General features: G+C 42.4%; 2 protein-coding genes and 1 long non-coding RNA gene across 3 annotated transcripts; 1 reads left to right on the forward strand and 2 right to left on the reverse strand.

Annotated features, from left to right (window-relative positions):
• Nucleotides 1-15,620: 15,620 nt before the first annotated feature.
• LOC122231300 lies at nt 15,621-21,303 on the reverse strand. Its single transcript, XR_006208490.1, has 3 exons — nt 21,082-21,303; nt 19,597-19,680; nt 15,621-16,128 (listed from the first exon to the last, which is right to left on the reverse strand). It is a non-coding gene; the product is annotated as an uncharacterized LOC122231300 (long non-coding RNA).
• A 23,763-nt stretch (nt 21,304-45,066) lies between these two features.
• Nucleotides 45,067-45,574, reverse strand: CD1H11orf71 (chromosome D1 C11orf71 homolog). The gene has a single exon (XM_007075566.3). The coding sequence runs from the start codon at nt 45,502-45,504 to the stop codon at nt 45,124-45,126; it is 381 nt and encodes a 126-aa protein (XP_007075628.2). The 5' UTR covers nt 45,505-45,574; the 3' UTR covers nt 45,067-45,123.
• A 261-nt stretch (nt 45,575-45,835) lies between these two features.
• RBM7 (RNA binding motif protein 7) lies at nt 45,836-55,322 on the forward strand. The gene is made up of 5 exons (XM_007075567.3): nt 45,836-45,934; nt 46,681-46,843; nt 47,835-47,922; nt 50,772-50,862; nt 52,459-55,322. The coding sequence occupies exons 1-5, from the start codon at nt 45,839-45,841 to the stop codon at nt 52,819-52,821; spliced, it is 801 nt and encodes a 266-aa protein (XP_007075629.1). The 5' UTR covers nt 45,836-45,838; the 3' UTR covers nt 52,822-55,322.
• Nucleotides 55,323-72,089: the final 16,767 nt, after the last annotated feature.

Consider the following 72,089-nt stretch of genomic DNA (forward strand, 5'->3'; position numbering starts at 1 on the left):
CCTTTGTCAAAGAGCAGTTGACTATATTCGTATGGGTCTATTTGTGGGTTCTTTATCCTGTTCCATTGATTTATTTGTCTACTCTTTGGCCAATACCATACTGTCTTGATCACTTAGTTTTATAGTAAGCCTTGAAATTGGGTAGTGTCAGTCTTCTGACTATAGTCTTCTCTTTCACTATCGTGTTGGCTGTTGTTTTTTGCCTTTCCGTATAAAATTTAGGATCAATTTGCTGATAGCACATGTACATTCTTTGACATTCACAATGGTTCTGACGCACAGGTATGGGAAATGTCATTTAATTTACCCATTCACTGATGAGCTGCCTGAGCCCTGGGCAGTTAGAGATTTGCCCAATATCACGCAAAGACTCAAATTCAGGGCTTCTGTTGCCAAGCCCCCCTTGGGTTTTCCTCACTATTGTATGTCTAGATACCAAGATCAATTATGTGTATTTACTGGCATCAAAATGAGTTGATTGTCTAGTGCCTACCTGGCCTGTGTGCAAATCAGTCCCCAGTATTTATCAGGGACACAGGTCTACCACACAGCAGCCTGATTACAAAGCCACCAGCAGTGTGGCACGGCTGGGAGACTGACAGCTTGTGGTATGCAGAGGGCTGGAAGCGAGGAAGCTGACAGCCTGATGTGCCCAAAATGAGAGTGGTCAAGCTGTTAGGATGCAGCTGCCTGCACCTGCCTTCAGATACCAAACTCGCCTCATGGGGACTATCACCAAAATACTAAGAGACCAAGCAAATTGCCTGCAGTAAGACAGGGCTATCCTTTGATTTAAATCCCTGGCTATTTCACAAGTACATCTCTAAAGCAGAGTGGAGAATTATCCTCTTGTGTCCTATATGACATATGATACACTTCCCAAACCAAGTCTTAAAAAATTGATTTTTCTGTATTTGTTCTTATTAGAAAATAATACAGGTTTTAAATAAGAATTCAAAAGCACGGACAACTCCAAGAAGAAAAACAAAATCACATCTGTTCTTATCACACTGAGATCACTCTATTGCCAGTTTTGGAATTTTCTTCTAGCGTTGGTTCTGTGCATTTATCTAGTGTCTGAAGATTGTTCTCTTTAAATACTTTTAATGTATTGTTTTTCACTGAGCCCCCATAACTGAATGTATGTGTGTCCAGGTGTTTGGTTATATCTTATCATGGGTGTTTCCTGTGACATTGCATACCGCATATCTCATGAATGTGACTTCCATGCTTGTATTATATCCCATCATCTAACAATTTGCTACTGTTAGAAAATTTGCTGTTACCATTATATTCTCAAAGCACAGCCTTGTGCATATGTATTCCTCTATACCTCTGATTTCAAAATTGTCCTTCTGAAATAAGGACAAGGATGCTTTTTGTCTTAGGAGGCAGGCTTCTTTCTTCCAATGTTTTGTGTCAGTTTTGTCAAAACGTGTGTTTTTAAACACATTAATGCCATATTCTTCCCACTGTGTTCACATCTGAGAACAACGTGAGACACTTATCTTGTCTCTTTTCCATCCTTTTTTTTTATCCTTTTGGTTGTTCTTAGCCAGACATAAGTATTTTTCCCCAGTTAAAATAGCAGTGTGGGATAGTGGCCTTTAAAAGGATGTCCTCAAATGAAAGCTAAACCAAAGAACTGTCAAAAAAACACAACCGCATCCAGACCTGTCATTAGTAAGGACCTGCCAGCCAGAATTTGCCAATAGTTTAGATGCTTCTTTGCGTAAGGAATAAATGAGAAGACCCCAAAGCTTTCTCTTCCAGTGCCAAGAAATTGATTTCCTCATTTTGAAATTTACAAATCTAAATGCAAGAAAATTATAATTAAATGGGAAAAAACCCAACCTCCCCCCATGTATATTTAAATATATATTTGGGTGAATGCTTTCTTTTTCCAATTTAGTGACATTTTTATGCCCAGTTTATCAAATCTGTGCAGTCAGTTGCACGGACTCGTTGAAATCACGTAAGACACTAAGCCAACTATATTTTTATGACAATATTTAAACAAATCAAAAGAGGTTAGAGTGGAAGAGAGGCAAAGCATAAGAGACTCTTAAAAACTGAGAACAAACTGAGGGTTGATGGGGGGTGGGAGGGAGGGGAGGGTGGGTGATGGGTATTGAGGAGGGCACCTTTTGGGATGAGCACTGGGTGTTGTATGGAAACCCATTTGACAATAAACTTCATATATTGAAAATAAAACAAATCATATGTATATGTGTATGTATCATGTCATATATACATGTAAATATATATACATATATATACACATGTATACATACATACACACACACACATACACACACACACACACACACACACACACACACACACATCCTGTCTTAGAATCAAGTAGGTGAGTGCTTTACTGGTATAATTTGAGTCACCAAAAAGCACACCAACCTCGATATGCTTCCCCACAGGCCCAGTTACTCCATACTACTGATTCATAAAAATATAGTCCTTATTACAAGAAAACTACAGGAGCACCTTGGTGGCTCAGTCGGTTGAACATCCGACTCTTGGTTTCGGCTCAGGTCATAATCCTAGGGTTGTGAGATTGAGCCCTGTGTCTGGCTCCATGCTGAGAGTGGAGCCTGCTTAAGATTCACTCTCTCTCTCTCTCTCTCTCTCTCTCTCCCTCTCTCTCCTCCTCTTCCCCCCTTGTGCATAAGTATGCTCTGTCTCTCTCAAATAAATAAAATGAAATAAAAAAAGAAAACTTTAGACTAAAATTCCTCATGCATAAATGCAAAAATGCTAAAAAAATATTAACACAACAAATCTAGCAATATAAAGCATAATATATAATGACAAAGTAGAGTTCATTCTAGGAATAGAAGTTAGTTTAACATTTGAAATCAATCATTGTGTTCCATCCATCATGCTAACAGAACAAAAGAAAAACACAAATGATTATCTCAGTAGACGAGGAAAAGGCAACTAGCAAAATTCAACATCCATTTACGATAAAAATTCCCAGAAAATGGAATAGAAAGGAACTTCATCCATCTGATGAACGGCATCTATGAAAAACCTACAGCTAACATCAAATCAGCCAAACTCTGAGCACTTTGTTGCTAAGGTGGGGACAAGGCCAGGAGGTCTGCACCTACCGTTTGTATTCAACATTGTACCAGAGCTCCTAGCCAGTGCAAAAAGACAAGAAGAAGAAAGAAAAGACCCAAATGTTGGAAAGGACAAGGGAAACACTCTCTATTTGCAGGCAACATGATTGTTTATGCAGAAAGACCTAAGGAATGGAAACAAACAAAAAACACCACTAGAGCTAAAACATAAGTTTAGCAAAGTCTCGACATACAAGGTCACATGGTAAAAAATCAGTTATATTTCTATATTCTAGCAGCAAATAATTGGGAAAATTTTCAATCCATTTATAACAGTGTCAAAAATAAAATATTCAGGAATAAGTTTAATAAAAGACATGCAGAATATCCATGTTGAGAGTGATAAAACACGACCTGGGGAAGATAAAGGAATCCTAAACAATGGAGAGATATATCATGTTCATGGAGCAGAAAGTCAATAGCATTAAGATGTCACTTCTTCCCATACTGATTTATAGAGCCAATGCAGCCTCAGTGATAATACCAGCAGGCTGTTTTTTAAAAACAGAAAATGACAAGTCCACTCTAAAACTTATACGAAAATTCAAGGGATCTAGAATGCCAAAACAATTTTAGAAAAGATGAACAAATCTAGAAGACTTATACTACCTGACTTTAAGCCTTATATAAAGCCACAGTAATCCCAGCCAAGCATAGACAAAGAGATCAGGGGAAGAGAGTCCACAAATAGACCTATACTTATAAAGTCTGTTGATTCTAAACAAAGATGTCAAATAAATTCAATGGGAAAAGGTAAGTTTGTTCAGTAAATAGTGCTAGAACCACTGAGTATCCATATAGAGTAAAACAAAGAGATTAACTGTGAATTATACCTTACGCTGGACACAAAAATTAAACTGAGGTTGATTATAAACCTAAATACAAGAATTAAAACAGTGATATTTTTAGTAGAAAACACAGGATAATATCTTCATGACCAGAAAGTAAGCATATAGACAGGACACAGAAAGCAATAACCATTAAGGAAAAATATGGGTGACGACAACTTCATCAAACTGAAATAATGATGCTCATCAAAAAGAGCATCATTTAAGAAAATGAAAAGGCAAGCTACGGACTGGGGAATACGTTTTCAGAGGACTTATATCTGGCATACCTACAATGGAATAAAAACAGTGTCAAGCAAGAGAGACAAATACTGTGTGGTCTCACTTACATGTGGTATTTAAAAAAACAAAAATGAAAGAACAAACATCAAAGTCCCGGAAAAAGAGAAGAGATTTGTGGTTACTGGAGGCAGGGGGTGGGAATGAGGGGGACTTGGAAGAAGGCGGTCACAAGGCACAAACTTCCAGTTATACGGATAATGTAAGAAAGTCCTGGGGACGGAGTTACAACATGATTTCTATAGTTAACACTCCCATAGAGTGTATCTGAAAGTTGCTAAGAGGGTATGTGCTAACAGCTCTCATCACAAGGAAAAAAAAGCATTTTCTTCTCTTTTCTTTTGCGTCTATATAAGATGGTGAATACTAATTAAACCTATCGTGGTCATTATTTCATAGTTATCTAAGTCACATCATGATGCTGTACACTTTAGACTTACCCCTGCTGTATGCTAGTGCTATCTCAATAAAAATTAGGGGAAAAAAAGGAGCAAGCAGTCCACTGTTTTTAAATGGGCAAAAGACTACACAGGCATTTTGCAAAGAAAAATACGTGGGCCGATAAACCCATGAAAAAATGCCTAACGTCATTAGTCATTTGGGATTGGCAGATTAAAACCACAATTAGATAATCCTATATATCTGCTAGAATGACTATTAAAGAGATTGACATTACCAAAAGTGGGGAAGAACTGGTGCTCTGACGCATTGCTAGTGGGGATAGACAACTACTTAGGAGAAGTTTTGACATATGTGTTTGTATGTGTGTGTGTGTGTGTGTGTGTGTGTGTGTGTGTGTGTGTGTGTGTGTGTGTGTATATGCAAAGTTAACTCTATCATCCATCTATCATCTATCTATCTATCTATCTATCTATCTATCTATCTATCTACCTATCTATCATCTGTCTTCACCTAGCACTCTTTCTCCTATTTATTCAAGAAATATGTGTGTTCAAAATGACTTGTTCAACTTAATTTACAATAGTCATTAAGTGGAAATGACCCAAATGCCCACCAACAGTGAAGGGGTAAATAAATTAGGCTGTGTTCTACAATGGAATCCCAGGTAGTGATAAAAGGAGGTGAGCGGATAAGCACAACAGTGTGGGTGAATCCTATGGGCATTACGCTGAGGCTAAGACACCAGTCACAAAAGGGTCCATATTGTACGGCTCCATTTATATAATATTCTAGAGCAGGCAAAACAAATTTGTCTAAGGAGGAAAAAACATGGCAGTGTTTCTCTGATTTGAGGAGGTCAATGAATGATCGAGAAGAGACATAAGTGGAACCTCTGGGGAGACCAAAATTATGATAGAGATGTGGGTTACATAGGCGTATCCTTGTGTCAGAATTGTAAAGTTAGGATTTATACATCCCAAGGTATATAAATTTTACTTCAAAAAAAGAACTGTGGGGGCGCCTGGGTGGCGCAGTCAGTTAAGCGTCCGACTTCAGCCAGGTCACGATCTCGCGGTCCGTGAGTTCGAGCCCCGCGTCAGGCTCTGGGCCGACGGCTCGGAGCCTGGAGCCTGTTTCCGATTCTGTGTCTCCCTCTCTCTCTGCCCCTCCCCCGTTCATGCTCTGTCTCTCTCTGTCCCAAAAATAAAAATAAAAAACGTTGAAAAAAAAATTTTTAAAAAGAACTGTAAGGAAATCAGTATTTAACTGGGAATATTTGGCAATAAAAATATACGATAAGAATGGCAAAATGGTAGTAATTGCTGAGGCTGGCTCATGGGTACATGAGGGGTTTTTATACTGCTTTGTTTACACTGGATATGTTCTATACTTCTCATAATAAAAAAAAAAAATTAGAAGTTTTGAGCCCTTGCTTTCCCAGACTATAGTGATGTAAGGAGGCTAGCCAAGGGAGTTGAATTATAAAAGCAGTGTTTGGTCTAGTAGTTTGTGCCTGTGTTGGCCAGTCTGTTGACTTCTGGAATACAGTTTTAGGGACCCTACTCACCTCCAGATAAAACTCACATTCTTCAAATATCATCTTTATCGGCATTAAAGGTGGTAATTTGCTTTTAGTCTCCCTCACTCTTCCTTTTTATGTTTTTATTTTTTAAAATTCTAGTTACTTCACATACAGTGTGATATTGGTTTCAGGAGTAGAACCCAGTGATTCATCACTTCCTTACAACACCCAGTGCTCATCCCAACAAGGGCCCTCCTTAATGCCCATCCCCCATTTAGCCCATCCCCCCACCCAATTGCTTCCCTCACTCTTCTTCTTTTTTTTTTTTTTTTTTTTTTTCTGGTTCAGAAATTAGTTCGGAGAAAGGAATGCATTTTATTGGGCCTGTTTGGTTCTGTAAGAGTCTTATTACTTCTGCCTGGTGGACTGGCCTTGGTATTGCCCAGGGCACTTCACGTTGTCAATACCATGCTTCCTGAGGTGGGGAAGGGATCTCTCCTCAGCAGTGTTGCTTTACTTAGGTTTCCCTAGAGAGTAGCTTTGTTTTCCCATTTGTTTATAGCCCCCTCTGTCAAGAAACTTGAGACCACAAAGGACCTGCCTCTGTGAGAAGCTACACAGCCTCATGTTCAAAAGCATCTTTCTCCCTGGCCCCTCGTCCAACCACTATCTGGTTGCCTTCTTACCTCAGGGTGAGTTCTTGGCTCTCCTGGACCCTCTTAGATGCAAACAATGATCTCTCTCTCTCTCTCTCTCTCTCTTTTTTAATGTTTATTTATTTATTTTTGAGAGAGAAAGAGGGAGAGAGAGAGACAGCACAATCAGGGGAGAGACAGAGAGAGAGGGAGACACAGAATCTGAAGCAGGCTCCAGGCTCTGAGCTGTCAGCACAGACACGGGGCTTGAACCCAAGAGCTGTGAAATCATGACCTGAGTCGAAGTTGGTCGCTTAACTGACTGAGCCACCCAGGTGCCCGAAACAATTGTTTCCTTTTGGTTTGGTGTTTAATCCAGTTGTCCTAAGGCCTAACCATCTGTCTCCAGCTCCTCTTGATAATTTCTCCCAGTCTACATTGGGTCCTTATGCAAATAGGCCTTCAAGTGGCCCATCCTGGAATGTCATCATTTCTTAGCTGAATATATGGATAAAGCTTCCTTTTCCATGATAGAATTACAGCTATATAAGAAACAGAAAGGACTTCTCCCCACCCAATGGACTTTGTCAGAGAGGTTGGAGGACTTGTAAGGATCCACACCAGGAAGGAGCACGTGAGAACCAGGATTTGGAGGCCCCAACTCCCCATTCAGAATTAAAAGGCTTATCTACAAAGATGTTTGATTAAAAAGCTTGTCTGTGAGGATTTGTTATTTGAAAGAGAGGAAAGAAACTCAATGCAAACTAGTTTAAACCCCAAATGACATTTATTGGAAGGTTAGTGAGTAGTTCACAGAATCTCAAAGAAAAGATCTCTGGAATCAAGGACACAATGGACACCACAGGGACTGGACCCTTGACAGCCTATGTTTCTCCTCTCATGTTACACTTTTCTTTCAGGGGTAGATCCCCAGAAACTTAAATTTTTTTTAATGTTTATTTATTTTTGAGAGAGAGAGAGAGAGAGAGAGAGAGAGAGAGAGAGACTAACCATGAGCGGGGGAGGGGCAGAGAGAGAGTGAGACACAGAATTGGAAGCTGGCTGCAGGCTCCGAGCTGTCATCACAGAGCCTGACGCAGGGCTCAAACTCAGGAGCTGGAGATCATGACCTGAGCCAAAGTCGGACCCTCACCCGACTGAGCCACCCAGGTGCCCCCACAGAAATTTAATACTAATTATAATGTCCTTGAGATTGCAGATGTGTTTGAAAACTAGAGAGGGTTTACAGTTATTCTTATAAATTCATCAGAATTACTTACATTGCAGTGCGCAGAGTTTTTTCCTTATGAGTATGATCTTTGGAAATTGGCTATGAAAAATCATCATGAAAGATGGCTTCTTGATACTTGTATGTCGTTCCTGATAACAGTCATTGCACTGATCTCAATCTGCCTTATGTTGGTTTATCAGATTCCTACACGAGACAGCCTCCCTTCCAGCTTTGGATAGACCACCACCCTTGAGTATCACTGCATTTTGTTTATGTACTCACCAGCCAAGAAGCTTACACTGAACTTCACTTTCTGTTGTTCCTAAGATGATTACGACAGGTAGTTTTTCACATATGTCCTGCTCCAGCAACCTGCCTCTTTGGCATGTGGGGGATGTTGGGAAGGCAGTCATGCACAGCTTGCTCGACCCCTGTGGGCTGTATAAGAGTGCTGGGGCCTGGAACATCCCCTTACCTGGAGAGAAGGAGACTTCCCAGCCTCTGCTGGGCTTACTCTCTTATTTGGGAGAATCTTATCCTGTTACAGGCTTGATGTGTAATCCTTTGTCCTGCTTAAATGTGCATTTCATATGGCAGTGTGCCAACCCCACATCTGTTCCTGGGGGCAGAAAACGGGGTCCTTTGCTTGTAGCACAGGAGGGTGTATACAGATCATCTCTCTGCATTGGCTGTAGGACGAACCCGCGTCGGGGACCAGTGCTCACTGTGGAACCTGATCTTGCTCTGTCTCTTCTCTATGTGAATGAACACGTGTGTGAGTCATGTCTTTCTTGGTGACCCCAAAACCTGCAGACCATGTGGCAGGTTGACATCAGGACTGCGGTTCCTGGTGGTGGGCCTCGTTGTGCTATTTGCTATCCTCCCCTCAGTGTAACAGCTACCCTGGTGGGGTAACAGGTGTCACTTGCTCAACAGGGTAGCCTGTTGAGAGTGTGTGGGATATGCCTTCCCTCTCTCGAGAAGCACTATCTTTTTTTTTAAGTTTTAAAAAATGTTTATTTATTTTTGAGAGAGAGAGAGAGCGCACAAGTGGGGGAGAGGCAGAGAGAGAGAGAGGGAGACTCAGAATTTGAAGCAGGCTCTAGGATCTGAGCTGTCAACACAGAGCCCGACGAGGGGCTCAAACTCACAGGCTGCGAGATCATAAACTGAGCCAAAGTCAGACACTTAACTGATCCCCCAGGCGCCCCTTGAGAAGCACTATCTTAAGAACATATTTGTTGTTTTACTCTTTTACCAGTCCTGGCCCATAACAGATGCTCGCACATGTGACCAACTGAATTGGCCTGTAATAAACCCTACCTCTAAGGTCCTATTGTACAGCCCTCAAGAGTAGCAGCCGTGCTCCTAGACTGGTTTCTATGGCACCTTCTCTAGGGACAGAAGAGGTTTATCTCAATCCCTGCGTCCCCAGGAACCAGGGTGGCTCACCCGAGGCTGCTAGCCTCTAGCCTAACCACCACCGATTCTCCTGGAGTTGGAGCCCCTGGACTTCGGAGGTTCCCAAACCCCTCACCTCAACTGCGTTTTCTGTGACAAATACGGCTGCGTTTTGTTCGATTTCAGCCAGGTTCTGATCTAGTAGCCCATCCAGAAATTTGGCGTCTGTACTTAGGAAGATAATGAAATCAATCAATGACCTGCTTTGGGGGGACAATTCTTACTGGCTTGTCCGGTGAATTAAAATGAGAGGGGCTTGAAACACCTGGGGACAGAACTCCTTAGGGTTTTGTCATGTAGACAGCCAGTTTTGTGTCCGTACATCCCCCATTTCTAACTCAAAGCTGTCTTCCTTCTTCCTACCACACATGCATGACTTCCTTGCCGGAACAAATCACGGGGTCCATACATAAATGAATTGCACAGGAAGACAAAAAAAAAAATATGCTGTTTTCCCTGCTCGGTGCAGATGTCAGTCGGCATCCAAGCATTCGGAGGATGTGATGGATGTTGCATACACAGCAAAGTATGCTGTTAGTGTATTAGCTAGGGTGACCTATTCTTTTAGGCTCTTCAGAGAAATAAGTATCGTTTGCAATGGCTTCAGTCACACGCTCGCTCTGTCGTTTTGTGTAATTAGGGATGGCCGTTTTCTCGAGGGGGGCAGAGATTTGGGCTGGTGTTTCTTTGTTCCCTCCCCTTTGTCCCCACCCCCAGAACAGCTCCATTTCTGTCGCCCTCAGAACGCTAATGGCCTTTGGACAGAGTCAGGCACTGAAGCAGAAGGAGCAACATGGAATATGAGGGTAACCGAGCAGGGAGACAGGCCCAGATGACATGTGCAATCAGGTCTGTGGACGGAGGAGAGCTGAGTGACGGAGCTGTTTGCTGAATGTCCTACCTGTCCGTCACCTGGTGTCAGATGCCCCCTTGGATATCGGCCTCTTGTTTTTTCCCCAGAGAACAGAGGCCCTACTGACGCGAAAGCTTATGCATTTTGACATGTCGGAAGAGAAAGTGATGAAAAAAAAATTTCCTGCCGCACGGGGTGAAGGGATTTTTAAATGCGTAATTGTTTTGAGCATTTGCCTCTTTCTAGCACTACCCTTTTATCTACTGCTCCTAGAAATGACTTCATTGAGCCGACTCTCCTCTCGCCCCGCCACAGGCTGTTTTCAAAGCCTGAGCCACACGGCTTCGCTTCATTAGCGTCTTTGTTTGTGTACCAGCATCATTGATGATATCAGTTATAGCTCTGGGAGTTTGGTTTGTTCATACATTAGCCGTCATTAGGAACAAACAGCAAACAGCTTTTCTCGGGAGCAAAGCCCATTTCTGCACTGACAGAGCCTAAGAAATAGAGTTCCTTCTAGGTACTCTTTATGCCTGACACCAGGCTTTCTCTTACACCAGCTCCGTTATATTCTCCTGAGCTGGGGTGATGAATCCTTACACCAGTGGAGAAAAGGTTGTTTATAAGATTCACAAGCAGAATGCTTCTCACTACCAGGACCTAGGAAGTCCCGGACTTACCATTGTGTGACTCGGATGGATCACATTGTTACATCGTGGACAATCTTATCTGTGGCATCCTGAGACTAAGTGAAGTCTTGGTCGTCAACATTTCAATTCACACAGTGAAATTTTTTTTATGTATGTATTTTAAGAAAGATCTTTGATCTGCTATCTAATCAATGATGGATTGTGACAATGAAAATCAAACCACTCTCTTGCTAACATTTGAGGGCTGTAATTAAGCACAACTCTAAGTAATGATTACTTTCTCGAGGGAATTTCCTGTGGTTTTATTTGAGTGCTGACAGACCAGCTTCTGAGGAGTTTAAGACCTTGGATATGCCATCACTGAGTCAAGCCCTGCACCCCATTTGTGTCCCCAGTCATCTAAAGGTCATCACATTGCCAGGCAATTCATCGATTCCTGAATTGTCAGTCCTTTCTACCAACTAACTCCTATTTGCTTTCTGTTTGCTTGATTTCTTAAGCTAAGACCACTGATAAACCAAAAATGGCTCCAAAACAACAGATTCCATGAAACACACAGAAACATGGCCGCATATCTACTTCCTGTCTTTCCAGTGTATCTTTCATCATCTGTAAATGGTGATGGAACACTTTATCTGTGATCTGAACTGTCCTATTAATAAGTGACCCAAAGGATTAGCCATGTTTTTGTAGTCTGATGTCTCCTATACCATAATAATGACAGGAACAAGTCTTCCTTCTGCCAACAGACCACATCTGTTTGAACTCTTCCTTCTGTGTGGTCCACGCAGATCACTGTGCCTGGTGTGGAAGAAGTCCTTCGGGAGCACATTCCCAGATCTAGGGGAAAGCCCGATGCCATGCAGAACTCTCTTTGCAATTTGCCAGTTGCTGGAGTAGCTCCCTTCCCCATGAAGAAGCTGGTGCTTGGGGACAAGCAATGTTTGTGTTCTCTGTCACAATATCACACCCTGGTGGGTGTGATGTCTGCCACTAATTTGCAGATTTGTCTTTCCCTGCAAGGCTTGATTTTTTGAGGTTATCTGATGCATCCTAGATTTGATGTCGACAATTCAGCTGAGCTACCAGCAGGCAAAGGTGGTCTAGACCAGGACTTAGCAAACTTCTTCTGCAAAGAGGGATAGTAAATATTTTCAGCTTTGTGGGATATATGGTTTCTGTTACAACTACTCAGTTCTGCCATTGTAGCGCAAAAGTGTCTACAGATAATGAGTGTGGCTGTGTTGCAATTAATTTTATTTACAAGAATAGGCAGTGGGCTAAATCTGGCCCATGGTATACATACAACATGTCAGTCCCTGCTCTATAAGAGTTGTCTCTAAGTTTTTAATTGTGTATGCTATCCATTAAAACAAAACACTTTTAAGTTTATATCCCCTGCAGCATTCATATGAATAGAACTTTTAAAAAAATCAATATAGGGGCATCTGGGTGGCTCAGTGGATTGAGTGCCCAGCTTCAGGTCAGATCATGATCTCAGGGTTCAGAGTTCAAGCCCCATCTGGCTCGATGCTATCAGTGTGGACCTTGCTTCAGATTTTATGTCCTCTCTTGCTGTCCCTCCCCTGCTTGCACTCTCTCTCTCTCTCTCTCTCTCTCTCTCAAAATTAAAAATAAACATTAGGGGTGCCTGGGTGGCTCAGTCAGTTGAGTGGCCGGCTTCGGCTCAGGTCATGATCTCACAGTTTGTGAGTTCGAGCCCTGCATCAAGCTCTGTGCTGACAGTTTAGAGCCTGGAGCCTGCTTCTGATTCTGTGTCTCCCTCTCTCTCTGCTCCTCCCCCGCTCATGCTCTGTCTCTCTCTCTCTCTCTCCTTCAAAAATAAATTAAAACATTAAAAAAAATTTTTTTAAATAAACATTAAAAAAATGTGATAGAGATGCTATAATGCTTTCAAGTATAATTTTTATTATAACTTCTTATTATCACTACTTAAGATTTAAGAAGCAAAAGATTTAAGATTTTTAAGATTTAAAAGCGCAAAACATACCATGGTCTAGGCTCCCAGTTAGTGACAGTAGATTTAAACTCATAATTCAAACAGTCTTCTTGATAATTTCAAATTTTTTTGGCTAACTTGTTAGACCCAACTACATCTTAGTCTTATCTTGTAATGTTGCTGGCAAAGAATTCAAACTATGTCATATTTTAACAGACTCATATTGTTTGCTCTGTACTAGGCACTGTCCTGAGTGTTTAAAAAATATTAACATATTTAATTTTCATAAAAGCCCTGTTGGGTGTGTACTATCATTACCCCCTTTTCACATGTTTGAAACTGAAACATAGAGAGGTTAGGTAACTTGCTCAAAGCTACGCGATTCTAGGTGGCTGGCTCCAGAATCCTTATTCCTATCTACGGAACTCAGCTGCCTCTCCCACTTTCTCCTATGCCCTTCTACTTTTACTACTGCAAGCAAAATTCGGTCTACGCTTTCTTTTCAGGGGTATTTTAAGTTCCTTGTCTATTTAGGGTAAGCAACTTAAGGGAAAACTAGGTAATGTGGTCACTGTTATGGGCTACACACTGAGTTCCCCCAATACAGTCAAGTCCTACCCCCCAGTATGTATAAATGTAAACCGCTTTGGAAATTGGGCCATTGTAGATGTATTTAGTTAAGGAAAGGCCATGCTGGAGTAGGGTGGGTCCTTATTCCAATAGTCTGGGGTCCTTAGAAGAGAAGGGACACAGACACACCGGGAGAAGAGAGCTGGTGACAATGGAGGTGGAGATCGAAGCGATGAAGCTACCAGCCAAGAGACAGAAGGGCTGCCAACAAGGAAGAGAATCTGGAAGAGGCAAAGAAGGGTCAGAGGCAGCATGACCCTGCTGACATTTTGATTTTGGATTTTAGCCAGCAGAAGTATGAGACAATAAATCTCTGTTGTGTCAAGCCACCTAGCTTGTGGCTTTGTTATGGCAGCTCTAGGAAATGGATACTCTCATCATGTCCGAAACTAATGGAATGTCCCCTTTGTGCACCAGTAACCCAACGTGCCGCTTCTCCGAAGTTCTTTTCTCAAGTAATAGCATTTTAGTTTACAATCTTCTTGATCATACAAGCTAGAAACTTGAATTTATTACACTCATCTTCACCCTTCACACCATACGAGCCACCAAATTGTGTTAACTCTATCCCCTCCTTCAACTTAACATCTTGGCCATTATATCAACTTCCAGAGCAATTTTTTTCTTCACTTTTTTTTTTTTTTTTGAGAGAGAGAGAGAGAGAGAATCCCAAGCGGACTCTGCAATGTCAGCACAGAGCCCCATAAGGGGCTCAATCTCATGAACCATGAGATTATGACCTGAGCTGAAATCAAGGATCAGATACTCTACCCACTGAGCCACCCAGGTGCCCCTCTTCACCTTTCTGGATTTTTAAAATTAATTTATTTATTTTGAGAAAAGCAGAGAGAGTGTGAGTGCACTGTTAGCCCAGAGCCTGGTTTGGGCCTCGAACCCATGAAGCTGTGAAACCATGACCTGAGCCAAAACCAAGAGTCAGATGCTTAACTGACTGAGCCACCCAGGTACCCCTCCTCTTCCCCTTTCTTATATTTCCAATGAATTCTTATCTCTGCTACGATGATCTATCTTATTAAAGAACTTACAGTAACAATAGCTACCCTTTACTGAGAGATTCCCTTGCACCTGGAACTAGGTTAAGCTCTTTCACATGTATTTGACCTTCACATTAGGTGGTGACGACTATCATCTTCATTTTAGGAATGCAAAAAGTGGTGCCCAAGTTTGCTAGTTTATCACATGTCAGAGCTGGAATTTCATGGCTTACTCACTCTGCCATACTCCTTGTAATACACCACCGCACCTCCTTAAGATGGGAAATACTGGAATGGCATTCAGGCCAAGCCTAAGCTATGTCTCCAGGCTTATTTCCCTGCACGTTCCTCTACAACCCTCTGCCCCAGGCACACCAGGTGACTCATCATTCCCTGGACACGTGGATTCACTTTCCTGCCCTTATGGCTTTGGTTATGCCTTTCCCTCAGTCTAAACACCCAACACTACCCACAGCCCTTTGCCAATGCCAGCCTTACCGATGGCTTCTTTCTCCAGCACCCTAAGTCAGAATTACCTGTCCCTTCCACTGGATTGCCTGCTTAGGCAATTTACATGCTAGCTATTTACATGTATCTTTCTCCTGTGGTCTCAGTGGCCTCCATTCAAAGACTAGGTCATTTAATTCTGTCATTGTTTTCATCCCATTTTTATAACAGTGCCTAAGTAACTGTTGGTCTGAATGGCTAATAACGGCAGTAGTAATCATGATGGCAATGTTAGCAAGTCTTTGTTAGCTATTAATACTCAACAGTTTCAGGGGTGCCTGGGTGGCTCAGTCGATTGAGCATTGATTGGACTTTGCCTGAGGTCATGATCTCACCGTCTGTGAGTTCAAGCCCCGTGTTGGGCTCCATGCTAACGGCTCAGAGCCTGGAGCCTACTTTAGAGTCTGTGTCTCTTTCTCTCTCTCTGCCCCTCCCCCACTCATGTCTGTCTGTCTGTCTCTCTCTCAAAAATAAATAAACATGAAAAAAAATACTCAACAGTTTCAGTCATGTTTGAAAAATACAGTTTTTAAGTTAAAAACATTGTAACAGTTTTTCTTTTCCCACAACTGAAATTTCTTAATCTGTTCACCTATTTTGATGGAATATGAGAAGCTTCACTTGAAATACCGATCCATTTCTATCCAGTCTGATGATCTGTGTGATAGATTCATTTATTATGTGGTAACATCAAAATCTGTCCAGTCTTCTGCAGAAATGAAATGCTCCCGAAACTGGGGGGAGGGAGGATGGATATCCAATTTGTTTCCTACTCTGCAGAAGATATTTCCTTCGTTCCTGGATCTTGAAGCAGGTCTGCTCTGTGAGTGATTTTAGGTCATGTCCCAGCTGGTTTGGACCTAACCTAGGACTCAGTTACATTTCATGATTGGGGATCAAACTCAGTTGAAAACAGTTCATGCACCTCACTGCTTCCACTGTCCCGGCAGCTTAATCCCAGCCTTCAATTATGGTGGAGTCTCAGAGAACTGACATAAGATCAAATTCCATGCTTCTGGGCAAGCGGAAGGAACCCAGAGAAGAAAACAGAGAAGAAATTAAATGAGCCCCATGGGAGATCAACCCTGAGTGGACATTCTGGCAAAATGGCAGAATAACTTTCTGCTTAAATAAGAAACTATTTAGAAGTCAGTTACGTGTGAATGATTAACAAAAACAGTTGTCAGTGCGGGTGCCTTCATAAAGAACAGACTGAAGAAAATGATTGGGAAATAATTAAAACAGTATATCGCACAGAGAAATGTTATTCAAAAAGCCTCTCGGGTTCTTTAGTTTTTTTCCAGGCGCAAAAAATATCCCTGTTTCTGCCCATAATTTGAAATATCTAGAATGTTGAATTTATCGACAGAAAGTGTACTTACCATCTAATCAGAGAAATCTTAGAGGGAAAAGAGTGCTGTACACATCATAGGTCCCCTAGAGACTCAACTGCTCATAACTCTGCATGAATGGGGGGAAAGTGCCATATTCCCATTAAAGAGCAACACAGTTGGTTAAAGAATGAACAAAAAGCAGCATTTCTTCATTAGTGTCATTGCAGGAAGCTGATGCTCTGAAAGCTGGAGGCCATCAAATGGGATATTGCAGCAATAAAACAGAATGAAAAAATGAAATGCTCCATTCTCTTGTCAATCTCATATGCTTGTCTCTTTCTTGTTAATATACCAGGCGCTACCCTGGTAAGCTAATGCGTATTTGCAGTTTCGTTTTGTGCTTGGTAATTGTGCTATGGGCACTTACTCATTTGACAGAATTTGCTTTAAATGAAGGAAACTGGCAGGTTGGAAGAAAAAAACCCCAATGTTGCCAAATCACCAATTAAGGAAACTGCCAGAGGGCAAACTGGTCCTGAGACTGGTATCTGTAAAGATGATATAATGATATTGCACTGCAAGAGACATTTTGAGGAGCCACTTAATGAAGGACAGAAGAGAGGTGGATTACAGGGCTGCTAAGATCAACGACTGCCAGATTTAAACCACAAAGATAGATACGACAGGGTACAGCCGTTTTTGCCGTTTTTGTCCAAGATTTTGGACCTCTAAACAACAAATATATCCAACTGTGATGCAGTTGACGGGAAGGCTGATTGTTCTTCTGTAAACAGGGGAAAGTTGGACTCATAATCCACTCTCTTTAAAACTCCTTATTCGGAAGGGATGTCACCTTAATCGGCAGGAAGGATATGACAATGAAGTCATAATCCTGGCCCACCTTCTTGGACCTCGGTCTAGCGAAGGAATAGACACACAGGCCTATGATGCTTTGAAGGATGAAGCAGAATATTCTTCTTTCTCCATTGAGTCACCCATCGGCCGCCTATAGGTATCAGGGTGGCCTTTCTGTCTCTATGTTCCTCACTCTTCTTCCCTACGGGAAGTATCCTTGATTTGGTTCCATTTCTCCAATTTCCCCCCAGGACCCAGATCCATCTGGCAGTGGGGGTGGGGGATGTGGAGGGTGGTGAGGCGGGGGGAAGACAGCATTCAATCCTGAATGTCTGGAATTGCTAAGAGGCTTTTCATTCCTTCACATTCATAAAGACAGGTATTTTCTTTGGTTTTGCTACTGTGATTGCTTCTCAAGGATAAACTTCCATGAGTTATTACATGAACCCCATCCTTATCTCTTTCCTCTGTTTTGCTGAAGATCCCCTTCCAAGAAAGGATACAGGAGGAAAAGATGAGGGAAGAAAGCCCCATCTTGCCCTGGAGGACACGCATGGAAATCGTGGGGTGAGCCAAGTCCTGAGAAATTACTGAGAACTTGAGGGTAATTTCTGATGAATTACTGAGAACCTCTGCTTTGTGTGGTCACCAGTCCAAAGCTCTCGTGTTGTTAACTCTGCTCTATACTAACTAGTTCCCTGATTTGCAAGAGCTGCCCTAAATCATCTAGCCCTTGCCCTGAAATACCAAAAATATCCCTCCGTGATTTCCCTCCCCTGAGAAACCGCTAAGACCTTCAACATGGTACTCCCCTGAATTTCAGGAAGTCTAACTTAGCTTTGCTTGATTGAAAGTTTCTTCTGGTGGCCCTTTTGGGGATTGACAGAACAATTCAATAATTTTCCATAACAACAGATGTCTCGGCTACTTGGTAATGTCTCTAGTCATGCGGTCTGTGCATAAACACTTCCTTTTTCTTTTAATGTATCTGAGGATAAGACCCAGAAATACAGCAATAGCCATGACTGAAAGATCATACATCTTAAAACACTAATAAAGCATTAAAGGAAAGTGTTCATCTGAGCAGTGCCCAGAGACCTGAGGGGGTGGCACTGATATTGTAATAGACGAGTTGAGATTTAGATACAGATAGGAGTAAGGTTTTGTAACCTCACCCGAGTCCCTGGGCTCTATAAGCTAAAGTTCCTCCTAGAAAAAGAGCTTACATCATGTCAGTACCTGGGGATCCAATACACACTGAATTGTCTGGCAAACTAGGAGTGGAAGGATGCACTAAGGGAGCCAAACTACAGAGAAGGGCACAAAAGTTCATCGTGAGATGAGAGGACATAGTGAATGAGCATCTGTGTCCAGGGTCAACAGGTATATGCAGCCCTTGGTGCTTGGACCTACCCACGCCCCGTCATCCTGGGGGCACACCGCACTCTGGGAAGTAGGCGCAATGGAAAGAGCCCTCTCACTGGGCTTAGCAACCCCTGGGGCCCAAGAGACCCTGCTGTGGTTGTTCCCCACAGGGAGAGAAACAAAAAAATATTTCTCTGGCCCCACCCTTGGCAGATCAGACGGTTGAGGCACAGAAAACTGGAGCAACAGGGGCTGAGTATTGTAACCTCGAAGGGCAGGGACCCACCGAGGGGGTGGGCCTGAAACATGAACATATGGAACCCCTTGCCCCACTTCCAGAGACTCCCAGAAGGGCTTTGGGGCTACAGTTTTACAAGGAACCGGGATTATTTTTAGGAGTTATCCAAACCAAGAATGAACAAGATTTCGGTGTGAATCTTAAGGAACCCCAAGCTTGAGCCCACAGGTTGATGATGCTTGGAGAGATCTGAGTCACATGGTACAAAATCACTGATTTCCTGGAGGAGTCTTGGTGGGAGGGAGGTGGCCGGGGTGGGGGGGTGGCTGTGCGTGCCGATGCAAGAGATGACCGAACATAATTGTTGCAGTCTGGACCTCTTTGCCCACTGAATTCTTAATCTCCATAGACTGATCATGCTGGGGAAGCAAGCGGTCAAAAGCAAAAGGTGGTCTAGAATAATAGAAGCCAGTGGGACCTGGAATGAGCATAGGAACACACTTGTGGCCGAGATCCACAACCTGAAATGGCCTGTTAAGAGGGTGTTATCACTATGTAGGATTCTCTATGCCTGCACACATCCACTCCCCGTGGGCTGGGGACCCAGGAGGCAGAGCAGTTATGACCTCTGTCTCTGCGCCTGAGCGTAGGGAAGAGGAGTTGAACACAGTCTGTGCTATCTTGCATTTACCTCTGTTGGCTCCACATACTGATGTTAAGGATCTGTCCCAGGTCTTCCAGGGCAGTGCTCCTTTAAAGGGTCTGCGCTGCCAGCCTGGGAGGATGGTAGGGAAAAGGAAAAGGGCTGAGGAACCACGCCAGTGTTACTGCTCCCCTGCTAACCCTCAGCCAGTTGTGTGCCTTTGAATGAGCCCATTTGTCTCCCTTATTTATCTTTTTCATTGACTATAGAAAAAGGAACTAATCCCTACACTCTGTGTGACACACTGATGGCTCACTCTGCCCTTCTTCTAGCAAGACACAGTGCTGACAGGCTGTCCTACCTTTCCCCACCTTCTCTGATGAAGATGTGACAAAGTTCTCAACAGTGAAGTGTGATGGGAGTGATGGGTCCAATTCCCAGTGTGGTTTTGAGACCAGACCAGGAGGGGTCATAGGCTTTCCCCTTTCCACTTGCTGCAACCCAGATGAGGTACCCTCTCAAAATTAGAAGAAACAAGATGGAGGGGCATCTGGCTGGCTCTGTGGGTGGAGCATGTGACCCTTGATCTTGGGGTCTTGAGTTCAAGCCTCACGTTGACCATACAGCTTACTTTAAAAAAGAAAGAAAGAAAGAATGAAAGAAAGAAAGAAAGGAAGAAAGGAAGAAAGAAGGAAAGAAAGAAAGAAAGAAAGAAAGAAAGAAAGAAAGAAAGAAAGAAAGGGAAAAGAAAAAAAAAAGAAAGTAGATAGAGAGGATCCAGGTCCCTGAATAATTGTGGGGAGAACTGCATGCTGAGCCAGTCTGTTTACATTTACATGGGGAGGATATAAAGCATCTGGTGTGAGGTATTGCATTTCGGAGGTTCCAAAGGTTAACCTTATCCAGGTTGGGTATATTTCACCAAACTGTTGGTAAATCAAAGAAAATAGAGGATGTGATATCCCCTTATAAACTAATGTGTCTTACAAGTAGATTATGACTGCCACATAATTGAATGAGCCATCAGTGGAAGCAACAACTCTGAAAAACTAAACATACTACTGGCAAATGCAATCATCCAGTCTAATCTTACTACACTGAGCAAAGGAAGCAAGGGTGATAGACACACGTTGCTCTCTGAGCGTCAACCCTCTCTTCCTATTAACAGCTCTTCTTCTCTTTGGGGAGTCTTGGAGGTGGCCTCCCAAGACATGAAGCCTGAGGGGCCACATCCCCTCTCCCTGCTTCTGCATATAACCAACCTAACATGAGGATGGCTGGAGTTCATGTCCATCATGCTTCAGAGTGGCAGAGGTGGACCGGACTGTGCCTGGGGCCTGCCCTTTGCTGCCAAGAACCTTGGCTCATGCCCCAGGCGGCTGTCAGCTCTCCACATCTGAGCTCACTCACAGACAGAACTTCAGCAATTAAACAATATCTGTCTCCAGAATCTCCCAGTTCCCTTCATTACAGCCCTTCACGAATCCTCTCAACATCCCTGAGAAAGTGGAAAGCAAGTATGTCTTTCCTAACCTGACAGCAAGCAGATGTTTGGGGAAGGAATTAGCTAGCACACAAGAGCCTCCAGGAGCAGAGGAGAACTTGACTCAGGTGCCCTGGGCATCTGCAGCTGACCAGGGCTTCCTGGCCCACCTTCTTCCTATAATATGTGTCCCTTCTGCCCCTGCTGGGCCAAGGTCCTTGGCATTCCCACTGTTGGAGATTAGAGACTCATTCCTTTGTATTTCCCAGGAATTCTCTTCCTTCAAGATGGAAAAAGTCCTGGGGGAGGGGCTCCGTGTTTCTTTATTACCTAAGATGCTGAGTCACAATGCAGGCTTGGAGCCTCTGGAGGAGGGGCTACCAATGACAGAAGCCATTTCTTTCCCCACAGTAAAGCCCAGTCATGCTCTTTCCATTTGCCACACTTGGTCCCCAGAGCTGAGGGGGACGCAAGTCAAGAACATTAATTGCATCCCGATTTCTAAATCCCCTCTGTTTACTGCGATTTAACCTCCCCAGACACAGATTTTTGCTTCAGGTGCTTTTCTGTTGGTCTCATTTTCCCCATTTTATTGTCTCCTCATTCAGACTTTTCCTGTTGGTCACTGAGCAGTGCAAATGACAGAATCTTTCCCAATAGCCCCAGAAATGTGAGGTGGGGAGAGAAAGAAAGAGTGTGCACCCCTGGACGCAGGAGACAAGCAGGTTTCTGATCTGGGCGCTCTGACATCGCAGCCCCCTGCAAAAACGTTGTACATAGGCTTTACCTTTGATTCACACGCAACCCCCAAACTGACAAGCTTATACCAGACAAGGCATAGTCTGAATGCTTTCGACGCGTTGTTAGAAGCAGAGATCTTTTCCTTTCCCCCCAACTTTCTGACACACTTTTGTTGGCTTCTGATCTTGAAATTCTCCCCCTGCCCTAGGCTCTGATTCTCCCAAAGCCCAGCCTCTCCTCCCAGCCTGTGATCGCCTGACCATTCTTTGAGATGAGTGTCATTTACTTCTTTACAGGGGAAAGGAAGATCTAAGCACTTGTTTCTGACTCCTACTTTCCCTTTATTCTACAGCAAGACAGCAACTGCCTTTGCAAAGGACTACACTAATCAGACACATGCAGTGGAAGGAGGAATTCTGGGCAGGAATTCTGCCTGGACTAATGACTTCATGACTCAGTTTTCTGCTCTGCAAAATGGAAGTAAAAACCCCTTTCTCTCAGGCTTGGTGAAGCCACCACCTTGGTGCCTCTGGCCAATTTAATGGTCTTGAAGTTTTAGCAAGAACCTTTAGCCTGTGTGATTAACTATACCTGTCTTTGTATATTTATTGATCGTGCCTCGTCTCCTAGAAAGACTCAGAACGAAACCCTCTGGTACAACCTCCCCCCGGGGCACCAGTACATAACCTCCAAGCACCGAGATAGGGTCTATGGCTGACACCATTGTGTCTGCATGTAATCAAGAAATGTCACAGATCACTGTGCTCCCCTTTTGCTGATTAACTTCCCTAAAGTTCCTTTAAAAAATCTTTGGGACAGGCAGAAACCTCGAGTTGGTGTTTGGACAAGAGTCTACCTTCTCCCCAGGCAGATGACCTCCTGAATAAAGCATCTGTTCCTTTCCAATTAAAGCTCATCTCTCTCTCTCTCTCTCTCTCTATCTATCTATCTATCTATCTATATATATCTATATATATATATCTATATATATATATATATAGATATATTAAGTTTATTTATTTATTTTGAGAGACAGAGAGAGAGAGGGAGAAGGAGAGTGCTTGTGCAAGCCAGGAGGGGCAGAGGGAGAAGGGAGAGAGAATCTGAAGCACCTTCCTCGATGTCAGCACAGAGCCCTATGTGGAACTCAAACCCATGAACCACAAGATCATGACCTGAGCCAAGATCAAGAGCTGGTCACTTAACCAACTGTATCACCCAGGCTCCCCAACAAGTTTATTTTTTAAAGTATAGAATTGTAGGTGAAATGGGGCTTGATCTCACGGGGCGTGAGATCATGAGCTGAAACCAAGAGTTAGACACTTAATTGACTGAGCCACCCAAGGTGACCCAAAACTCATGTCTTGAGTATTAGCTTGGCCAGCGATAGGTAGCCAAAAGGGTTTTTTTTTGTAACATTGGGGGTAATAATTAAAGGCATAGCACATGTTAAGCATGGGGCATAAGAGTAATTGGCATTATACCTATTAGCTTCCTTCATTTTCCAGTATCCTGCAGATAAAGAATTTGGGGAGGGTAGTAGCATTCTGACAAATGACACCGTGGCTTCCTGAGGTATGGCCCCAGGCTGCTTCTGTTGCAAAATAAAAAGCAGCACTACATAAGTGTATCACACACACACACACACACACACACACACACACACACCACTGCCCCAGCTCTTGGCTGTCATGTGGTGAGACACTGTAGTCTTAGTGAGATCTCATCACTGAGAACAGAGAGACAGCCTGCTGGTAACGATGTTATTCCCACACTTATTCAAAACTATAAAATGCAACCTGGAGAAAAGAATAGAATGTGATAATTTATTTGTTTATTTATAACTTTTTACTATTTATGTTTAAGTCTTTTTTTTTTTTAATGTTTATTTTTGAGAGAGAGAGACACACAAAGAGCATGAGCAGGAGAGGGGCAGAGAGAGAGGGAGACACAGAATCCAAAGCAAGCTCCAGGCTCTGAGCTGTCAGCACAGAGCCTGATAGGGGGCTCAAACCCATAAGCTGTGAGATCATGACCTGAGCCAAATCAAGAGTCGGACACTTAACTGACTGAGCCCCCCAGGTACCTATATATTTTTAAAAATATTTTTCTTTTAAGTTTATTTTTGAGAGAGAGAGGAAGTGCGTGTGCGAGCAGCGGGGGAGGAGCAGAAAGAGAGGGAGACACAGAGAATTGCAAGCAGGCTCCCAACTTGGGGCTCGAACTCACGAACCATCAGATCATGACCTGAGCTAAAATCAAGAGTCAGACATTTAATCAACTGAGCCACCCACATGCTCCACCCCTCTATGTTTTTGACTAAAGAAGATATTAATGTCAAAAGCAGAGACAAAGTATGAACAGGAGTACGTGTGTGAGATAGGATGTATTTTAGTCTATAAACAATACCTTCAAAATAAAAATGACAATCTTTTGAAAAAGAAGGTTTTATTAAATTATTAAAATGAAGTTTTAATTAAGTTTTATCATCCATAGAGTAAAACCTGAAACGGTCGTTTGTAATTCGAGGGCCGTTCCCACTCCCACATCTGTTTGTTATAAAATAGCCTTTGAATTTGATTGCCAGGGAAGGAGCTCTGTGTTCAAAGCAGGAACTCTTACGTGACTCCCAAACTCCTTGAAACTTACTTGCCCAATTTTGCATGCATGAAACTATGTGTTGTTCTTTTTCCGGATAGATTGTCAGTCTCTTTCAGCAGATTCTCAAAAGGGTCTTTACCCCAGAAAAATTGAAAGCCTGTGATTTGGGGATTATGCACTGCCATGGGATTTCTAAAGCGTCCTGCTACCACGTCTAGGCCAGGCCATCAACTCCACCTGCTCCCACGGTTGCATTCTCATTTCTGCTCTACTACCCGCCCCAGGACCCAGTGACTGAGAGTCCCACTGCACTTCTCTTGTATCACAGAAGGAGCAGGTCACCAAGCCTCCCCAACCCACTGAGCTAACTCCCTCGTCCTGGAAAGACTTCTTCAGATGCCACCAAAGCAGATCAGTAGTTGTCTACCAGAAGTGCTGTATTCATCAAAACACTGAGCACTGGTTCCCTTCCAGGCACTTTTCTACAATAACAGTTTGTCTCATTTGATCCTCACTACAACTCCACGAGGTAGTCATTTTTGTTACCATTTTAGAGAGGAAGCAACTAAGTGGCTATTGGACTACAGATAAGAGGTGATGTGACTTGGGCTAGAGTGATAAAAGCAGACAAAGTCAAAGCAGAGATGAGGTAGGCTAGACTTGGTGTTGACTAGAGGTGGTAGAGAGAAGGCGTTAAAAGATGACTCTCAGTTTCTGATATGAACAACTGGATAGAAAGGGGTGGTAACCAGCCACCAAGATGGCCCCAGCGGCTCTTGTCTCCTGGTATTTACACCCTTGTGGTCAACTCTTCCACAATGAATTGTGGCTAGCTTGTGTGACCAATCAAATACTGAGAAAGTGCCAGTGTTTGCCTTATGAGGCTGAGTCACAAAAGATAGTACAGCATCCTCCTTGCTCTCTTTTAGGTCACCTGCTCTGGAGGAAGCCAGCCACCATGTCATGAGGACACTCAAACAGCTCTCGGGATCCCTGTGAAGAGGTCCATGTAGGGAGGAACTGAGGTTTCCTATCAAGAGACAGCACCAACTTGAAAGCCATAGGAATGAACCGTCCTGGAAGGGGATCTTCCATCCAGGCCCCCAGATGACTCCAGCCCTGGTCAACATCTTGACTGCAAACCGTTGAGAGGCTTTGAGCCAGAATCAGCCAGCTAAGCTAATGCCAAATTCCTGACCCACAGAATTTCTGAGGTAATATATTTATTGTTGTTTAAAGCCACTAGATTTTGTGGTCATTTTTTCACAGCAGTGGATATGTAATGCAACATTAGGGCTAGGTTTGGGTTTTTTGAAGGAGGGGTCATGAGTTTGGTTTGGGCATGTTTACTTTAAGATGCCACCCAAGTGGAGATACTGAGTATACAGTTGTACATGCATGTCTGAGGCTCAGAAGAAAGCTGGACTGGAGATTTAAATATGGTAGGCCTTAGCATATGGACGGTATTTGAAACCAAGAGTGTGAAAAGGGAAGAGAAGAGAACAAGAGAGGCTTCTGGGAGGAAGTGATAGCCGAGCTGAAGGTTGACACATGACCAGCCTGAAGAGGGAACTGAGGATCTGAACTGGGGTGGGGGTGGCGGGGCATTCCCGGGCCTGTAGGAAGTGAGGGTGTCCATACACTCTTGTGGAAAGTGGTATCCGTTTGATGTGAGATGGTGCGCATTTCTGAGTATCTCCTGAGTAGATAACAAATGCCATCCCTGGTCTGGTGTTCAAGGATATTGAAACAGAAACCATTTTTGGTCAATAAAAGACACATACACTACAAAAGAGTCTGTTTCCAAGATGGATACGTTAGAATTAGCAACAGCAGGGGCGCCTGGGTGGCTTGGTCCGTTAAGCGTCCGACTTCGGCTCAGGTCATGATCTCACGGTCTGTGAGTTCGAGCCCCGCGTCGGGCTCTGTGCTGACAGCTCAGAGCCTGGAGCCTGTTTCCGATTCTGTGTCTCCCTCTCTCGCTGCCCCTCCCCTGTTCATGCTCTGTCTCTCTCTGTCTCAAAAATAAATAAACGTTAAAAAAATTAAAAAAAAAAGAATTAGCAACAACAAAGGAATTGGTAATATGTTCTGTGCCTCCTCAAGCCCTCTTTCACAAACCAAGTGGTTTGAGAAATAGGTAGTCTACCCAGCTGACTCTTTTATTTCTTCCTGTGTCCTGATTGCCACACTGAGTCTATAGTATAAATAAAGCTTTGATATTAATATATGGAATGATATATAAAAATGGCACCGAAAATACTTGGAAAAATTTCAGATATGAGTAATATAAGACTCGCATAGGAAATACAGAAGTAGTAATCAGAAAAAAAACATGTATAGATATTTACAAGTATTCCCTATTTATTAGATGAGCCCAAATGACAAGGGCTACATAAACACAATCCCTGCATTCAACAGAAGAGAGGAATATGTTTTCTTCTCTGGCCACAGACAGGTGAGAAAAGATTAACTCAGCTACCTGACTTCTGAAATTTAATGGATGTATTTACGGAAAAATATTAGAGGTGACTGGTCTTGGTTCAAAAATGCTAAATTTCCTGAACCTGGACTATGTTTTCAAAAATTCAAGATGCATTTAGCAAAGCAAAGAAAAATAAATTCAGGCTGCTAGGTTGGCAGCTGGTCTGGATACAGTATTTTGGTCTGTTTACTCTGTCAGGAAGCCAGTTCCATTTGATTAAATTCTGAAATTAGAATGCATGCACTCTGGAAGATACCAAGCAGTTTCATGCTTTCACCCGTATGGAAAATGTGATTAAGGAAATGAACTCAACGGCTGTAGCATCAGAAGAGATCAATGCAATAGCTGTATTCAACGAGGCTCAATGGGCTAGACCTTTACTTTATTAAAATGGATGGCTTTAGCATAGAAACTGTGTCCACATCACAGAACTGCCGTATTGCTCTGAACTCAGGCCGAGAATGGAGCCAGGTGGAACTGCCATCAAATATTATGTCAGCAGTGCAAAATTCAGACCCACTCTCACATCACAGAGCTAACATTTAGCCAAAAGGAGAGATAATTAAAGAATTTATATGCACAGTCTTCCCACATCAACATACTGGATTATTTTCAAAATTGCTGGCATGTCCACATTTGGCAAGTTCTACAGAGTTTCCCCACAACAATCTTGAAATTCTCTGTGGGGTGGCAATATCTTTTGCTTTGCCTAAAATGAAGTAGGCTATGAAAATAATTTATATGTGAAATACTGTCAGAAGCCAGACATAACCAGATAATCCAGGCCAAAAAAACAAAAAACAAAACAAAACAAAACACGAACACAAAAAACAAAACCTGTGTATTGTGCTCATTTACCAGCTAACTGAGAGAAAGTTAGGATTTTATTGGAAAATACTTAAATTGGCACCTGCGATTGCCAAGTCTTCCCTTTGGCAATGCAAGGCTTGTTAATAAGTTGAAAAAACTGAAATGGCATTGAGGTATTGTCATTGCACCCGTGAAGCACAGAAGATGTGAAGGGGATGTGATCTAAGAACTGCTGAACCAGAGGACCGTCTAGATAAGGCTTTCTAGAACAGCGGTACATTGACATGGATGCTGTGTTCCAGGATCTAATCTTCAGGCTTCATATGTCAAGGAACGTTTCGTAAGAGCCTCCAAATGTAATCAGATTGTCTGGGACTCTTTTTATGCTAACCAAACTCACAAGAAGCAGATACATAAAGCAGAATGCCAACAATCACGGGACTTGGAATGCTCAGGCAAGCTGCTGGTAGACAAGCTAAATATGTGTCTGCTTGGTCAGCTTGGAGCCCAAGCAAGAAGAGCTGACAGATCGTCCCTTGTCACTTTTATCTGGCTACATATCCATCTCTACAGGTTACGTATTGGTGCACATCGGGGCACCGTCTTCCTTTGACAGGAGAAAATCTGGCAAATTCTTACCGATTGGATTGCTTTTTTAGAAATACCACACACGTTCTCCCTTCTGTGAATGCAATCTTTGTTTGATAGGGTTTAAGACAAATGAGTCAGCAGAGCTAATATATTTATTCTTTAATCTAGACTATACATCGTGCCTGGCTGTCACCCCTATATTTCATCCAGATTGCTGTGTTGTGATCTACTAAGAGGACAATGCAAGAACTGATGGGTTTATGTTAAGTAGTTAAAAATATCAACGTAACCTAATTGAAGTTGATATGATTAAGGAATAAAGGGAAACAATAGTGGCCCTATTAAAATATTTTATAGATGACTTAAATTTGGGGTGGGGGGGAGTGTGCGTGTGCAGGAGAGGGGCAGAGGAAGAGAGAGAGAGAATCCCAAGCAGGCTCCAGGCTCAGCACAGACAATGCAGGGCTTGATCGCAGGATCATGACCCGAGCTTAAATCAAGTGTCAGACACTCACTCACCTGACTGAGTCACCCAAGCACCCCGATGGTTTAGATTTTTAAAAAATGTTTTTTGACAAAAATGAACAATTATTTTGTAAATTCAGAAAAATATAATGAGTGCATATCAAAAATCACACAAAATGCCACCAGCCAAAAATAACATTTTGGCAAAATTACTTCTAGCCTTTCTATGCATATTTTGTTCATATAGGTGAGAGCATAATATATACAATTTTATATCATTTTTGTCCAATAGAACATAAGTGTTATTATAACGCAATATAACACATGTAAATTCCCATGTTATTAAAACTTTATATATGAATGGCTACACAGGATGCCTTCTTAAATCAGGGACTGCAAGCTCAAATGGCTTCAGGGGCCTGATGGGTAATTAAAATATGTGAAATGGATGGGTGTAAGACATAGGAGGTGATAGTAACTGAAATATATATCCCATCAAAAAGCGTTCAAATTTAGTTTGTTTATTTATTTATTTATTTATTTATAACATTTCTTTATTTTTGAGAGACAGAGTATGAGCTGGGGGGGGGGGGGGTGCTGGGCAGAGAGAGAAGGAGACACTGAATCCAAAGCAGGCTCCAAGCTTGGAGCTGTCAGCACAGAGCCTACTGCGGGGCTCGAACTCACAAGCCTGAGCTGAAGCTGGTCGCTTCAGGGACTGAGCCACCCAGGCGCCCCAAAATTTACTTTTATTTTTAAATGTGCTAGCAAAACCAAGTGCCAAACATAAGCAAGCCATAGAACATGTTTAGTATAACACCATTTATATTGTTTCAAAGCAGGTCAAACAATTCTATGTTAGCCTTAGAGATACACTATGGATACATATGCAATGAAAGTAGTTTTTAAAAATAAAGGAGGCAGTGCAAAACACCAAATTCAGGACAGTGATTACTCAGGAAATGGTATGGACACAATGTTATCAAAGTAAGGTCGACAGAAAGGATTATAATGTGGAGTGATTTATTATTGAAGTTAACTGGGAAGTACACTGAGAGTGGTTGCATTTTACTTACTCTGTTTTGTGCATAGTAAATACTGTGCAATGTATCTTTTTAAGATAAAACTGCAACTGTTAGGCAAAGAACCCCACCCCAGCCGCTGGCTGTGTCCTCCACCTTGAGTGACTATGTCCCTGACATGCCCCCTTTCCGGGAAAATCGCAGAAACCTCAGACCACGCCTCCTCCCTTTGAGTAACCTCCGCTCACCCATTCAAACTTCCCGGTCAAAACACGCCCGGTGACCTGCGTAACAGGACTCCGACCCTTCCCCAGCCAATCGGCTGAGGCCACGACCCTTCCCCAGCCAGTCGGCTGAGGCCACAGCCATTACCTCACCAACTGCCCCTAGACCCCTATAAAACCTTTGTGCTTTTGAAACTCACTCTTTCTCCCTGGCATCTCACCGCTGCGTCGGTGCACGTAGGGGATTGAGCTCGAGCTAGCTCGAATAAAGGCTCTTTGCTTTTGCATCGGACTCAGCTCCCTGGTGGTCTTTGGGGATCACGAATTCTGGGCATAACATTTGGGGGCTCGCCCGGGATCCCCAAGACCCCCAAGGGACCCGCGACCCGGAGAGCCTGACTGGCCACGGTTAGTGTCTGTTCGTTCTGTCTTTTCTGTGTGAGCTCATTTCTGAAATTCTGGTAGTGCCCGACGCGGTCTAAGTGGATGCATTGGAGGACCACGGGCCGGGAGTTTCGGAAGACGTTCCGATCCTCCCTTCTGGAGGGACGTGGAATCCCCTCATCGGTTTTGGAGGGATGTGGAATCCCCTCAAAGGTCTGAGACGAGGCAGGTCGCTCCTGCCGGTCGGCGCAAGGCCATCGTCTAGCTTTCAGTTTTGCTTCCATGGAGTTGGAAGACTTTCTAGGGGCCCTCTGTTTGTCCGTTTCTGTTTCTCTGTTTTGTTCTGTGGACTTACTGGACGACATTATGGGACAGACTCAGACTACTCCTCTAAGTATTATGATTGAATTAATTTTTCCTCCCCTGTATAACTCCCCTAGGATGCTGGAAGAACACCATCCTCCCCCTCTGGGGGAGGCAGACGCTGTTCCGAGAGCGGGAGGCGGAAACGCTCCAGTGGGAAGCCCGCCCTTCACCAGACAAAGGGCTCAGAGGGAGCAATCCGCCTCCACCGCCGACTCCACTATTCTGCCCCCGCGAGCCACCGGACCCCCAGACGCGGAGGGGAATCAGCCCCATCACTATTGGCCTTTCGCCACTAGTGACCTCTACAATTGGAAAGCTCAGAATCCTAAGTTTTCCGAGAAACCTGCAGGGCTTATTGATTTATTAGACTCTGTTCTTTTTGCTCATCAGCCCACGTGGGACAATTGCCAGCAGCTTTTGCAGGTCCTGTTCACGACTGAAGAAAGAGAAAGAATCCTCAATGAGGCCCGAAAACTAGTTCTGGGCACAGACGGGAATCCCACCACCAACCAGGCTCAGATAGATGCCTCCTTCCCCTTAACTTGGCCCCAGTGGGATTTCAACACGGCAGAAGGTAAGAAGAGGCTCCGGGTCTACCGCCAGACTCTAATGGGGGGTCTCCAAGTGGCTGCTAGAAAGCCAACCAATTTGGCCAAGGTAGGAAATGTACAACAGGGAAAAGATGAATCTCCGGCTGCCTTTTTAGAATGGATCATGGAGGCATTCTGTACCTATACCCCCATGGATCCAGAGGCTCCGGAAAGCAAGGCAGCTGTTATCACGGCCTTTGTAAACCAATCGGCCATAGACATTAGGAGAAAATTACAGAAAATAGATAGACTAAGAGAAAAAAGTCTGCAGGACTTACTGGTGGTAGCCAAAAAGGTATATAATAACCGGGAGCCTCCTGAGGACAAGCAGGCTCGCGCCATGGCGGCTGCCAGCAGTAAGCAGACTCGACACCTGGCCAGAATACTACTAGCTACCACTGCTGACTCCCCCGAGGAACGAGACCGCGGTCTCCGGCAGCTGGCAGATGATTCAAGAAAAGGTAAAGGAACCACCAAGGGAGGAAGCAGAGGCTGCAGAAAGATCAGTGCGCATACTGCAAGGAGATAGGGCATTGGGCCCGAGATTGTCCGAAAAGGGCCGGCGGGAAGGGAAGCAAGACTGATCAAGTAAAAGTCCTGGAGCTAGATGAACTGAGTGATAGGGGAGTCAGGGTTCGGACCCTCTCCCCGAACCCCAGGGTAACTCTTAAAGTGGAGGGGACCCCTGTTGACTTCCTCGTTGACACCGGAGCACAACATTCGGTCCTCCACACCCCATAAGGAAAACTAGCCAGCAAGAAGTCCTGGGTACAAGGGGCAACTGGTATGAGCCAGTATTCATGGACTACCCGAAGAACGGTAGATTTGGGGACGGGTCGGGTATCCCACTCCTTTATGGTAATACCAGAATGCCCCTACCCGCTCTTAGGACGAGACTTACTGACCAAGATTGGAGCTCAGATAACTTTCAGACAAGGGGGCCCTCAGGTCACCGATGGCAAGGGCCACCCCATCCAGGTCCTGACCATGAAACTGGAGGATGAATACCGCCTCCACCAGGAGGCACTCCTGAGAGAGGATAATATAGACAGATGGCTACAAGAATTCCCCTCGGTTTGGGCAGAGACGGTGGGGGGGGTGGGGATAGGACTAGCCGCTCACAGGACCCCAGGCCTGGTAGAGCTCAAGCCAGGAGAGAGTCCGGTAAGGATCAAACAATACCCCATGTCTCGGGAGGCCCGGTAGGGGATCCAGCCACACATCTGGAGACTACGAAGCCTAGGGGTACTAGTTCCTTGCCAGTCTGCCTGGAACACCCCCTACTGCCGGTCAAAAAGCCTCACACAAATGACTACCGACCGGTACAAGACCTCCAGGTAGTAAATAAGAGGGTCGCGGACATACACCCAACTGTTCCCAACCCATATACTCTCTTGAGCTCCTTGGCGCCCTGCAGGGTCTGGTATACTGTACTAGATTTAAAGGACGCCTTCTCCAGTCTGCCGCTGGCACCCCAGAGCCAACCCTTGTTCGCCTTCGAGTGGCATGATCTGGAGGAGGGCTACAGTGGGCAACTCACCTGGACACGGCTACCTCAGGGATTCAAAAATTTGCCCACCATCTTCGACGAGGCACTACACGAGGACCTGGGTGAGTACAGAAGGGAGCACCCTGGCCTCACCCTCCTACAGTATGTAGATGACATCCTGATTGCTGCCGACAGGGCCAAAGACTGTGAGTGAGGGACCCAGGACCTGCTGGCTACCCTGGGGGCCTTAGGGTACCGGGCATTGGGCATCCGCGAAGAAGGTTCAGATATGCAGGGAGAGGGTAAGTTACCTGGGATGTATCCTGGAGGGCGGACAGCGGTGGCTATCAGATGCCAGAAAAGAAACTGTCCTAAGGATCCTTACTCCCACCTCCCGAAGAGAAGTAAGGGAATTCCTAGGATCAGGATCAGCCGGCTACTGCCGCCTCTGGGTTCCAGGTTTTGCTGAGATCGCCAGGCCCCTATATGAAGCTACCAAAGAGGGGAAAACATTTAAATGGGCTGAAAAAGAAGAAACTGCCTTTAATCAGTTAAAAAAGGCCCTCCTAAGTGCCCCAGCCCTGGGCCTACCAGACATTACGAAGCCCTTCCACCTCTTTGTAGACGAACATAAGGGAATAGCAAAAGGGGTTCTAACTCAAGCCTTAGGCCCCTGGAACTGCCCCGTGGCTTACCTGTCCAAGAAACTAGACCGAGTGGCTGCCGGCTGGCTGCCATGCCCAAGAATTATTGCGGCAACAGCACTCCTAGTCAAGGATACAGACAAACTGACCCTAGGACAGGAGATCTGGATCATGACCCCACACGCCATTGAAGGGGTCCTGAAACAGCCTCCTGATAGATGGATGAGCAACACACGTGTGACTCATTACCAGAGCCTCCTACTCAACCCTCCACGGGTGCAGTTCCACCCCAGTGCAGCCCTCAATCCTGCAACCCTGCTGCCCGACCTTGACCTAGGTGCTCCACTACATGACTGTGCGGGAATCCTGGAACAAGTACATGGATTCCGGATGGACCTGACCGACCGGCCCCTCCCCGATGCCGAGGCTACTTGGTTCACTGATGGCAGCAGCTTTGTGCGAGACGGACACAGGTATGCCGGTGCAGTGGTGGTCACCGAAACGGACACCGTATGGGCGGAGGCTCTACCCTCCGGAACGTCAGCCCAGTGAGCAGAGCTCGTCACCCTTACCAAGGCGCTAATGTTGGGGGTTAGAAAACGGCTTAACAACTACCGGACTTGGGAGACCCAGTTTTATCAGACCAGCCCAAATAATCCCAGGAGGAGTTAACAGCAGATCAAGAAACTCCCCATGGCCCAGGAGATAAAGGGATGGTGGTATACACCTAACAAGGAGCTCGTGCTGCCAGACCGGCTCGGAGTCTCAATATTAGAGCACATGCATCGGTCTACTCACATGGGGGCCCGAAAATTAAAAGACTTAATTTGACAAGCCAGAATCAAGATTCACCAACAGGACACCAAAATGGAGCAAGGTGTATCTGCCTGCAAGACCTGCCAACTCACCAACGCAAGAGCCACTTCAAATAAAAAAGGAACCAGGCTCAGAGGCACCAGACCGGGAGCCCAATGGGAAGTCAACTTCACTGAAGTCAAACCAGGAAAGTATGGTTATAAATATTTTTTAGTATTTACAGACACCTTCTCTGGCTGGGTGGAGGCATACCCAATCAAGCATGAAACGGCTCAGACGGTGGCTAAGAAGCTACTAGAAGACATCTTACCCAGGTATGGTTTTCCTGCCATGGTAGGATCAGACAATGGACCAGCTTTTATCTCGCAGGTAACACAGGCAGTAGCCAAGGCGGTGGGGGCAAACTGGAAATTACATTGTGCTTATAGGCCCCAGAGCTCAGGACAGGTAAAAAGAATGAATAGAACCCTAAAAGAGACCCTTACCCAATTAACCATGGAGACTGGCGGGGACTGGGTGACTCTCCTACCATATGCCCTTTACCGGGTTAGGAACACCCCTTACACCTTGGGTTTTACTCCCTACGAGATCATGTTTGGCAGGCCACCCCCTATTATTCCCAACCTTTGAGCTGAACTTCTTGCTGAGTTTAAAGATCAAGAACTTTTTCTTTCCTTGAGAGGGCTCCAGAGGGCACAGGAGGACATTTGGCTGCACCTCTGTGCCATCTACGAGGCTGGCCCGACCCCGATACCTCATCAGTACAGGCCAGGATACTGGGTCTACATCAAGAGACACCACCAAGAGACCCTTGAGCCGCGCTGGAAGGGACCCGATATCGTGCTGCTGACAACCCCCACCGCTCTCAAAGTAGATGGCATTGTGACCTGGGTCCATCACACCCACGTTCGGTCAGTGGACCCCTCCTCGATCCGGAAGGACTTCGTCACGCGATGGGCTGTCAATCGGGACCAACACAACCTGCTCAAGCTCAAGCTACAGTGCATTCGACCCACCTAATATTGGTAACTGTTAGCTCTGCTTGTCACTGCTCATGCTGCCGGGAGTCCCCACGCCCCCCAGAACATCACCTGGCAGACCATAGACACCAGCTCGGGGACAATACTTAATCAGACCTCCCAGAGCCACCCCAGGGACACTTGGTTCCCAGAACTCTGCGTAGACCTCCAAACTCCGTTCCCCTTGTCACCATACGCCCCCGGATTCCATGCGCAGAACCAGTAATCCCTTACTTCCTTATCAGAAGTAGTACTCCAAGACAGAAGGGGATTAAACTTATTATTCCTGCAGCAAGGAAGACTATGTGCAGCTCTAGGGGAAGAATGTTGCTTCTATGCTGATCACTCGTGGGTCGTAAAAGAATCTATGGCCCTCATAAGGGAAGGGCTGCAAAAACGAAAGTTAGAACAATCTCAGTCCTGGTACGAGTCTTTGTTCAACTGGTCTCCCTGGTTAAATACCCTCGTCTCAGCCCTTGCCAGACCCCTCACCATCCTCCTCCTACTGGTAACCCTCGGACCCTGTATAATCAACAGACTGGTCCGGTTTGTCGGGGACGGCGTGGGGGCCGTCTAACGGTCCTCTGTGCTGAGTGCAAGCACCTAATAACAGAAGAGGACAAAATAGAAATGCAGCTGGTCCCATGATTGGGTCCACAAGCTACATGACAAGGGGGGAATGAAAGAGCGGACCTACGCCGGCCGACTCCATCTTGTTCTGTGTCTTCCACCTTGAGTGACTATGTCCTCGACATGCCCCCTTTCCGGGAAATCGCAGAAACCTCAGACCACGCCTCCTCCCCTTAAGTAACCTCCCGCTCACCCGTTCAAACGTTCAAACTTCCCGATCAAAACATGCCTGGCGACCTTCGAAACAGGACTCCGACCCTTCCCCAGCCAATTGGCTGAGGCCACAGCCATTACCTCGCCAACAGCCCCTAGACCCCTATAAAACCTTTGTGCTTTTGAAACTCGCTCTCTCTCCCAGGCATCTCACCACTGCGTCGGTGCAGGTAGGGGATTGAGCTGGAGCTAGCTTGAATAAAGGCTCTTTGCTTTTGCATCGGACCCGGCTCCCTGGTGGTCTTTGGGGATCACGAATTCTGGGCATAACAATAGTTCTGTGCCCTAAATAAGGTTCTCTGCAAACTAAGGCACACAGATCAAATCCAGCCCTTTGCCAATTTTTGCACAGCCCTCCACCTAAGTATGGTTTGTACGTTTTTCAGGGGTAGGAAGAACTGCCCTCCACCACTGTCACTGAACCATGAATGGCTTAGGAAATTAGCTTTTGCTGCAGGCTTGATGTTTCTCGATGAATTAACTCTAAAGCTATAAGGCAAAATGGCTTGTACACACCAAACTTAACACTGTGGTGAGATACTGTCAACAATTATCTTTGAATCACAAGTGACCTCAAGCTGCTTCATATACTTCCTGTTAAAAAGTTTAGAAGCAAGGTCTCCCTACCCGCACAAACTTGTAGTAGATATATTTTCTGAGTTCAAACTACAGTTCCAGCAGCATCTTTTGGACCTGGATGTGAATGCAAAAAAATTTCCATATTTCAAAATCCATTCAACTGTGCAATTGAGGAGAGCTTCCACCTTCAAATGGAAGCAATTAATCTGCAACATAATGATACACTAAAAGGCAAATATCAAGAGAAGAATTTAACAGAATTGCGTAAATGCCTTCCAAGCAATGAATATGCTCAATTAAAACCATATACTCACGGGTTGATATCAGTATTTGGCAGTACTATGAAAAGAAATTTTCAAAGACATTTTCAAAGATAAAATATATAAAATCTCACTAAAAATCAACATTAACAGAAGAACATTTCCTACTGATTTTGATGACAGAGAACACTAACTCTGAACTTCAGTAAAGCAAAATGCATCCCACCCCTGGAAAAAGAATTCCATCTTTTTAGTAGTATAAACATCACCAAAAAAAAAAAAAAAAAGTATCAGCTATTAGATTTTGAAATTCATCAGTACAAATTCTGTGGAAATTTGTTTTCTCTCGTTACAGAAGTACCCACAAAATACCCTCAATTGTCCCTTGGTCTGCAAAGTCTGAAATATTTACTACCTGGGTCTTTACACAAAAAGTTTGCCACCTCCTGTCATAGAATGATTATAAGGATTAAATAAAATAATCCTTGTGAATGTGGTTAGTAGCAACCTGGTATACAGTAACCACTCATTTTTTTTTCTTTACTCATCATCTGTTTTGTACATATAAACTCCATGTTTTTAAAATTATAAAAAGGGACATTTTAAAGTGCATGAAATATTTATGTGCATAAATATTTGTCTACATCTTGGATTAGGATTTATCTTTAGGTTATATTTCTGGAGGCAGATTGATTCCATATTGAAGCAAAACCTTCAATTTAAGGTTTAAACAAAGCTTATTTTGTCTTGCCATACTACTCTTACCTGCCCAGCAAACTGGATAATTTTAGACTGAGGGGACTACACTTCCTGCCCTTGCCTTCCTGGAATGCTCCTGGGTTTTGATTCCAAGGAAAGATAGTCTATGTGACGTTCATCCATTAATTCCTTTTACAGGCATTCATTAAATATCTAGTCTTTGGATAACAGAGACAAATGGATATAAAAATAAATTTGGATGTGTTTGTCTGCTTTCCCGGAGCTTCAGTGTGGGAGAGCATGTAAGACCTAGGTGATAGCTCTATCTCTGGAGGTAGGTGTGAAGTTTCTCCCCAGATACATGAATGGAGGAGGAGGGAGGGGCTCCAAGGAATGGCAAAACCAAAGTGCTGTTAGATGGGGGATAAGCAGTTGCTAGGTAGACAGAACATCAGCTTATTCACCACATTTTTCCAGCTCTGTGCATCAGTACAGTCCATGTTTTGCTTAACCTGGTTAAAATGGGTGTGTCCTTTGCAACGTAAAGAAACTTGACCAATCTAGATGGATACACGTTTAACTGGCAGAAAATGAGAAGTACAAACATTTTAGTTAAGGGGACAGGAATAGGCACAGACACAGAGGCAGAAAAGAGCAGCAACCACCAGGGCATATTATGAATAAGAAAGAAGGCTGGCCGTGTAGCGTGTTCAGATTATGGAAGGTCTTAAAGGTCTGTGTAGGGAGTGTGCAATGTTTTTTAAGAGTTGCGTTCCTTCAGTTACTCTCAGGTCTTTGCGAAGCTTATTAAGGCAGAATTTTTCTCCTCCAATTTAGAAGAAGTGTATTTTTAAGAAAGGCTGCCTTCACTTACTCCAGTGAAGTAATAGCCAAGTAAGTCATTACATTTTTTTCTTTTGTAAATAATCGCATTAAAAAATATATTACATTATTAGCATACTTAAGAGATAATTGCATCTACCTGTATTCCCCAGGGGATGTTCCTAATGCTTTTCCTTAGTAACAACGCCCGTCTTGATCCTTGTAGCTAGGGAGTGTGCAGCCTCATGCCTGCCTCCCTCCTCCCACCCCACTCACCAAAGACAATGGCAGGTACCAGTCAGTCATCATATGGAATAAAGATGGGGTTGAGCCTTATCCAACCATGAGTGGGGAAACCAACCAGTTTGCCTAATAACATTCTGGAAACTTACTAAATTCTGCTACATTACATAAAAATCATATCTAATACCCAAAGTGGGGAGCCAATGAAAGTTCTTAAGTGAGGCAGCATATAGAATGATGTTTCTGTAGAATTGAGGCTCCTCATTGCAGTGCCTGGGTGGCTCAGTCTGTTGAGCATCAGACTTCAGCTCAGGTCATGATCTCGTGCGGTTCACGAGTTTGAGCCCCGAGTCGGGCTCTGTACTGACAGCTCAGAGCCTGGAGCCTGCTTTGGATTCTGTCTCGCTCTCTCTCTGCCCCTTCCCCACTCATGCTTTGTCTCTCTCTGTCTCTCAAAAATAAAAACATTTTTAAAAATTAAAAAAAAAAAAGAACTGAGGCTCCTCGGGAAGATAGGTAGTATGCAAAAATTTAAAACTTTATGGACAAATAAATTTGTGAAACACTGGTTAAAATGAAGTTAAACAGCTTTTTTTTTTTTTTTTTTTTTTTGTAAAGGCATTATCAGAATAGTTAACCTGTGATTATACATCATGACTCCCTGACAAGGTGATAAAACATACACCACTCATCAAATTTATTGATTTTTTTTAACGTTTATTTATTTTTGAGACAGAGAGAGACAGAGCATGAATGGGGGAGGGTCAGAGAGAGGGAGACACAGAATCGAAAGCAGGCTCCAGGATCCGAGCTGTCAGCACAGAGCCTGACGTGGAGCTTGAACTCACGAACCGCGAGATCATGACCTGAGCCGAAGTCGGACGCTTAACCGACTGAGCCACCCAGGCGCAACTATTGATTTTTTTTTTTAATTTACATCTAAGTTAGTTAGCATATAATGCAATAATGATTTCAGGAGTAGATTCCAGTGACCCATCCCCTATGTATAACACCCAGTACTCATCCCAACAAATGTCTTCCTTAATGCCCCTTACCCATGTAGCCCATCCCACAACCCATAATCCCTCCAGCAACCCTCAGTTTGTTCTCTGTATTTAAGAATCTCTTCTGTTTTGTCCCCCTCCCTGTTGTTATATTATTTTTGCTTCCATTCCCTTATGTTCATCTGTTCTGTGTCTTAAAGTCCTCATATGAGTGAAGTCACGTGATGTTTGTCTTTCTCTGACTGATGAATTCCGCTTAGCGTAATACCCTCTCGTTCCATCCACATAGCTACGAATGGCAAGATTTCATTCTTTCTGGTTGCTGAGTAATACTCCTTTGTACATATATACCACATCTTCTTTATCCATTCATCCATCGATGGACATTTGGGCTCTTTCCATACTTTGGCTATTGTTGATGGTGCTGCTATAAACATGGGGGTGCATGTGCCCCTTTGAAAGAGCACACCTGTATCCCTTGGATAAATGCCTAGTAGTGCAATCGCTGGGTAATAGGGGATCTCTTGTCTTTTTACAATGATGTATCTTATTATTTCTAGTGGAAGTTTTGTGGAAGACACTTTGGGAAACACTGAAGTAAAAACTGTGATCAGAGATATGCTTTAGGCTCATCAGCCTTGAGGCTGTATACATTTAGGATGAAGTAGAAAGCCAGAGGCAAAGAAAACAGGTTAAATATCCAGGTACATAAAATCCATGTGATGAAAGTGATTACAGAAACATACATTGTGAAGATAAAATGGGCAGGACTTTGCTTTTGAACGATCATAGGTAATAAGGACAAGAAATAGGTGGTATGGAGTCATGGGTATTCAGACATACATTTGGTTGGTAGGAAAATGAGAGCACTTTTCATGGAAATTGGTAGACAAAGGTGCACCTTAGCAGCCCCTGGATAGATTCACTGAAGGAAAGACAATTTTGCTTGCCAGACAGTTGAGCCTCTCTGACCATCACGAGTTCACTTACTCATCTTTCCTGTAGGATTTTGTTCCCTCCTTGCTTTTCTTTCCAAGTTACCCCTCTTACAGAGGCTTATCATGAAAGCTGGTTACCGAGGGAAAACAGTCTCCTTGGCCTCCATTTTCTATATCCCTAATCGGCATTCTTTTTAACAGTTTTAGTGCTGATAGAGGAAGTAAGTATACTAATAAGACTCCACTTCAACACATGCTAGTCAGTTACCGAGTATGATATAATAAATATGGGACAATAGAAAACAGCAATTTACACTGGCTTTAAAAATTTTTTTTAATGTTTATTTTTGAGAGAGAGAGAGAGAGCGCGCCCAAGAGTGAGAGCGAGCATTATCAGGGGAGTGGCAGAGAGAAAGGGAGAGCCTGCTTCGGATTCTGTGTCTCCCTCGCTCTCTGCCCCTCCCCAACTCGCACTCCGTCTCTCTCAAAAATAAACATTAAAAAACTTTTAACTGGAACTGAGAATAGGATGAGAAGAGAAAAATGAGGTATAATACATAGAATGACCATATTTACTGTGCAAACCAGAATACTTGAGAATAGAAGAGGGTGCTCTCACTTATGCTGAGGTAACAGGCATACTGTTCCAGGCAGATGGGTTGGACCATCTAACCATAGGAGGGGGTACAGCGCTAACTATGCCTTTAAAGCATATTTCTTAGCTTCAGGAAAAAGCTGGGATTTGTAAATGAAGAAACAAAAGCCTGGCATGAAAGTGCACATGAGAAAAGGAACACCCAGAAGGAGTGACTTCATTTGTTGGTTTAGGTGTGGGGTCATCAGGAGTAGGGCTCTGCTTGAATAATGGAGCATATGTGCCAGAGGGGGTGATGGGGCGGGGTGGGGGGTGGGGCGGAAGAAAATAGTGTGGTTTATTGTGTTTTGTCTGACAAGAGGAGAACCTTGTTCACATAAATGTTCCATCATTTTAAATCTGAGCCAACGAAAATCTAAATTCTCCTTAACATCTGCACTACTGTCCAAGTCACACTGTGTTCCTAGAGTCACAAAGACTGTATTATGGAAACGAGAACCAACATAAACCTCTGTTGATGAGATTATCTAGAAGCAGGGACGACGTTTTCCCATGAGCAGTCCATGTTATTAAAACTGTTAGTGTACAAAATGAATTTTTAGTCAGTAACAGTGGTTAAGTATAGCATGTTGTCATTCTAAAATAGATGCATCTTCCTTTATTTCTTTTCATGTTTATTTATTGATTTTAAGAGAGAGCATGTGCATGAGCAGGGAAGGGGGCAAAGAGGGAGAGAATCCCAAGCAGGCTCCACGCTGTCAGCACACAGCCCTATGCAGGGCTCGAATTTACAAACCATAATTGTGAGGTCATGACCTGAGCCGATATCAAAAGTCAGACGCTTAACCGATTGAGCCACCTGGGCACCCCAGTAGATGCATTTTCTAAGAGTAAAAATGGGTGGTTAAGTCTGTTCAGCGGTGGGTGGTTCAGTTGGTTAAGTGTCTGACTTGGCTCGTCATGATCTTGCAGTTTGCAACTTCGAGCTCCGTGTCAGGCTCTCTGCTGTCAGTTTGGAGCCTGCTTCGGAGCCTCTGTCCCCCTCTCTCTCAGAAATAAACATTTGAAAAAAAAGCGTAATACAAAAAATAGTCCACAAAATCAATACTTATGTAAGTTTTTAAAAAGTCATTATAGAGGCACCTGGTGGCTCAGTTAAGCGTCCAACTTCAGCTGAGGTCAAGATCTCGCGGGTTGTGGGTTCAAGCACCCTGTCAGGCTCTGTGGCTGACAAGGGGCTCCAATCCACAAACTGGGAGATCATGACGTGAGCCAGACAAAGTTGGATGCTCAACTGACTGAGCCACTCAGGTGCCTTTCTCATTTCCAATTTTAATGTTTATTTTTTAAACATTTTTATGGTTTTTTTTTTTTTTTTTTTTTTTTGAGAGAGGAAGAGAGAGAACATGGGGGAGGGACAGAGAGAGAGGGAGAGAATCCCAAGCAGGTTCTGCACTGTCAACAGAGCCCAACACAGGGCTCGAATCCACGAACTGTGAGATCACCACCTGAGCTGAGATCTAGAGTTGGTCGCTTAAACACCTGAGCCACTCAGGTGCCCTGACATGTTTATTTTTTAAAGTACAGTATTATAGGGGCACCTGGGTGGCTCAGTCGGTTAAGCGTCCAACTTCGGCTCAGGTCACGATCTCACGGACTGTGAGTTCGAGCCCCACATCCGGCTCTGTGCTGACAGCTCAAAGCCTGGAGCCTGTTTCAGATTCTGTGTCTCCCTCTTTCTCTCTCCTCCCCCACTCATGCTCTGTCTCGCTCTTCTCAAAAATAAATAAACGTTAAAAAATAAAAATAAAAAAAAAGTAAAAATAAAAAAAAAGTAAAGTACAGTATTATAGGTTAAATGGGGATGATCCTAGGAAGACATTTAATCCTGTTTCATACTTGATAGAATTTAATCTCTATCTGAACTTTATGGCTGAATTTATCTTACTTTGTGAGGTATTATTTTTCACTATTAGGCATCTGTAAGTTTTATGAAAACCTTCTTACCTTCAGTCTTAATTGTATTATTCTTCCCCAGTCTAAAACTCGTAAAATATAGACTTGGGATTCTTTTCTCAACCATAGATTTTTGTAATGCCCAGTCTAAGGAAGGCACCCGTCATATATTATGAGTTAACTTTTTAGGTATGTAGAAAAGTGTTAGATATACACTATCCTTGGGAGAATTGAGAAATAATTCTTTTGTATTGCATGGTTCAAATGAGGAACCTGGGTTGAACAGCTGCAAGCCTCTATCATTCACTAGCTGTATGATCTTGGACACTTCATCTCTTCGTGCCTTGGTTTCTCAGCAATAAGATGAAGTATAATGTCTTTCTGGGCCATTGTGAGAAATAAAGGACATATATAAAGCTCTATCAAAATGGAGACATTATTGATCTTGTTCACCACTTTAGTCTGACTGCCTTGTACAGGTATCATCAGGCAGAGAGTAAGTTCTCAATAAATATCTGAATAAAATGACTAAAAGCCCCTAGCACAATGCCTTACACATAGCACTCAATAAAAGGCAGCCATTTTTCCTATGACCTGGTTTCCAGACCTCTCACTGTATTAATCACGCTCTGATTTACCAACATTCTTCTTCAGACATGGTTCTAACAACTCAATACTGTATGGCGTGTGGCAATTTGGCTTTATCTGATCATAATTACAGAGGAGTCCACTGGGAAAAAGCTAGTCTACCTGCTTACATAGAGGTGGCACTTAAAAAGCCCACTGTCTCCCAATATTATCCTTTAAACCTTAGGAAATGGATGATGCAGAGAACAAAAATATCAGAAAATAAGGTGCAATCAACCAGGTAAGAGAAGAGCCAGGATAGTACAGGGTAATGGAAAGTCATTGCTACTAGTGCTTATTAAGGCTGCACCTAAGGAAAAGTCCGGTGGTGATTACTATTGGTTAGTCTCCCTATCTAGAGCACACTCCTTGATCCCTTTGATGGCCTGACTGTAAAGTTTGTCTACAGTGCTCACCACTAGGAAGATCTTCAAATATTGCTGAACGGTTGAATGACTGAAGACAAACAAGAACGTCTGAAGGAGACGCTAGAGTGAATAGATGAACAGCTTCTAATAAGGAAACTGTGAGACTAATGGTTTCCACCATTGGATCTGGGGACAACAGACGCAGGTCAAGGAAAGAATGCTAATAAAATCACAAATATAAATGTGAAAACATTTTGGAGCCTTTGGCAAAAACAGAAATGTAAATTGGCTTAATAATTTGAATGGGCAGCGAGGTTTAGGTTCGCTTTTGTTCTTAGTATGATTGAGATTGGAGTTTGTAAAGTGGAGGGAGATGGAAAAGGATTAAGGACTAGATAATAGGCCAAGCGTTGGGCCCTACGGAAGGATGAGCCAGGGTGGTAAATAAAAACTAAGCATTTCCTTTCCACCAACAAAAGTAAAGGTAATGGGAATAGTCTGGGGTATAGAGGTAGGCAGTTAGGGAAGCTCCAATCGCCAATCTCAAAGTAGGACAATTGGCGAGGAGAGAAGACTGGCAGAGCAATTTGGATCCTTTGTTGGGATGGAGTGCACAAGGGGAAACAAATGGTTGCTGACCTCTGGGAAGGGTGGCTCAGCTTTGCGACTAAGAAAAAAAAAATCTCCTCTACCTTCTTCCTGATCTAATCATCCCGGCCGCTTTAAAACCATCGGAATAAAGCAGTAAGTAAAAATTTCCTCCGTATTAAGCCGTTATTAACAGGACTCCTACGTGTTTTTATATTAAAATTTAAATACATCTCTAAAAATAAGACTGCCATGGCACCACGAGAGGATTTGAGAGAGGCCTTGTTTACAAGCGGATCGAGGGCCGACGGGAGGTTTGCATATTAAGCCGAAAGACGGGCTGCGACAACACTCCCAACTGCAATCAGACGCTGCTGCAGCACACTCCTTAAGAGATCCAGTTTGACCGCGGGGGTCGGATAAGGTGAGAATCTGGCCTGACGGGAGCGGTTCCGCCCATCAGCTTCCCTTCCCTTTCTAAAGCGTGGCGGGCTGCGGCCGACCCCAGTCGCCCGACGGCTGTCGGCCTGAACGCTCTGCCGGACGGCCTGACGAGGAGCGGGTCCTGGAAGAATCGCCTCACGCCTGGCAACGAGGAAGCTGTCTCCAGAGACCATCGCCAGGGCTAAGGCAGACGGGTTGAGATCGCCGTGGGAGGCGCGGTAGGCCATCCTGCTCCTTTGATCGCCGGCCGACAGGGCCATCTTCAAACACTGCCCGCAGTGTTTGTTACGTCCCTCGGTCAAGGTAGGCTCTTGGCGGCTACGCAGATCAGTCCAGCCGGTCTCGAACGCGACCCCCGCCTACAGGGGAAGCCATTAACTCCAGCAGCGGCCGATGGAGGAGCCGCCTTCAACCGGCGCTCTCCTCTCGAGCATGCGCAGCCCGCCCGCGCACGTCGACGCCAGCCGAGAGCGAGCGTGAATGACGTCTACGTCCGTGACGCCCGGGTCGACGAGGGCGTGGGGTTTCCGAGAGTGCGCAGTGAGTGCGGCGGCGACGACCCTTCGGCCTTTTTAGGGAGGGGGCGACATTGCGATGGGGGCGGCGGCAGCGGAAGCGGATCGCACGCTCTTTGTGGGCAACCTTGAAACGAAAGTGACCGAGGAGCTCCTTTTCGAGCTTTTCCACCAGGTAAGCGGCCGAGAGCCGGCTCTTCCTTTCGTTTATCCGGCTCTCTTATGGCTCGGCCCAACGGCCAGGCCCGCCTTCTTTTCGAAAGCTGGGTTGTGGGTCCCGGCGCTCGAAGGCTGGGCCGCTTGGGGCCGGAGGTCACTCTGGGAAAGTGACGCGCTCGCGGGGGGTCGCTTTATGGAAAGAGCCCTGGTGAGTTCACGCTGAAGTGACTCATTGGTAGAGTATATTTTAATTGGTCATTATCTGTTTTCCACGTAAGTTTTTTTTTTTAATTGCAGCATTAGAATATTTAAAACAGACTCCTAAATACGCTGTAGAAAAGCAGGCTTGTAGTGTCTCTGTGTTAATATTTGCATTAAAATGTGTTAAAAATTCAGAGTATCCTTTTCTCTCCAGTTCTGTTCTCTAACAGCTGGTAACGATTGGTTAATCGGTAAAAAAGCGAATTTTTAGTCCGAGAAAACCGGACTAGTCTTGATAAACCGTTACCTGGAGTGAGAAAATGATGGATGTTGGTCGCCCTGTTAAAAAGTCATAAGGTACTCTGAAATGTAAATTGAGCGACTGCTTCCAGTTCCTTATGGTCTTCCTTCCCCCACATAAATTAATCAAGTGTTTGGTCGTAGCTATAGGATCTGTAACCGAGGTGGAAATTCTTGTGTGTCCATTTTTTTAGACTTTCTGATTACATTTTTGTTGTGTTTCATCTTTGCAAAATTCGAGATTTTTCTTTTCGTCTATAGGCTGGGCCAGTAATAAAAGTGAAAATTCCGAAAGATAAGGATGGTAAACCAAAGCAGTTTGCATTTGTGAATTTCAAACATGAAGTGTCCGTTCCTTATGCGATGAATCTGCTTAATGGAATCAAACTGTTTGGGAGGCCCATCAAAATTCAGTTTAGATCAGGTAACTATTAAGTGTTAATTGTTTGGGGAGAGGGTCTTTTTGTTTGTTTGTTTCTCAGTTCTTTGTTTTTAATTTTGTTCAATTTTAAAGAACCTCTTTTTAGATGAAAATACTTCAAACTTTGTGGATAGTAAACTATATATCCCTGAAAATAGGTAACATTGACAACATGGCTTTTGAAAGTTGTCATTTTAAAATTGAATTTGCTGTTTCAGATTCTGTGTCTCCCTCTCTCTCTGCTCCTCACCTGTTCATGCTCTGTCTCTCTCAGTCTCAAAAATAAATAAACGTTAAAAAAGAAAATTAAAAAAAAAAAAGGGGGGGCGCCTGGGTGGCTCAGTCGGTTAAGTGTCCGACTTCGGCTCAGGTCATGATCTCACGGTCCGTGAGTTCGAGCCCCGCGTCGGGCTCTGTGCTGACAGCTCAGAGCCTGGAGCCTGTTTCAGATTCTGTGTCTCCCTCTCTCTCTGCTCCTCACCTGTTCATGCTCTGTCTCTCTCTGTCTCAAAAATAAATAAACGTTAAAAAAAAATTAAAAAATAAATAAATAAAATTGAATTTGGGTTAGTGAAGAGAATGTAAACTTTGTTGTTAGAATGACTTGGGTTTGGGTCCTTGCTCTGAAAGGAGCAAGGATTATTTTCTGAAAACGCTTTTCCTAGCTGCTTTGTAATTCACATTTACAAATTTTGATTCTGGATCCTGATGAGGGTGAAATTTTCTGTGTATCCAGTCTCAAAATTTAGTGTGGGGATCAGAATATTATGGCCAGATTGGATATTTATACATTGGATAATACCTTGTTTGGAACCCTTTGTTTTGGAAGTATCTGGTATTGAACACATAAGTTTTACTCTGATGAAATTGTAAAGCAGTCTTACTGTAATTTGAGGTTTTCTTTTGTAGCCTCTGTCTACATGATTTGGGGTAGGGGAGACATAATTTCAACTTAAGGTTTCTATCAATAATTTCTCAATTTTTTTTATTTTAGGAAGTAGCCATGCCTCACAGGATGTCAGTTTGTCATATCCCCAGCATCATATTGGAAACTCAAGCCCTACCTCTACATCTCCTAGCAGGTAATATTTTACACCTATTGTTAAAATCATTTGTCAGAAATTTTCCTAGGTAGTGATCCCAAAACGCACAATGAGTGATTTGTTTCCTTCTTTAAGCTCCTTCTTCTTCATTCTTCTGCTATATTATTTGTATGTTGACTTATAATTAGGTATAATTAGGTTTCAAGGGGATTATAGACAGACACGTATGTATAATACCCCTAAAACGGATGCATATGTTAACTATATGTTCATTTGGAAAGACATACACCCACATATTTTTGTACATAACTGAAAGAAAACTTCTCAGAACATTACTTAGCCCTTATTATTTTCAGTATACTCTATTTTCTAATCTGTTTCCTGTAAAAAATTTAAATTAGTTTTGACCACCAGTTGGTTGTTAATTGCAGTTTAAAAATAACTGTCTGGAAACAGACTAGTGGACTAAGAGTTTGTAGAATTGGATTCTAGGTGTGCCTCCACCGATTGCATAATCTTGAGATAGTGTCATTTCTCTGATCCTGTCCTTCCATTTGTCAGGAAAAGCTGAGTTGACTGATGTCTAGAACCTCTTCTAGTTACTAAGGGTTAGAAAAGATCCCGTATTTACATAAATAATTTTATTTGCGCTAGGAAAGCCGATATTTCACCAGGGACAGTTTTTTCCTGGATTATCCACAGAGTTATTCCATCAATCATAATGGGCTTCATTTAAGGAAGAGTTAGCAAACATGTGTCAGGTTCTTCAGCTCCTTTGCATTTATGCTCTCGTGTCTCACGGCAGTCTTATGAGGTAGGGGTTATTGTTAGTTCTACCTTATATGTGAAGAAAATGAGGATTGGAGGTTAACTTGCTCAAGTTTGAACCGTTCGTAATAGTGGACTGGGATTGAAACCCAGGCATTGTGACGAAGCCTCTAGGATAGGCTGCCTAATGGAGCTTACAAGTCTTCATGAAGACACGTGTATGTTTTGTGACTACCTGTTTGATAAGTCCTCTAGAGAAAGAGTAGAACATGCTTGGAGAAAAGATCCAGCGAGGAGAGATGATATAAACGAATGAGGAACTAAAAGGGGCCAACGTACCTAGATCACAATGAATGAGAAATGGAGAGTAGCAGATGGTGTTGGTGCGGTAGAAGAGGTGAGACGATATAGGGTCTTTCTTCTAGGCCATAGTTAGAAATTTGGGAACGTTATCCTAAAAACCGTCAAAAGATACCAAAATGTTTTCAGTAGGACAATAACGGGAACAGGTTTGTATTTTAACACTTTGTTTGGTTGCTGTGGGAGAACAGATTGGGGGGACAAGGCTGAAAATAGACCAATGAGGAAACTGTTGGTAGCAAAGTATTGGCATTAGTTGGAAGATAGCAAGGAAGTTCCTGGGATGATGTTGATGGTTTGGATTAGGGCGGTGCCAAGAGCTGGGGCAAAGTGGCTTCGATATGACAAGATGACTAGACAGCAAAGTTGCGGGAAAGAATAGTGTACAAAGGGTGCCATCTTCACATCCTTTCTTGCTAACTGAAATTGTGTTTAAATACTTCTCAGCACATCCGGAACTTGAAGCATCTCAAACCACTTTTGTAGAAGCTTCAAAGGTATCTCAGGTGGAGGAAAAATGAGTTTTTAGCTCCCTCAGAATTCTCTTTGGGAAAAAGTATGCAAGTAAATGATTTGTTTTTAATTTAAGGCTAGAACATACATCGTTTTTATACTCTTCTTATAAGGAAAATTATACTTTTTACCTCTTTAGCATATGGATATATAACTAATTTAAGAAAACCCAAAATGGGAAGTGGCTGGGTGGCTCAGTCAGTCAGTTGAGTGTCTGACTCTTTTGCCTCAGGTTCTAATCCCAGGGTCATGGGATCGAGCCCTGTGTCAGGCTTCACACTGAGCATAGAGCCTGCTTGAGATGATCTCTCTCCCTCCGTCCCTCCCTGCTCACACACGTGCCCATGCTTGATGTTTCTGACTCTCTCTCTCCCTCAAAAAAAAAAAACAAAAAAAACCAAAAAACACAATGAAAATATCTAAACTATGAGGCAAATCAATTAGTGATATGATTCTAAATATTTTAAAATAAATTTAAAATACTTGCTAAGTGAGTTTTTCTGTAGAGTAAGCTTCCTTTTTAGGAGGTGGGGAATAAGATATAAGTCCTTGAAAGTAATATCCTATCTGTGTTACAGAACTCTTAATTTCTTGTTCTCCCAGATCTATTCCTCTTCCCTGTCTCAGTAAATGTGTGTGTAATTGCTCAAGCCAGAAATCTGCGTTTTTATCCTTAATTTTTCTTTTTCCTTCATCTGTCATATCTAATTAACCAAATCCTTTTCGTTTCAGTTTTCAGCCTAAGCCTTTGTGCTAGTCCCAGGATTAACGTTTTTTTTTTTTTTTTTTTCTATAAAGGCCACATACATGTTTCAGGCATTGCAGGCCATCGTAACACTACATAGAAAATACAGACACAAGAGTGTTACAAAAACTGGATTGGCCCATAGGCTATATAGCTTGCTCACCCCTGTGCTCGTTCTTCCTGCAGCTGGAATGTTTTGCCTCCAGGTGATCTTGTTACTCAGTTTTCACTTCAAATGTCTCCTTTTTAGAAAGGCCATCCCTGACCAGCGAGCTAAAATAGAACTCCTGTCTCTCACCTTACTTGCTTTTTAGTCGACTATTCATAATAACACTTGGAACAAGGTAAATTGTCTTACTCTCTGAATCCTTTCCCTTATCTATGAGAGCAGATACCTTGTTTTTCTTGTTCATTCCTACCTTTGGGACCTGTGTCTTGCTCATGATTAGTATGTAGTAAATATTTGTTAAATGAATGATTATATGTTGTTTTTCTTTCACAGGCATGAAAGGACTGTGGATAACATGATTCCATCAGCACAGATAATTCAGAGGTCTTTCTCTTCTCCAGAAAATTTTCAGAGACAAGCAGTGGTAGGTTGATTTATCAACTTGACTTGGTTAAAAAAAAAAAAAAACAACCAACCAAAAAACAACAAAAAAGCACAGCAAAAACACTTAGATTGAAATGTTCAAATAATTCTTAAGTAATGTCCTAAGTTTTCGTTAGACTAGCATGATCTTTGTAGATTGGTTACTCATTTTAGTTTTCACTGGGTTGAAGTACATATTTAAAAGATTGAAGATAAATAGAAGAGCTGTGTTTCACATTTGTATTTTTCTTCATCCATTGTTGTGGTGGTGGTGTGTTTAAAAGACAGGAAATTTATTCTCTGATGTTCTTGTAACCTAGGCTGAAGGACTTATTAGCATATGCTCTCTTTGATGCTTGTAACAGTAATTGAATATATTGGAGTCTTCAGACCATCTTCCTCTTGCTTTCCATTTTTTCTATAATATGAGGCTGTGAGACTAGGCTTAAAATCCTTGATATGTTTTACTGTTCCATCTTTGTGTCCAGTCCTTCATTTTTTCATTTTGTCGTCACGTCCTTTATTTGTTTCTTTTTCTTGAATTCATTTCTTCTTTTTTTCACTGCCCAATCACAAGCATGGCTTATGACCCCTTGACCTTTTGCAGGCCTGCAAAATAAAAATAGAAGAATGAAATAAGGTAAAATTGAGCTCAGTATAAAGAGATGTCCACTTTTATGTACATATCACGTATTTTTCTCATTTTGCTGTAGGCTATTTAAAAAAAATGATCACTGGCTTATAAGCTATCTGCAGGCAGAATTTGGGGGACCACTGGTCTAGTCAGTTCGTACTTGTCTCCATTTTCTCCTCACTGGTCCATCTTACACACTTGTTTGAAAATTATTGTAACTCTGTTTTGCTTATCTTCCTGGTAATTTGACTTTCCATCTTGTAACATAAAGTCAGAAGTCTCTAGCTTAGTTATTAGGTACTCTGATCATCTGATGCCAATAAAGCTTTTTAGCCTAATTGTCCATTAATCAGTGCTTATGAGGTCTGTAACCTCTCTCAGAGTTACTTGCTATTCTGCGAACACATTCTGTTTCCTTGTTATCTTTGTGTAATTTCCTTTCCTTGATATACTTCCCCCTTAAAATATTCTATCCATATTTTTAATACTCAGGTCCTATGCCACCTTCGTGAAGCCTTTCCTAATGATACTGAGCTCTTGACTCTTTATGTGTTCATCAGACAGTGATTTACATTATCATCATTTGTATGACCTCTTCCCTTCTACGTTTTGTTCTTGAGGGCAGGGAGTAGTAGGGGTAGTCGTAGAGGTGGGGGGGGGGGAGCCGGTGCCTGGGTGGCTTCGTTGGTTAAGCTTGCGACTTCAGCTCAGGTCATGATCTCTCATTTCGTGAGTTTAAGCCCCTCATTGAACTCTCTGCTGTCAGCACAGAGTCTTCTTTGGATCCTCTGTCTCCCTCTCCCTCTTTCAGAAATAAACATTTAAAAAAAAATAGTTATGTACAAATATCTTGTAGTTGTCCATTGGAATGAACAAACTTTGACTTGTTTAACCTAAGATCTACCTGGGCAGGTGGACCTACTAAAAATATTTGTAGTTAACATTTCCTTCTTTTTCTCTTAGATGAACAGTATTTTGAGACAGATGTCGTATGGTGGGAAATTCGGTTCTCCACATCTGGATCAGTCAGGATTTTCCCCATCAGTTCAGTCACATAATCCTACTTTTAACCAGTCTTCAAGCTCCCAGTGGCGCCAGGAGACGCCATCCTCACAACGTAAAGTCAGACAGAATTCTCATCCCTACATCCTGGACAGACATTACAGCCGTGAACAACGCTACACTGATCATGGGTCTGACCATCATTACAGAGGAGGCAGGGACGACTACTTCCATGAAGATCGGAATCCTGATGGCTGGAGCCATGATTATGAAAACAGAAGAGACAGTAGTAGAGATGGAAAATGGCGTTCGTCTCGACACTAACAAGTATTAAAAGGACGATGTTTTTAGAGGGTCATTCTAGGTCCCTTTGGCTGAATTGATCTGGAGGTGTTTTGTTAACTTTACAGAGCAGCTTTACAAGTTGCCACATTTCTTTATAAAATTTTTAAAACCTATAGCTGCAGTCTAATACAGAAATAAGAATTGTGGTTCCAGTTTTATTACATTAATAACCTTTCACCTCAGGGTTTTATGAAGAGGAAAGGGTTTTATGCAAAAGAAAGTGCCACAGTTTCTAATCATTTTAGACAATTAACGAAGGGATGTATTATATGGATTGGTTGTATTATAAAGCAGATATTTTAATTATCTGTTATCTTTTTGTATGGCAAGAAGTTTGTTGTCAGTGAATCAGATTTTGGTGTATATAATAGAAAACATTCAAGTTTTGATAGTCTGAAATGACTGTCAGTATTTTGTTGATAAAAGGAAGTAATTTCAGTGACTCATTTTACTTAAAACTTATTGGGGTTTTAAGGGGATACTTAAAAAAAATTTAAGGTTTTAAGTCATATTTGACTTCTTAGAGAATTTTTAGTGTAAGTTCTGTGACATGCTCATTTGAGTTTTACTCTAATTGAACATAAAATTGTAAATCTATACATGCTGTCTTATTCTAAAAATTTTTAAATCTACTCATTAAATCATGTTTGATGTATAACTGAAGTTACTCAGGAAGTTAAATATCTCTAAATGTATTTTTTTACGTTAAAAAAATACAGTGTTAACATAAATCCCCTTTTCAGGAATAACAAAAATGTAAAAGCAGAGGTAAAATGGTAAAATGTTTTACTGAAAGTATTCTTTTTGCAAAAAGAAGGTTCATGAACCGTTTAAGTGCTGCCTCTGTTACTCAAAACTTTAAAAACTTGAACATTTTCAAAGTGCCCAGGACATGTGTACATGGGTATGTTTTATTGTGGAGATTGTACAGATTGCTTTTTTGTTTGAACGTTTGAAACAATTTAAACTTTTTCTGATTTAAAAATTTTTAAATCTTGTTTAACAGAATTGTGTATCAAGATGCTGTTTCCCATTTATTGTAGAACTTGTTTATAAAAAACCATTCCTTGAAAAATTTTGATCCTTTTTAATATTAGTAACCACAGCATTTATACTGTGTTCTTTTTTAATATATTGAAAATCTAAAAAAGAGTGTGTCTTATTTTTTTGACATTACTAACTTTGGAGACCATGTATACAAAGTTAGCAACATACTTTTATTCAGTGATGGCCTGGTGTTAAGAATGTTGGTTCTTAGAGCATCCTGAAATATTCCTTTTGTACATATTGAAATTAATATTTCAGAATCAGATTTTCAGTGATATGGATTATAGTTCTTACCAGTTACGAACTGGTTACCCTCCTTAGTCTCTGGGAGTTCACGTATTCTCAGGTCTTCCCTGTGTGTAAATGCATGCCGTTTTTCGGTAAGTGGAACTATTGACTCCGCATGATTAAAAGTTTGTTTGCTTACACAGTTTAATGGTAGAAGGATTTGTTTGCAGTGAGCTTGTTCTCCAGTATCTTACCTATGTGAATATTTGGTAGCTTATAGAGATTAACAAAGATTAGTACTGCTTTATTGCAAGGTATCTCTGGGTCCGATCCTTTCATATTGATTCATAGGTAATCCTGGTTCAGGGTAATCTTTTTTAATGATTTTAATGACGGGGCACACGCCTTAGGAGGTTCCAGTGGATCTCTTTCACTTCAATCCCACCCAGTTGAAAGTAACCAAACATAAATGTACTAGGTAAAGGGACAGAACGAGATGGCCCCAACAAATTGGACATAGTTGGGGAGCTCGTTCACCCAGGCTTGAGAGCTACAGTAGAAAGGAAGAGGTGTTTTTGTGGGAGCACGGTTTCTCCCCAAGGGTGTGGCACGAAATACCACTCTGTTCTGTAAAGTGTTGGGTAAACGTTCTGTACTGTCTGACATGGTGTAACCTTCTCTTAGAGAGTGGCAACACCATAAAGCTTCTAACAAGTACTGCAGTAAAGAAATCTTTATACATAGTATTCCGAACTTTTTTGACCCTTATTTTACCCTTTTGTACATAACACATATTAATATACTAAGACCTCTAAAGAATCTGACCCCACCCTTCTCTATCAAATCAGTCAATATTTTTGGTACCACTTTCCAGTTCTGTTGTGTAGGCCCATATTCCTCACACCTACTGCCTATCATGCTAGAAGGGGCAATCATCTTCTTCCAGGATTATTCTATCTGCACCCTACTGTAGCAGTTTATGTATTCCAATAGTACCCTGTATTTCGCTTGTCGTAGCCTTATACTGTGTTATAATTTTCTTTTTATTTGTATCTCTCTAGAAAGTTCCATGAAGGCAGAAACCATATCTTACCAGTGAATTCTCAGTATCCAGTACCTGGCATTAAATTACTTGGTAAATTTTTGGTGAATGAATGAAGGAATGTTTGTCAGATAATTGAATTAAAAAAGGAGGCTTAATCATAGTGGTAGTAGTTTTTTTTTTTTAATAGGTTTCCTAACCATGAACCATCATTGCATCCTGTTATAAAAACTCTGTGTTACAATATATTGTGCCTTTAATACACTCTAGAATTCTATTTGCTTTCCAAAAGTGTTAAGGTTTTGATCTGTATTCATGAAGTTTTCTTTTAAAAATTATTTTATTATGTTGGTTTGGTTTTGGAATTATGGTTCTGCTAGCTTTATAGAATGAATTGGCAAGCTTATCTTGTTCTATGCCCTGGAAAGAAAATTGAAAAATATAGGAATTAACCTGTTTCTTTAAGACTTGTTAAACTCCTTTGTAAAACTAATTTCTTAGAAGTAACTGGTTTTTTCTCCCATTTTTTGTTTTGGTTATCAGTCTATCCGTATTTCCTACTTTCTCAGGAATCAATCTGAATAATTTATACCTTTCTAAAAAAAAAAAAAACCATTTTCTCTGTCTTTCCAAATTAACTGACAGTTGTACATGGTATTTCTTACAATTTTTGTTAAACTCTATCTGCAGTTATAGTTGTTTTAGTTCCCGATATATTTTACTTTCCCTCCCACATCTTCATTAGACTCGCTGTGCTGTTATACATTGTGCATTTATTTATGTAAAAGCAGCATACTACATTGTTTCTGTTTTTGAAACCTTCCCTTTTAAAGAGATTGAAGTAAAAATTATATATGATTCCGACAGTTAACCATTTCTGGAGCTCTTTGATCCTCCATGTAGATCCATCTGGTATCTACTTGGAAGTTTTTGGGATATGTCTTGTAGTGCAGCCTTGCTGGTGATGAATTCTTTTAGCTTTTGTGTCTGGAAAAGTATATTTCATCTTTGTGTTTGAAATATCTTTTTGCTGGGTCTAGAATTCTAACTTGACAGTTTTTTTCCCCCTTTTGATATTTTAAAAATGTGGCTCCACTGTCCCCCTGCTTGCATTTTTTCCTATAAGAATACTGCTGGCTAGTACATAATGTGTCATTTTTGTCTGGCTGGTTTTGAGCAATTGGATTATAATGTGCCTTAATACAGTTTTCTTCATGTTCCTTTTGCTTGGAGTTTTTTGAGATTCATGGGTCTGCGGGTTTATAATTTCAATCATAATTGGAAAATTTTGGCCATTGTTTGAAAAAAAATTTTTGTCCTCACTTTCCTCTTTGGAAATTTCAACTACGCTTAATACAAGACTACTTAATGTTATCCCATAGCTCACTGATGTGTTGTATTTTTTAAATTTTGTCTTCTCTGTGTGTTCATTTAGATAGTTGTATTACTAGGTCCTCAAGACTACTTTTTCCTTTTTTTTTTCCCCCTGCAGTGGCTAGTTAGCAATTAATTCCAATATAATCTTCATCTTAGATGTTGTAGTTTTTCTCTCTAGCAGTTTGATTGACGTCGCTTTTCTTCTGATTGGTACTCTGTTTTTTTTTCTCTTCAGCTTCATGAGATACAATTGACAACATTGTAGTCTATTTAAAGTATAGAGCACGATTTGATACACATTGTGAAAGAGTCCCCCCAGTGAGTAAATTAACACATGTCTTTTGGATCTTTTTTTTTTTTTTTGTATCTTCACTATCTTTACTTAATTTTTTCAACAATTGGAATAAAGTTACAGTAATTTTTAATGTCCTTGCCTGCTAATTCTAATATTTTTGTCAGTTCTCAGTTGGTTTCTGTTGGTTCACTCCCGTTATTGGATGTGTTTTCCTGCTGCTTTTGCACACCCTGCAATTTTGACTGGTTGCTGGGCAATAGGGATTTTACCTCATTGGATACTTGATAGTTTGTATTTCTGTAAATATTCTTGAGCTTTCTTCCAGAACACACGTAAGTTACTTGTAAACCATTGTAGCCGGGACATGATTTAAGATTTGTTAGGATTTCACAACTATTTAGGATTAACTCCCCCAGTACCAAAGCCAAACTCTCGAACACTGCAACAGATGCAAACACTGTAACACATGCTCGTGAATTACGAAATGTTTCCATCTATCTAGTGGGAATAGATACTATTCCTGGTCCTCTGTGAGTGCTGAGTAGTAGTCCCTCTAATTCTCTGGGACAATTCTTTTCCCAGCCTTAGATAGTTTCTTCAAACCTGTATGCTGATCTCTACTCTCATGAAAACTGGAGGAAACCCGCAGATGTCAGAGTTTTCTCCTGGGCAACTTAACCACGTGCAGTCCTGTGTACTAGACGTTGTAGCTGCCTCGGTTCCCTGAGACTCTCCTGGAGTTTGCCAGGCTTTGCCTACCCCGCCCCCAACCGCACTGCTGCCTGGAAATTGCCTCAAGGCAGCAAGCTGAGGCAATCTTAAGGCTCACCTCATCTGTCTCCTGCTCCTGAGGATCACTGTCCTTTCCACCTGACGTCCACTGTTTTGTGTTTTTTTCTTTGCATTGGTTGTTCAGGCAGGAGGGTAAATCCAATCCTTGTTACCCCATCTTGACTGGAGGTGGAAATTAAGTCCTGGGTTTTGACACATAGTGTACTCACCATTCTTCATGTTAAATGGTCTGTATTTTCATGTTTGATTTTTCTTTCTAACTTGAGTTATTTAGTTCCTTTTTAAATTTCTAATTGATTTTTTTTTCCTTCTATTGTGACTTTTTATAGCCTGTGGAGAGAGAACGTGGCCAATGTGATAAAATAAAAAACAAATAGAACAAATTTGTAGAGATAAAACCCGATCACTAGCTGGATGATCACAGGCTTTTTTTTAGGTTTCCTGGCAATGAGCTAACAGGGCTGACCCACGGCCCAGGCACACCTGTCCCAAGGCTGCAGAGGAGAACTTGGAAGGCACACCCATCCTCCTTGCCTGGCCCTTCTGCCTGTGAATTCCATCCTGCCCTGTGGGACACCCGCCAGGTGTTCGCCTAAAGGTTTCTGTTCCAATTTTTCTAATGGTTCCATGCATGTGTGAAAAACAATGATTTTCTCTGTTTCAAAACTCTGCCTTGACAAAATTATCTCTTACCTGACAAAACGTGTAAATCAAAAATGTCAGAATGAGGAGTTATTAAAAAAAAATTAAAATGCGTGCATATTAATTTAATACACATAAGTATACATTCACTTGCCAATCTTTTGATGTGGAGCCAAAGCCCTTTCCTTATATCTAGGTATGCTAATTGGAGGTTAGTGGCTGTTCTTGCATAAATCACTACCAGATTGCATTGCCTCTAATTTCCATTTTGAGTTTCCTCATGGTGGAAGGCAGTTGCAGAGAAACTTGTGAAGGATTCAAGTTTTCTGTTTCTCCTCCTTAACAGTTGTCTTGCTCACACTTAATCTCAGCAAGTTCTTATAATGATTTATCCTTCCCGAATCTTTACAAAGTAATTCAACTAGTTTTCTAGAAATTTCTATGTTCCACATTCGTATTCGTATTCTATATTCATCCACATTCTTATTCATCGGTTTATATCATGTTTAGGTTGAGAATTTACATTAATGAGCACTAAGCTTAAGCAGGTTTGGAACAACTTAACTGGTAAGAGGAAGCACGGGTGAACTTCTAGGAGTGGCTGACCAGTCCCTAGGCTGCAGCATGTCAAGGACGCAGACATTTATTACAGAAAGAATAGGGAACACCAGTGAATCCAACAACTCAGGTAAGTGGCATCAAAGCAGAGAAATGTGCTAATTTGGTAGATAAGTTCTGTTAATTATATGTTTCAAATCCTACATGTTTTTCTCTTCTTGACCTCTTAGTTCTGAAAGAGATGATTCTAATTTATGATGTTCTCTGAGTAATGTATCCTGAAGTGGGTATGTATCCTGAAGCTATTCTAGATACAAAATGAAGCATGACGTTCCTTCACCGTGTACTGTAACTGTTACCAGTGTAAATATCCTCAACCCGTTCTCCTGCTATTAACTTTGGGTTCTCTTCTGGTTCATATTGCTATTTCACACCTCCGTTTTTGTTAGTATTAGCCAGCTGTGTCTTTGACTATTACTTTTGAATACCTCTATGTCACTTGACTTTAGGCATGCCTCTTATAGTAAGGGATGTTTTGATTTCTTCCTTCTATACTTCCTTGCATAGGTATGTTTCCAGGATTGATCCCCTTTTCTTTCCCCCCACCCCCTTTCTTCTAGGGTAGCGTTTAATAACTCTGGATACACACTGGCATCACCTAGGAGCCTTTCAAAAAAACAACTTAATGCCTAAACTTTACCCCAGAGCCTCAGGGAGGAAGCATGGTGTCAATATTTTTTAAAAGAGTCTGGTATAAAGTCAGGATTGAAAACTGTACTGTCACACGATTTCTATTCCTGTAGTGTATCCCTGTACATTCTCATCAATCATATTAAAGTTTATAGTTGTTTTTTTTTTTTTTTTTTTTTTATCAGACAGGCTGAAACAGTTGTAGCAGTCAAGGTAAAATCAGAGTGATAAAGTATAAGGGACTTGTTGTAGAGATTTAACCTTAAGCAACTGTGATCGCTGGTGGAAAAATCTGTTGCCCTGCATCTGGTGTTGGGCCTGAAGTCATGGTAAGTCAGCCAGATCAGCAGCTGGGAAGAAAAGCTGAACAAGAACAGGAGCAGGGACAAACCGGAAAGTGGTGGAAAACAAACACGGAGCTTGCATCTGTCTCTCGTTACCCTGCCTTAGTTGACTTGGACGATGCCTGCGGTTGTGGCTGGCACTCTCGGCCACAGAACTGCACGTATCCTTTGGCCCAGGACTCAGAGAAGTTGGAGGACATGTGGCAGAACCCGGAGGAGCCACAGCCCGGGCGCTGCCCCACGCCAACAAGGTGAGCCAGGAGACCAGCAGCAACGTGCGTGAGGTACCACGGTGCCTGGCACCCTCCTCTAATCTTCTGGAATGTAGAAAATATGGCCGCTGTTTTCCTTACAAGGTCCAAGTCTCAAGCAAATTTCCCTTGCGGTCAAAACCGCATTGCAATTCTAACACTCTCCACCTGGACTTAGGCTAAGAGCTTGTCTCTCTAGAGACTGTCCTCACTTCAGACGCTAGCTACAAGCTCAGGGATTCCTGGGCCATAACTCCTGACCAATCTGCTACAAATTCAGGGGTTCCCACTACTCCCTCATGTCTGATAATTCACGAGAATGACTCACAGGACTCAGCTAAGAGCTATGTTTATGGTTGCGGTTTTATTATAGCAAAAGGATACAAATCAGAATGAGACAAAAGAGGAGACACCTGGGGTGAGGTCTGGAAGGGTCTCAAATAAGGCTTCCGTGTCCTCTCCCCATGGAGTCAGAACGCATCACCCTCCTGGCACATCATTGTGTGTTACCAGGCAGGAAGCTTATCCAAGCTTTGTGTCCAGAGTTTTTACTGGGGCTTCGTGACAGAGGTATGATTGATTGAATCCTTGGCCGTGCGATTGAACTCCGTCTCCAGCCCTCTTCTCCCCCAGGAGTTTGGACTGGTATCAATTTGGCTCAGAGCCTCAACTCCAGTCGCAAGGCTGATCTTTCCAGCATGACCAGCCCCGATCCTGAGACTATCTAGGGGCCTACCATGAATATGAAGGATGCTCTTCTCACTTGGGGAATTCCAGGGATGTGGAGAGGCTCTCTCCCAGGGACCAGGAACAGAAGCCGGTTGAAATCTTTACTATGGAGCACCAACTCTAAATGGAACTAGACAGGGGAGGCTATTCTGGTTGACACAGTGCAAAACCATCACAACAGGATGATACCTGACCCCCTTGCGCCCCACCAAGAAGACACCTGTGGAACACTTTCCCTTTCCTTGCCACATCTCTCCTATCACGAGTATACAGACCACCTTCCAAGCTCAATCTCTCGGGTTTTAGTTTCAGACTGCCATTACTGTTTAAACATTTTATCTTCTCTGTAAGGTCGTATTTCTCAACTTCTTTATTATGTATTATATTATAGCTTTTTAGAACTACAAAGTTATTTATTATACTATATAATATATTAAATTAGCTTTTTTTGCCTTATACTTCTAAAGAAGAAAGCAACATTACTTGGCAAATTTATTTTTTATTTTTATTTAAAAAATTGTTTTTAATGTTTTTATTTATTTCTGGGAGACAGAGAGAGACGAGCATGAGTGGGGAAGGGGCAGAGAGAGAGGGAGACACAGAATCCGAAGCAGGCTCCAGGCTCTGAGATGTCAGCACAGAGCCCGACGCGGGGCTCAGACTCACGAGCCACGAGATCATGACCTGAGCTGAAGTTGGACACTTAACTGACTGAGCCACCCACGTGCCCCTTGCCAAATTTAAAATGATGTGTATCGTATTTGGTTTGGGTCTTGGTATGGGAATAACTTTTTTCAAACACCTAGCATTTAATGAGTATTTACTATGTGCTAAGGGTTGTCAAAAGCTACTTAAGACTGTTTTGCAGAAGAAAGAGTTGAGGCTTACAGAAGTTAACATCCCCAAGATTACACAGTGGTGGCGACCTGGTTCATATCCAGTCAGTCTGATTCCAGATGTCAACCTCTTAACTCTTAACTATTCTTCTTCTTCTTTTTTTTAATGTTTATTTATTTTTGAAGGAGAGACAGAACGTGAGCGGGGGGAAGGGCAGAGAGCAAGGGGGACACCGAATCCAAAGCAGGCTCTGGGCTCTGAGCTGTCAGCACAGAGCCCGACTAACCCACGAACCATGAGATCACGACCTGAGCTGAAGTCGGACGCCCAACTGACTGAGCCACCCAGGTGCCCTCCCCACCCCTTTTTTTTTGAGAGAGAGAGAGAGAGAGAGGGCACAAGTGAGCAAGGGTCAGACACAGAGCGAGAGAGAGAGAATCCCAAGAGGGGCAGAGAGAGAAGTGGGGCTCACCAGAAGCAGGGCTCAAGCTCACCCCAAGCAGGGCACGAGGTTACCCAATGTAGGCCTCAAACTCATGGACCTGTGAGATCATGACCTGAGCTGAAGTCAGATGTTTAATGACTAAGCCACCCAGGTGCCCCTATGCTTCTTTAGTTATGTGTGACAGCACCAAAGGTAGACCGTACTGCTTTTATGGCTTGATGTTTGGAATGCTTGTATTTTGTGCTTAAAATAAGAAATTACTTATTTTTATAAGTTTGGTATTTTTTTCTTTCTGTAAATGATAATAGAGCAGATACCAGGAGTGTAACTGCTTCACAAGAGTTATAGTAGTAGATAGTTTTTATTCTCATTTAATGAAAAACTAAACTGGATAGGCTCTTTATTACGTTTATCTTGATATTGGTACTTGAAATACAAAGATATACTAGTGTACTGCCTAAAATGTTTTTATTAATGTTGCTAATATAACCTGGAGATCTTTTTTAAATTTTTATTTATTTATTTTTGAGATGGAGACAGGCAGAGAACAAGTGGGAAAGGAGCAGAGAGAAAGGGGGACAGAGGATCCTAAGCAGGCTCCCCACAGACCGCAGAGAGCCTGAAGTGGGGCTTAAACCCATGAACCACGAGATCATGACCAGAGCGGAAGGTAGCCGCTTAACCGAATGAGCCACCCAGGCGCCCCTAACGTGGAGATCTTGAATTGTGATTATTTGAATGAAATTTTCATGGATGTGATAAAGAACCTCCTTTGGGAAATTTACAGAATTATTATCATTTTTATGCGCCTTATTAATGTGCTTTATTTCAACATCAATGTGCATTATACTTTCTTTTTAAGAACAAATAATTACAATGTTCCTCAAATGCATTGGTTAGTATTTCTTTGCCTAAAAGAGTCACAAAAATGTGACTCAATTCCTGTTGGTGAAGGTAAAAACTTTTGCATGTATCCCGTTTGTTCTAGTTTTCTACTGCTGTTTAATAAACTACCCTAAAACTCATTGTTAAACCCCAAACATTTGTCCGGGACTCAACAGGGATGGCTCTTCTCTGCTTAGCAACATTGGGGTGACTCAGTTTGGGGCTGAATGATCCCCTTTGAGATTGGATTACTCATGCAGCTGTCAAGTTGGTGGTGACTATTGGCTGCGACCTCAGCCGGGGTGGTGAGCTGGGTGGTTTTGTTCCTCTCCATACAGGTCTACTTGGGCATCCTTTCAGCACAGTGACTGCGTTCTAGCAGTGAGCATCCCAAGAGAGCAAATACACAGCACTAAATAATCTAGCCTGAGAAGTCACTTCTGCTGCATTCTGTTGGTCAAAAAAGTCACAGTGGTCCACCCTGGTTCATGGAGGGGGGACAACGAGAGCCCAATGGTCAATGAGAGGAGTTTTAAGATCATATTGTAAGAGAAGAATGTGGGATAGGAACCATGGTTGTGACCATTTTTTAAAAGCTAAATCTACCAGACAATTCTTCCAGGACCTAGATTCGGTAAACAGCACAACTAAAAACAACTACTGTTGTTTTCTTCTAGCTATTTTATTTAAACATTTTCCCACTTAAATGTTTACTCCATTTAGATTTTATTTCGGTGTAAGTTTTGAAGTCAGGAGCCAATTTAAGTTTTTCTTCAGGTATAGCTGCCTAGTCACTAACACAATTTGTTATCAATCCATCTTTCATCACTTACAAGAAATGGTATCATTACCAGATTCTAACTTTCCCCTTTGTTTTGTCTGTTTCTGGCCTAACAACCTATAAATGTCTGGCTCTTCCTACCCTAGAACCGAATTATTGCAGGACTAGTTTCTTCCACGCCCACCCCACCAATTGTTTTTCTAGCCCCCCCACCACCAAATTTTGCTGGCTCATTCTTGGATGCTTATTTTTCTTTGTAAACTTTTCTGTATCAACTTAGCTTGTCTAGTTCTAAACCAGTCTGTTGGTATTTCCATCAAAATAGTGATTACTAATTTTAAATCACTCTTACCATGAATGAAACTGGGTATTTTTGGCTTCTTTGTGTCAGCCAATAATATTTCTTCATGAAACGTTCATATTCTTTGACCATTTTTCTACTAGGGTTTTGATTCTTCTTATCGAACTGTGAACACTCTTCGTATTTGGGAATATCAGAGCTTTGTTTGAAATGTTTCTTGTAAATGTTTTCCCCAATTACGGTAGTCCAATTCTATCTGTGGTTTTTCTTTCTGTGGTTTCAGTTTTCTACAGTCATCGGTGTTCAGAAACCAGACTGTCCTCTCTGACAATGTGTGAGTAGAGCCTAGTGCTACGTCACAGCGCCTACGGCATTCCCCTCATTTCATGTCTTCATGTAGGCATGTTTTCATCTTACATCATTGCAAGAAGAAAGGTGAGTACAGAAAAATAAGATGTTTTGAGGAAGAGAGAGAACACATGCACATAACTTTTATTATAGTATATCATGATTGTTCTATCTTATTAGTTATTGTTAACCTCTTACTGTGCCTAAGTTATAAATTAAACTTATCACAGATGTTTTGTGAAAGAAAAAACATAACATATATACGGTTAGGCACTATCTGACATCCACTGGGGTTCTTGGGACATATCTCTTGCAGATAAGTGAGGACTGCTGTGGTTTTGCTTCTGAGGTTTTTTTTAAGTACTGAAATAAATAGTAAATGTGTGTGTGTGTGTGTGTGTGTGTGCGCGCGCATACATAAGTGGGCAGAGGGAGTGAAAGCTATCTTTTCTTGAGTGGTTTCTTCTGCTAGTTTGAGATTTATGCATTCTTTGCCTACCCCCCAAACAGCCATAGTTTTTCAGGATTTTTTTGTGACCTTGTTTTTATATTGAAGTGTTTAATCCATTTAAAATTTTTTTCAGTGTATTGTGTGAAATTCTGACCAAACCAGTTTTTTGCTAGTCTATCTTTCCAACACTATTAAACAAATGCTTTTATTTAACTGTTTTTCAGAGTTCAAAATATAATCAAGAACACATAATTTTTCAAGTTGGAAGAAGAATCCAATTATGATTTTGACTTTAATTGTGTGAAATCTTGCACTAATAACAGCCAGAACTGCTACTCAGGCCTCAATGTGAAATGACTCATTGCTGGACTATAAGCACATTCAGGTCACAGACTTGACGTCCTTTAGTTTCTATTTTAAGAAGATGGCCCTCCCACCAGCTTTGGTGATCTGTAAACTTTATTTAAAATTTTTTTTTTAACTTTTATTTATTTTTGAGAGACTGAGAGAGACAGAGCATGAGCAGGGGAGGGACAGAGAGAAGAGGGAGACACAGAATCCGAAGCAGGCTCCAGGCTCCAAGCTGTCAGCATGGAGACTGATGCGGGGCTCGAACCCATGGACCGTGAGATCATGACCTGAGCCGAAGTTGGACGCTTAACCGACTGAGCCACCCAGGTGCCCCGAGATCTGTAAACTTTAAATTAAAAATTTTAGTTCCTGTTCATAAAGGAATAATTCTATTAAAAATTTTTTTGTGGTGAAATACATTAAATTTGGCACTTTAGCCCTTTTAAACTGTACAGTTCAGTAGCATTTAGTATATTCACACTCGGCAACCGTCACCGTATTTCCAAAACTTCCTTGTCATCCCAAACTCACTCTTTACTCAGTAAGTAGTAACATCCAGTTCTGCTGTCCTTCCCAACACTGCCCGGTCCCGCCACTCTCCCCCCTCATCACCCTCCCACCCCCCCGCCGACAATTCAGCCCACAGACATTTGGTCTTTATGAATTTGCCTTTTCTAGATATTTTATATGAGTGAAATAATGCATCATATGTCCCTTTCTGTCTGGCTGATTTCATTTAGCCTAATTAAGGGAATAGTTGTAGGAAGCAGTTGTTGCTATTATTTAATTTTTTTTTAATGTTTAGTTTTGAGAGACAGAGAGACAGAGCACAAGTGGGGAGGGGCAGAGAGAGAAGGAGACAGAATCTGAAGCAGGCTCCAGGCTCTGAGCTGTCAGCACAGGGCCCCACGCGGGACTTGAACTCACGAACCATTAGATCATGACCTGAGCCGAAGTTGGACACTTAACCAACCGAGCCACCCAGGCGCCCCACAGGTATGTCAGAATTTGAATGTAGGTCTCAGACACCCTAGTACCACAGTTATCCCCCTCTGCCACCCTCCCAAGATGAAGTGTTATGGTTTGGAAATAACTGTACAAATGGGGCAAAAAAAAAAAAAAGGGGGGGGATAATTGATTAGTTTTTTGTGTCCATAACTTCTACATCCATAACCTTTTCTTCTCAAGATGGAATTCAAAGGCTACTTTGAGGTCAGCACAGAAACAGATGATAGGAAATGGAAGAGGTCTTCCTATTTGAATAGTTAGGATTAGTCATCAAAGTATTCTCTAAAGTGAAGTGCATATTTCTTACTGCATTTCCTAGGAAGCAAAATAGATACAAAAAATTCCAAGAATGAATGAGTCCTAAGGGGTTTGTAGAGTTTGTTTTTAAAGCAATGCTTACTTTAGCTGTATCAATAATAAGTTTTATAAAATAAAAGGAGAGATGTACAATTAGATGAAAGAGAAATAGGTCATTAAAGCTTGGGCTGTGGCACGAGGTGACTAACATCCAAAGGTAAATGATGAGAGCTCTGAAGAGAGTCTAATTTTATGAACACACTTCTGGTGTATTAGTTTACTCTTAGTTTATTTGCTGTTAATGACAATTTAAAAAGTATAGAAAACCCATCTGACTTAAGCTAATTATGCAATTTTCCCAACAATCACTTTTCTTCCGCATGAAGTTTTCTTGTCTGTGTTGCAAGATTTCTCCCCTTTCAAAATTACATTCTGAGTGCTGTTATGCTCATTTAAAATTTAATGCAAGTGTTTGAGGATGGCACTTAATTTGCCACATAGAAAGGGAATTATTGCTGTCAGCACTTATGTTTGAAAAATTTTGTCAGGACAATACAATTATTTAAAAAAACTGTTCATTTGAAGAAGGTTTCATTTGTTAAAGTGATCATCCTAAGACTTGTCCCAGCCACTCTGTTTCTGATTGTTCTTCTGGAACCTCGTGCAGATACCCTTTTCTCAGTTTCATTCTTCCCCACCTCTTTCCCTTTATTTCCCAAGCTTCCTGCTATCGGTGGCAATGTGGTTCTTCTTCTCAACAAACTTGTTTGCTCCTAGACTGCTTCTCTTCCATTCTCTCTGAGACACCAAGAAAAAAACCTTTATTACTCGCTTTGTTAACTTGCAATTCTCTGATTTGTTTCTCAAGCTGCAACAGAATTTTGTGTTCTAATGGCCAAATACAATGACATCTTTCCGGCCTCATCCTGAGTTTGATACCAATGACTTCACACCTTCCTTCATATTTTTTCTTCCTTTATTTTCCGTAATGCTGCATTTTATTTTTCTTCTTCCTTCCTTCCTTTCTTTTTTTCTGAGAGAGAGAGAGAGCAGGGGAGAGGCAGAGAGAGAGGGTGATAGAGGATCTGAAGCGGGATCTGTGCTCACTCTGGGCTCAACATGGGGCTCGAACCCTCGAACCATGAGATCTTGACCTGAGCCAAAGTCTGGCGCTTAACCACCTGACCCACCCAGGCGCCCCTGTAATGCTGCATTTTCTTGACGCTTTTCCCATTCCTACCGTTTTGACCAATGGTTATCTGTCTCTGATTTCCTTTCTTCACTCACATTTAAATATAGGCAATCTCCAAAGCATGTTCTATAGGGGTTAGGGATTGTTTTAGGTTATCAAGAGCAGAGGCTCAAAAATAGTGTCATAACAAAGTAAGGATTTTTCTTTCACCTAACCCAGGTTTCCGGCTAATATGGAAGCTCCCCTAAGTCACCATGCATAGAGACACCAACATCGCTCCTATCTTTCTGCTTTACCATTTTCATCACTATTCCTGCTCAAGATCACATCATAGATGCTAAGGCTTTGACCACTGCGCCAAAATTCCAGGTATCAGAAAGGGCAAAGAACACTTCCCAGTTAATTCCTATCAAGAAACCTTGTGGAAATCCAATAGTATCATTGGCTAGAACTTAGCCGCATGACCATAGCTAGCCACAAAGTGCCTGCTGAAACTCAGAGATATGTTATGCATGAAGAAGTGTATTTTTTTCAATGTTTATTTATTTATTTTGAGAGAGAGAATGTGAGCAGGCACACATGCATGCGGGGGAGGGGCAGAGAGAGAGGGAGAGAGGGAATCCCAAGCAGGCTCCACAATCCATGCAGGGCCTGACACCAGGCTTGATCCCACGACCATGAGATCATGATCTGAGCTGCAATCAAGAGTCACATGCTTACTTGACTTAGCCATCCAAGTGCCCCAAGAGAGAAATGTATTTGACAGTTAATGATCAGTGTTGGCCACAGTCTGTTTTCTCAGATGCTGGCTACGTGACCAGATGTGATCAGTATTTATAAATAGTGAGTGGGGTGGGCCTTTTCAATAATAATAACAATGATTTATTTATCCTATTAAGAACTTGCCACATGCCAGGCATTGTGCTGCCTTTGTGCCTAGTATCTCAAACTCTTACAATAATTCTTCAAAGGAAGTAGTTAGTGCTCTCAGTGTTTCGAAGATGAGGAAAGGGAGTCTCAGAGAGATTAGAGTCAACTTGTTTAAGGAAATATAGGCAGAAATTAGCTGAGGTAGGGTTTGAATTCAGCTCGTTTGTCTCCAAAGCCTATTGTCTTTTTCATTATACATGGCCCACGCTGAATATTGATGCCCATATTCTTTTGTCCAATAATTCATTAGACTGCTCTAACTGGATGTCATAATTTCCAGTAGCATGTACCTTGGACTATTCAGAACTAGAGTTGTCTAAATTTGGTTGCCATGACGATTACTAATCAATCCAAGTTTGTCATCAAGATAGCTGGAGACCACCACGTACATTGGTAGCACAGGGAGGTAGTTAACTCTGAACAAGCTGTGGGTGCCAATGAGGAACCCACAGGAAGGACTCACACTTCATCCTGGGGCCCTCTACCCGAGTCACTCAGGACCTCAGGTCTGCAAAGCCTCAGGCCCCAAGTACCTGTAGGCGTGCTAAACAAGCCCACCCCCTGGGACACTGCCTTTGCATGGGGTGGCCCTGTTCCAAATCTTGAAATTTTACTTCATGTTTTCGTGAGAAATAAGACAGGCCAGGTGCAAGAGGCCAGGACTGTCAGGCCTGTGGTACATCCTCCACATGGAAGGGAAGTCAGGAGTGAGAAGAAATACCCCTCTTCATTCCCCATCCCTGCTCCTACCTTGCTTCAGTTTGTTGTTGTTGTTTGGTTTTTTGTTGTGCTAGTGGAGAACTCAAGCAGTGTTGTGCCATACCATTATCATACGTACTTTTCATCGAAAGAGCTCTTTTAGAATACGTGCAGCCGCTCTATTCTCCGTGGACCTTACACACACATCCAGTAGAGACTAAGCCAGGAGACAAATCTACTACATGATAGTTGCTGTGCTGTCAGAATTACCCTTTCCCTCCTTCTAACTTGGTCAGCTTCTTCTCTGCACTGTGCTCTTTGTTTCTGGCAACTTATTCCTTTAGTTGATTTCTCTCCCGGGATACTCCTTACTTTTCCAAGAAATGGTCTTCTGGTAGGCTTGCCTCACCAGTTTGTTCAATGTATGCCAACATGTTCAAATCCAGCTGAGAATTTTTTTTTTATTTATTTAAAGCTTATTTTGAGAGAGAGCGAGCAAGATTGGGGGGTGGGTAGAGAGAGATGGAGAGAGAGAATCTGAAGTGGGTTCCACACTGTCAGCTCAGAGCCCAATGCGGGGCTCGATCCCACGAACTGTGAGATCATGACCTGAGCCGAAATTAAGAGTCCGACGCTTAACCGACTGAGCCACCCAGGTGCCCTGAGAATCTTCTTTATATGCTAACCAGGTTTGCAAATTAGGTTTGCATAAACTGAAGACCTTAGGGCTGGCCTGAGCCTATAGGTGCAGTGTTTGGACAACCTGCCACCTTCTTCCCTCCCGTTGCTTCATCTACCCTCCCTGTGTGGACGACTTCCAAGTTCATGTCTCCATCCCTGCACTCTTCCTATCTGCCTGCTGGGTCCCTCCATGTATTGTCCCTCTCAAAGTGAGATTTCAGCCTTTCTTAAACAGAACTCTTACCTGTTTTTCTTGCACTTGGACTCTCCTTTGGGTTTCTCTCTTAGAGACCCATGACTCTAGTTGCTTAGGTCCAAGATACTCTATCTGGAATAGGCTTACCCATAATATTTGTTGTCAAAGTTACCTTCTTTAAAGATCTAATTCAGTTTCCATCCTCCTGTATCTCTTCAGAAAAGATGGATCCCTTTCCCCTATATTCCCATAGTACTTTATAATTCTTTAAGGCATTGGCACAACTCTCTTGTATTAAGTTTTGCATTCTCTGATTTGCTTACAGAAATCAATGAGTACTTATTATATATATTAGATATTGTATATGCTTTGGTTTAATCATCATACAACCCATTTTACAGATGGAAAATTTAAAGCTGTTTCCTTATCTGCAAAATAAAGAACTCTAAACTCAAAATGAATCATCTTATTCTTGGAGCTAAGACTATCTTAATATCTTACATACTTACAGCTTCTGGTATAGTAAATATTATCTTAATAAGCGTGTTTTTACTTTGGTATTCTAGCACAGTATTTGATACACACCAAGTATTTGTGTTTTTGAGCTGAATTGAGATAAAGTGCGATTCAAATTTCATGAAAGCCTTTATAAAGTGTCCATTTTGTGCAAGGTGGATTTTGAAGATTATGTTTGGCTTTTATTTTTACCTTGTTTTTACCTTTTTCCCCCTTTATTTTGCAGCGATAAAGGGTAAAGGCAAAAGATTTATCATCCTTTAGTTCTCCCCAGACCACTGGCAGGAAGTAAACAGCACTTATCTGCAGTTATCAGCAGTGAACCTGATGTCAGTATTTCTCAAGACAAGGTTGCATAAGGCAGTGGAAAGGAAGAGATAGTATCATCAACGGTTAAGTATTCATGAGGTACCTTCTGCCTGTTTAAAAATATTTTATAAGCTGTTGGACAGTTTACAGGTGTGAGCTAGTTTCATTACTTTGGGGACCACTGATTGGTACGGCCACCATTGCTCTGGGGCTCCATGCTAGTCCTATGAAAGTACAAAAATAAATGGATTTTGGAAATGAAAGTCTACTTTAACAGGATGGTGATAAAGCATAGCAGATAAAGTTTACTAGAACACAATTTTAACAATGTTAGTTTTATGAACCCGCTGCTACAGTTAACAGGAGGAACCAGGGGTCTCTCCTAAGAGGGAGTAATAGGAAAGGACATTTTAAAAGACAGGATTTGGGATGATTCTAAAGAGGGACAAGGGGGAGTGGGGATCACCTCTGGATTGATTATCATTGTAATCTTTCCTTATAAAGTGAGAGACCAAAGCAGGCCTGGGGAAGTCCTGGTAAGAAAGCTCAATTTAAAAAATAATATTAACAATAATGTCAGTGTTCACAGTAACCAATGGATGGAAACAACCTAAGGGTCCATCAAGGATAAACAAGATGGTGTGTGTGTGTGTGTGTGTGTGTGTGTGTGTGTGTAATGCAATATTATTCAGCCTTAGAAAGGAAGAAAATTCTGATGCATGCTATATAACATGGATGAAATTTGAGGACATTATGCTAAGTGGAATAAGCCAAACACAAAAGGACAAATACTGTAGGATTCTACTTATATGAGGTACTTAGTGTAGTCAGATTCAGAGAGGCAGAAAGTGGTGGCTGCTGAGGGCTGGGGGAGAGGGCCAGGGAGGTTGGGAATGGGGAGTTAGTGTTCAAGGGATATGTAGTTTCAGTTTGGGAAGATGAATAAGTTCTGGAGATGGATGGCAGTAATGGCTGCATAATCATGTGGTTGTTTCTAATGCACTGAACTGCATACTTAAAAATGG

This window comes from Panthera tigris, chromosome D1 (genome assembly GCF_018350195.1).
Source record: "Panthera tigris isolate Pti1 chromosome D1, P.tigris_Pti1_mat1.1, whole genome shotgun sequence".
NCBI lineage: Eukaryota > Metazoa > Chordata > Mammalia > Carnivora > Felidae > Panthera > Panthera tigris.

Bases quoted from the DNA above. Each gene is read 5' to 3' on its own strand.
- CD1H11orf71 (XM_007075566.3), bottom strand. From the start codon at position 45,504: ATGGCCCTGTCGGCCGGCGATCAAAGGAGCAGGATGGCCTACCGCGCC.
- RBM7 (XM_007075567.3), top strand. From the start codon at position 45,839: ATGGGGGCGGCGGCAGCGGAAGCGGATCGCACGCTCTTTGTGGGCAAC. The intron at 46,844-47,834 runs GTAACTATTAAG...TTTTTATTTTAG, and splicing joins CAAAATTCAGTTTAGATCAG to GAAGTAGCCATGCCTCACAG. The intron at 50,863-52,458 runs GTAGGTTGATTT...TTTTTCTCTTAG, and splicing joins ATTTTCAGAGACAAGCAGTG to ATGAACAGTATTTTGAGACA.